Genomic DNA, 71545 nt, shown 5'->3' on the forward strand with positions numbered 1-71545 from the left:
AAAAGGTTGTTATCGCTATGGAATCGGTTCTTCAACAACAACGATGCTGAGTTGAACACGTTTAGAATCATTGCAACTTGAAATTACAAAGAGTTGAAAGAGTTGGAGATGCCAAGGAAACCAAGACACGTGGATTCTAGAAAGCTTTTCACTTTTATTTTTATCCATATGTATTAATAGTTTTGTCACTAAAAATGACAAAGGGGGATATTGTTAGAGTACTGCTCGGTCGAACTCACAAGTGTTACTATATCAAGCTTGTTGTCAAATTTAATTGTCTAAACTATATCTTTATTTCTATTCTACAATTAGTTAAGTCTCTGTTGATGGTGGTTTTTAGTTCAGGCTAAAATTGTAAAACCAGTATTTAATGCACAATCACCCTACAAGGGGTAAAGCTATTTTAAAAAAATGACGAGTGCAAAAAACCTCCTCGCTCATTGAGAAATTCAATATATGAAATTCACTCAGAATGGTGTGCATAGTAGCAATCCCAAATATTCTGTGATTTCTATTTAATACCATCATTATTAACTAATGCATGATTTGCCTAGTATTTTTCCGTGCTATGTTCTCAGCCGAACTCTCATCATTGACATGACATGACGATTAAGTATTCACTCTCAGCAGAGTAGCATGAATATCCCGAAGTGCCAGTATTGAGATCTGCATGAAAATACCCACACAGGCTATGTCACTCTCTGACAAATAGTATCTCGCATCGACACACTTTTAATTAAAGTCAGCTCGATCGAACATATATAAATTCCTTAAGGGAAATATAGACTGATAATGTCATTCTCAGAAGCGATCACGGCCACATAATTTGGCCACGTGTTTTAACAAACCTAGACCACTCCTGGCAGAACTAGGTAATCACCGCATTTACCGCCGGTGGGCCCGCTAGTGTCCCAACCGATCGGATGTTGTTTAAACACATTCCAGCGCTGGAAAACGCCAACCCTAAACAGGGTGGTCGCGCTGTTGAGGAAAAGCTCGAACGAGCTAGACTGTCCAAAACAGTCTCAGAAGTATCACGACCGTCCAACTTGGCCAGCCCAGTTGGACGGCTTGGATCTTCCTATGAACGATTAGAGGAGTGCCGACATTTTCATTGGCGGCCCAACTTTCGATCAAACACGTTGTGTTCAAAACCGTAAATTGGGTCACGACAATGTGTTAGTGTCTTAAATCAATCACAACTATCCAACTTAGCCATCCTAGTTGGACGGCTTAGATCGCGTTTTGGACAGTCAAGGAGGTGCACATGAGTTCACCACTGGCCCAACATTATTCCCATTCGATCGAATTACCTGCGGGAAGTCAATAATGCATCGAATCGCTCGATTGAACTAGATTAGTCTCGGCTATTCTAAACCCTAACTCAGATTTACGACAGTAAGTTTGTGTCGCAAATCGATCGTGACCACTCATCTTCACTGGCTGAATTGAGTGGTTTAGATCTGATTTTAGATGGCCTAGGAGATGTCGACATGTACGCCAACGACCTGTGTTTACACATGGCCGATCGGTCTTCTCCAATTAGCAACTAACACTCACGTTCGATTAGCCAAACTATGGTTGGCCGTATGATTTCCAAACCCTAATTTGAATCAACAGCGGCAAACATCCGCCGCAAACCATCTCGTCCGTCCAACTTTGATAGCTTGGTCGGACGGCTTGGATCAAATATTAGGAGATCAATAGATACTTCAATGATCACCGGACACCCCTCCTCCACATAGAGCGATCGGCCAAATAGTGGATAACCCATAGGGCTCTCAAACGATCACCCAAAGGTGGTCGGACATGTTACCTTTTTAAGACGCTCAATTCACGACTAATTTAATTAAGCTTTAAAACAACGATTCATCACGCACATCGATTATTTTGAGATACTTATTTAAAAGCGATGCTTCACATGCATCGAATACATACGATATTTTATAAATATCGGCTTCATAAATAACTTAGTTATTTAACCTAATAGCGCCTTGTGTTATTTTTTGCGGCAAGTCCCACGACTTGACCGCACCTACTCGAGACATCAAACATGTCACAAACTGGGGATACTTACTGGGGTATTGGTATGGCGGTTTACAACGTGCCCATTATGAGAACATGTCAGGAAATAATAGACGGTTAACAACGATGAGAGTAATGGACGAAGATGTGACCACGTGAGCCACTTCTTATACGACCCCACTACTTAACTTCCTCCACTTCCTACGAGATCAGGTTGCGCTCGAATGACTTGTATAAATAGGTTTTTCAACATATTTCGACAACAGAACAAGTGTTGTTAACATGGTATCCAGAAAACACCCACAACTGATAGCTTACATTATGCAAGCCAGTTCCGCCTTCTGATACAAGTCATAAAAACCCGAACCTTCATAATTCAATATTTTGATCTCAAACACCTTCTTCGCTTCCCTCCCTTAGTTCAACCCCATTTCCTTCACTTTGTGAACGAATTGAATATGGAACGGTCATTTCTTGTTTTAGGCCAGAGTCTTACATATTGATCTCTCGAATCTGAAAGTACTCCCAAGCAGTGTGTTGTTTAGGGTTTGAATTTGTTTCTCATCAACACACCTAAAATTACCAAAAACAGAAGAATCGGTTTTTACCCTCAGACAACTGGTGACCACAATGGGAGATTAATCTTTCGGTTGCAATCTCAAGCTTTCACGAAGATGGTTGGTCTCAGGGTTAATTCAACCACTTCGGATCCCAGCCAGAATCCCACGAATGGTAATGTTTCTCACCCTCCTTTGAGCAATTCTGCTTACAATGGACTTTCATATTTCAATACCCCCTTTATCTCTGTGAATTCAACCGATGGAGAAACCCCAACTCTGGCTGAGCTAATGCGAAGACAAGAAGTTTTTTCAAGGAAGGTAGACCGGATGAAAGGGGAAATTGATAACCTGTTCACCTGCTTGGTGCACGTGACAAGAATTTTAGGAGCAGAGATGGTGGAAGGCCCAACGGATGATCGTCCTCAAGTCAACAGTTTCACTACCAATTGTAGGCCAGTGGACTAGGAAGCAGCCTCCTTGGTAGAAAGTTTATGTGAACTTCTACACCTTTCAAGAGACCAGCGAGCGGAGACGTTTGCTGTAATCAATCAAATAGCCCTGGATGCGTGTTTGGCTCCCTCACGTCCAGAGACTTCAAGAATGTTGGAGATGTCCATCAACAATGTTACATTTTGTTAGAACACTGATCGGTCGAACTCGCATGCGTTGCTATCTCAAGCATTTTTGTCAATGTTAGTGACCAAAACTATAAGTCTTGATTTCTAGTCTACTATAGCTAAGTATCGAACTAGGATATAAAGTGCAGTTGAGCTCAAGAACTCCATGGCGATCATCATACAAGATGAAGAACTACTCAAGGAACTGGTGGAACTTCATCGACTAAAAGGTATGTGGAGACTTGAACTTATCTATCACTCAAAAGTCTATCTACTCTATCTCCTATCTTGAGAAAAAAGTCGTTTTTCTATATATACTTTGATTATACACATTTTCTATTTCGAGACGAGTTCATCTCGCCTATCTATTTCTCGAAATATGTGCTGGTAAGCTTTTGCTTTGGCCAAGTTCATCTTTACCTAGTGACGAAACTCATGTTATGTTTCAATCACTTTGAAAATGGCTTTGACGAAAAATGGTTTGTGAATAACAACTATATAATGTCCTCTAAGAATGTTTCGATGATTGAAATGAGAGTTTAGATTATATGACCAATGTTGGATATAAGCATTGTGTGGCAACACATACATGTATAAGTCCTTATTCCTTGACAAAAAGTGTGCGTACTTTGTTAATCAGGAAAATCGGAATAAGAGCTGTGAGATCAGTCCGCGAACTCAATCCGTGAATCCAGTCCGCAAACTGGTGGAGGTTCTCATCCCGAGAATATCTGCTGGAGTTTGTGAACTCTTTCCGGGAACTTAAGTCCGCGAACTAAGTCCGCGAACTTGAGTTTGTTATATCTAAAGAAGATTATTTGTGAACTTATATTTATATTTAACTAAGGAATGCAAATTGCAAACCGTGGCTATAAAGTTCATGAATCGATTCAAATGAATCAAATCGTTTTGCTTCGATTGTGTCTTGTATAGTTATACAAGATTTATACAATTGAACAACTCTCTAACTAGTTCATTTGAAGTCATTTGAACTAGTTATGGTGAAGAAGAATATGGTTGATATGAAAGTGCTCATATGGCTAACCATTTGGTTAACTAATGTTGAACCAACAAATGTACATGTTTGAGTACGGTTACACAATCCTAAAATCGTGCATTTCATTTATGTGTAACAAGCTAGGTTTTTGATCTAACGGTTGAAATATATTAGCTTGAACCTAATCAGGTTTTCATCTAACGGTGAATGTTGAATGCTTTGTTACTAAGCTAACATTGATTGCAAACCCTGATTTGAAAGACTATATAAGGGAGAACTCTAGCAATTGGGAAACCTAATCCCCACATCTCCTGTGTGATACTAGTTGTATTAGCTAGAGTCGATTCTCCTTTAACCTTAGGTTTGTTCTTGTAAACCAGGTTAACGACTTAAATACTTCACTGGGATTGTGAAGACAGACCGTACTACTTTCTCGTAGTTGTGTGATCTGATCTTAATGATTCTATCGTGTTGAGTACAATCGTAACGATTGGCTTGAGATTAATATCTCCGATAGGCAAGATATAAAAGTAGTCACAAACATATTCGTCTCATCATTTGTGATTCCACAATATCTTCTTTCACCGCCTCGATTAAGATTATTGTGAGGTGATTGATAATTCTAGGCTGTTCTTCGAGAATATAAGTCCGGGTTATCAATTGGTTCCTGTTCACCTTGATTTATCAAAAGACGGAACAAAAACTTGTTGGTATTTCTATGGGAGACATATTTATCTATTAACGCAGACATTTCTGTGTGATACAGATTTGTTTATTAAAGTCTTCGACTTTGGGTCGTAGCAACTCTTAGTTGTGGGTGAGATCATCTAAGGGAATCAAGTGAGTAGTATCTTGCTGGATCAGATACGTAAGGAGCGCAACTGTACCTTGGATCAGTTTGAGATTGATTGGGGTTCAACTACAGTCCAAACCGAAGTTATTTTGTAGTAGGCTAGTGTATGTAGCGGCTAAATACAATGTGTGTTCAATCTGAACTAGGTCCCAGGTTTTTTTTATGCATTTGTGGTTTCCTCGCTAACAAAATTCTGGTGTCTGTGTTATTTCTTTTCCGCATTATATTTTGTTATATAATTGAAATATCACAGGTTGTGCATTTGAATCAATCAATTGGAAATACGACCTTTGGTTGTTGATTGAAATTGATTGATACTTGATAATTGGTCTTTGGTACCGTTCAGGTGATTTATATTGGATTCAATTAGACTCGCAGATTACTATTTGCTTGAGTAAGAATTGAATCAAGAAAGAGAGAGATATAAGTCTTTGAAATACTTTATTAAGATCGAGTCTAGTTGATTCTATTGAAAGTATATTAGAGTTTTTCCATACAAATTGCTAATCAAAATATTGGGTGCGGTTGTTGTACCCCCGATTTTTCACATTTACTGAAGATGACATGATGGAGAAAGAAGGTCATAATAGAGCCCTACACGTTACCGCACATATCAAGGATTTGGAATTTAAGAGGGCTCTCATCGACACCGGCGCATCCTAAAACGTTATCACCCCTAGAATACTTAGGACAACCAAGGTACGACCAGGTAAGATAGTACGACAACCTACCATGATGACAGATTTTGAAAGAAACCAAACCAGCACGTATGGATACATCAACCTGAATCTGTCAGTGGGACCGGTCCAATCGAAGGTGAAATTCGAAGTGATAGAGAAGGAGACATACTACCACATGATACTGGGAAGACCGTGGCTCCATGATAATAGAATCATCCCTTCAACGTATCACCAATGCCTGAAAACCATGCTGAACGAAGAGGTTGTCCGCATCCCTGCATAATTATCTCCTTATGCACCAATTTGTGGCGTGGAGCTGTTCGAGCCAAAGAAAAATTCGCGAGACTCATTAGGCAAGGTTTACTGCACTCTGCTCCCTACATGGACGTTGATTGAAGAGGAGGATAGACTCATGTCGTTAAACAAAGCAACCCAACCTCGCGCCACACCTCCAATGAGAAAACGCTTCAATTTCCCCTAAGCACACGAAAATTTAGCCCATCCTCATACCGAGGGGGAGCGGGCTTTTATTGCAAGTCGTGACAAGAATGGGAAAACTGTGTACCGTCACCGCTGTTAGCAATTATAAGGGGAGACTACCACCCAGTCTCTCCGCCTAATGGAATGCAACCACAACGACAAGCCGCAAGAAGAAGTACCAGACGCCCCACGACATCTACAGGACGACACCAACTCCACCACAGACGAACTCAAAGTTGTCAACATCGGGAGAGAGGAGTCTCCGTGGCCTGTCTCTATCAGCTCAGCTCTCTGTACAGATGATCAACTCAGGAACTTCTTAAGGAATATCAAGACGTATTCGCGTGGACATAAGAGGAAATTCCTGGCCTGGATGAAAATATGGTCACTCATCATCTGCATATAATACCTGGATCCAAACCAGTCAAGAAATCTCCAAGGCAGTTTAGACACGATGTGGAGGAAAAAATCAAGACTGAAATCCAGAAGTTTCTAGCCGCCGGTTTTATCAAACCCATTCACCATCCCACCTGGTTGGACAATGTGGTTCCTGTGATAAAGAAGAACGACCAAATTAGGTGCTGTGTTGATTTTAGGGACTTGAACAAATGCTTCCCCGAAGACAATTTTCCTTTTCCCAACATCGATATGCAAGTAGACGCCACCAGTGGACATGGCATGTTCTCTTTTATGGATGGGTACAATGGCTACAATAAGATAAAGATGTAGGAGCATGGCGCAAGTAAGACAGCCTTTCGAACTCCTCTTGGAAATTTTTACTATACTGTGATGCCTTTTGGTTTAAAGAATGCCGGCGCTACGTACCAACGCGCCATGACGGAAATCTTCCACTACATGATGCATAAACAAGTCTAGGACTATGTGGATGATATAGTGGTCAAATCAAAAACCCGAGTGGCACACTCGGAGGTTCTGCGACAGGTGTTCGAAAGATGTCGCGAATACAAATTGAAGACGAATCCCTTGAAATGTGCTTTTGGTGTCTCTTCAGTCAAATTTCTGGCGTTCTAGGTGATTGCTGAGGGAATCAAAGTCGACCCATCCAAGACCCAAGTCATCCCCACAAAGCCTCCCCCGTGGACTGTGAAAGAACGTCAAAGCTTCACGGGCAAGGTAAACTACATTCGACGTTTCATACCTGGTTTGGCCCAGCTTGTTGCTTCATTCACCCCCTTGCTAAAGAAAGGAGCAAGTTTTTCTGGACCACACTGCAACAGAAGGCGTTTCAGAAGATTCAACAAATACTTTCATCCCCATCCATCATGAAATATCATGTACAAGGAAGACCATTTTGTCTTTACACCGCTTTCAGCGATGCTGCCGTCGAAGCTCTTCTCGCCCAAGAGGATGATGAAGGAATTGAACATCCCATATACTACTTCAGTCGAATTTCTAGGGATGCTGAACTCAGATATCCTAAGGCAGAAAAAGCGTGTCTATCTCTAATTCACTCCATTCAGAAGTTTAGACATTATTTGTTTTCAAACAAAGTGCGCTCATATCTAAGTCTGATCCTGTGAAGTTTCTGCTTTCAAAAGCGGCCTTGATGGGAAGGCTGACCAAATGGATCCTCCAAATGTCAGAACTGGATATAACATGCGCTTCCCCAAGAGCAATCAAAGGACAATCAGTCGCGGATTTGCTAACGGCTTTCCCGGGAGAGGGTACCACCGCACTACACGAAGATCTTCCTAGAGAATTTCCAGAAATATCTTTCATAGAATAAGAAACGTGGATGATGTATTTTGATGGATCTGCCACCCCTAGTAATAATACCTTGGGAGCGGGTGTGGTTCTAGTATCTTCAACCGGTGAAGTTTTCTCGCATTCCTTCAAGATGGACTTTCAGTGCACTAATAATTCAGCAGAATATGAAGCCTTTCTTATAAGACTATCACTAGCTAAAAAAGATGGATCCACGTGGCTGGAAATAAGAGGTGTCTCTAAATTACTGATTAATCAAATGATTGGAGTATGCGCACTAAAGGAGGTAACGCTGGCTCTGTATAGATATGAGGCGCAAAAATTGCTGAATTACTTCGCTGATGCGACCACAACCCATGTCGGCCGCAAAAACAACAAACATGCTGATTGTCTAGCCACACTAGCATAGAAGCTACAATTTGAAGGCTTGGAAGAAACCTTGACGGTGAAAAGGCGGACCATGGCATCAACGTGGCTTTCACAACCCAAGGATCCTGAAGCCTATGATCAGAGAACACCGACCATCCAACAGCTTAACAACTCACTTTCCCAAGGAAAGGTCAGTCTCAAAACCCTACAAAACTTCTTCATGCTTCACGAAATGTTATATCAGCGAAACCCAGTTGGCTTCTTGCCAAGATGTCTCAGAGATGAGGAAGCATAGCTGCAGCTTAACCGTATTCATGGAGAAATTTAAGGACAAACGTTAGTAGTAACGCTTTACCATCGCCTTCAACGCCTCGGCTATTACTGGTCAGAAATGGAAGCTCAATCCCGATCGCTCCAAGGGTCTTTATCCAATTGTCAAACACCATCACATAAATTAGAGGTTTTCAATGTTAGCCACGCTGGGGACTGGCGAGAGCCGTACGTCAGTTATCTTCATGACGGTGTACTTCCTGCCAGCAAGAAGGACGCAGCCAAAATGAAGCAAAGATCCAAGAGATTCGTATTTCATGAAGGAATACTATACCGAAAAAGCTTTGGGGGTGACCTATTACGGTGCCTGGCCGAGATAGAAATCCCGATTATGATGAAAGAAATGCATGAAGGCGAACACCAAGGGAAGAAGAAGCTATTTCTCCAGATACACGAGAAATACTACTGGACAAACATGGAGGACGATGCAGCTGCGTTTTTTCAAAGATGCAACGGATGTCAAATTCATGGGAACCTTATTCACGCACCTTCTACTCCCCTGCACTCAGTAAGTAGTCCGTGGCCGTTTTATAGTTGGGGAATTGACATCATTGGGAAGATCAACCCACCATCGTCAAAACATCACGAGTATATCATTATCGCAACAGAATATTTTACTAAGTGGTTCGAAGCCATTTCTCTACGAGGGACTACTGGAGCAACAAGTGCGGCGTTCATTAAGGAACACATCATTTTCCGGTTTGGAGTGCCTAAACACATCATTAATGATAATGACACATCATTATTTACTACCCGCAGAGGAATGGGCAAGCCGAAATCACCAACAAGACCTTAATCCGGATTCTCATTCGAACAGTGCATGATAATCTCAGGATATGGCACGAACAACTACCAATGACATTTTGGGCATATCGGACGGCACCTAGGAGATCTACCGACGTTTCTCCTTACTCACTCATCTACGGTGCGGACGCGATTCTCCCAACAGAGATTAAAATCCCGTCGGCCAGAATTGCAGCAGCAAGTGGGGTCCACTAGAATGAAGCCGAAGCATCGAACTACAGAATTGCTGAGTTGGACACTCTAGACTCCAAGAGAGATAAAGCAGAGGAGCGTACTCAAGCATACAAAAGCAGGGTCTCCAGAGCGTACGACAAAGTTGTAAAACCACGAGTTTTTAAAGTGGGAGATTTGGTTTTGAAGACTGCCAAGCACATTCAACAAGACATGTCCGCACCAAATTCTCTCCAAAATGGGAAGATCCATATGTGATCACCAAGGCTTATAACACTGGCTACTACAAGATTATTAAGGTAGATGGAATTAAACTAGAAGCAGTCATCAACGGAAAATGGCTCAAGGCATACTATGCTTGATCATTGTTCCGCCTCCCGCTGTCTCATGATGCGGCAACACAGGCATTTTAATTCTTTACACATTTAAGATATCAGTTTCTTCAAAGTATGTTAATGTAGAACTCCATTCTCCTACCAAAACCAACGCAATTCATTTCCCAAAAAATAATGTTCAAAACCAAAAAAGGAAGAGACGATCAAGCGTCATTATGCATACTTATTCAAAGAAATAAAATAAAATGGTTCAGAAGAGGCCGTCCAACAAGTTGTAGTCCCTTGAGAGCATCATCTTCAGCCTATCCTGATATCTTTCTGTCATTCTCTTCAATTTTTGGATCGCCTGCTCCACCTTCTCCGATTCCGCAGTCAGAGCCTTCTCCTCCTCCAGGATATCTTTCGAAGAAGGAACTACATTTACGAGGATACCAGCTCGATCAACTTTGATGACGTCAAGACGCTGCCGCAACCAACTCACGTTAAACTCCATGGATTCACAGGTAGATACCATATTTTCCCACTTATCGACGGTTGATCAAGCAACATTGCGTATAGATGTACTCTCCATCTCGGCAATCATGGGAAGGAGGCAGTTCACTGTGGTAACTAAAGCAGACGAACAGTTTCGTACTACATTCTTGGTTGCAATGCGACCATACTTTCTCCATATTTTTGTGTATAAGAGTACGAACTCCGTCCGCACTAAGAATCCCCTGACAGTCCGGTAACTGGAAGATAGACATTTCATATGAATATCAAACATCAATCCTGCGTTGGGATATTCATAAGAAGAGACACCCATATCAGCTTCTTCAAGGTCTGCAGGAGTAGGCGTGTTTGAATTTGAAGGAAGAGGACTGCTTAGATTGTTATCATCAACCACTATTACACATGCTCCAGTAGAATATCTCGGCATAAAGGAAGGAATATAAAGAACAATTACTTACCTAGTCATGGAATACAAATAATTATTCAACAGTAAAAGAATAACGCACCGGTATGATCTTCTTAACTCTAAGGATCCGAACAGGGGAATCATCACGAGGCTCAAGGATCCGTCCAATCTAAAAATAAAAAGAGAAGATTGATCAGAAGTCAAAATAAAAAGAAGAAATAACGCTTTGAAGTCAGGAGAAATTCAAAGTCATACTCTGGATATAAGTCATCTTCGTTTGGCAGAAGAATTTAGCTGAGATGAAGAAGATGATCCGCTTCTATCTGACATGATGGAATTTTCGTCAAGAGAATCTTTATCTCTAAATGATAAAAAATGATTCTAGTTTCCATGTATATATATACATACACGTCGGAACCCTAAGATGATGTTTGAACGGCTGCAGCGGGATTTATTCGATAAATAAGGATTCAAAACCAACCAGGTCATGCTTCTTGTTGAAACCCTAGTCAAAATCGGAAAAAACTACGGGATAATTAAAAGGAGGGCGTGTTTGGTCAGGCTCCAGGAGTTTTCATTACGAACTCAAGATGGCCGCCACCTCTCTCCGGTAATACTCATTTGCTTTAGCTTGATTATTTTCATTTCTTAAATGTCACGATCCAGTGCTTACCCCGCAATGGCACTATCATTACGTGCTAAGCAGGGGACTTAATGTTGATAGTGATTTTTAGTTCAGGGCTAAAATTTTAAAACCAGTATTTAATGAGCAATCACCCTGCAAGGGGTAAAGCCATTTTGAAAAAGTGACGAGTGCAAAAAATCTCCTTGCTCATTGAGCAATTCAATATATATGAAATTCACTCAGAATGGTGCGCGTAGTAGCAATCCCAAATATTCTGTGATTTCTATTTTATACCAGCATTATTAATTAATGCATGATTTGCCTAGTATTTTTCCGTGCTATGTTCTCAGCTGAACTCTCATCATTGACATGACATGACGATTAAGTGTTCACTCTCAGAAAGTAGCATGAATCTCCCGAAGTGCCAGTATTGAGATCTGTATGAAAATACCCATACAGGCTATGTCACTATCTGATAAAGAGAATCTCGTATCGACACACTTTTAATGAAAGTCATCTCGATCGAACATGTTTAAATTCCTTAAGAAAAATCTAGACTGATAATGTCAGTCTCAGAAATAATCGCGGCCACACAATTTGACCGTGTGTTTTAACAAACCTAGACCACTCCTGACAAAACTAGGTAATCACCGCATTGACCGCCGGTGGGCCCGCTAGTGTCCCAATCGATTGGACTTTGTTTAAACACATTCCAGCGCTGGAAAACGCCAACCCTAAACAGGGTGGTCACACTGTTGAGGAAAAGCTCGAACGAGCTAGACTGTCCAAAACAGCCTCAGAAGTATCACGAGCGTCCAACTTCTCCAGCCCAGTTGGACGGCCTGGATCTTCCTATGAATGATTAAAGGAGTGCCGACATGTTCATTGGCGGCCCAACTTTCCCGTTGGTCAATCGACTTGCCTGCGGCAAGCTCAAATTCGAGCAAACACGTTGTGTTCAAAACCCTAAATTGGGTCACTTTAATGTGTTAGTGTCTTAAATCAAGCACAAACATCCAACTTAGCCAGCCTAGTTGGATGGCTTAGATTGCGTTTTGGACAGTCAAGGAGGTTCACATGAGTTCATCATTGGCCCAACATTATTCCCATTCGATCGACTTACCCGCGGGAAGTCAATAATGCATCAAATCGCTCGATTAAACTAGAGTAGTCGCGGCTATTCTAAACTCTAACTCACGTTTGCGGCAGTAAGCTTGTGTCGCAAATCGATCGTGACTACTCATCTTCGCCGGCTGAATTGAGTAGTTTAGATCTGATTTTAGATGGCCTAGGAGATGTCGACATGTACGCCAACGGCTTTTCTTCGCACATGGCCGATCGTCCTGCTCCAATTAGCATCTAACACTCACGTTCGATTATCCAAACTAGGGTTGGGCGTATGGTTTCCAAACCCTAATTTGAATCAACAGCGGCAAACATCTTCCGCAAACAATCTCGTCCGTCCAACTTTGATAGCTTGGTCGGATGGCTTGGATCAAATATTAGGAGATCAATTAGATACTTAAATGATCATCGGCCACCGCTCCTCCATATAGAGCGATCTACCAACTAGTGGATCACCCATAGGGATCTCAAACGATCACCCAAAGGTGGTCGGACATGTTACCTTTTTAAGACGCTCAATCCACGACTTATTTAATTAAGCTTTAAAACAACGATACATCATGCACAACGATTGTTTTGAGATGCTTGCTTAAAAGCGATGCTTCACATGCATCAAATACATACAATATTTTATAAATATCGGCTTCATAAATAACTTAGTTATTTAACCTAATAGCGCCATGTGTTATTCTTTGCGGCAAGTCCCATGACTTGACCCACCTACTAGATACATCAAACATGTCACAAACTAGGGGATACTTACTGAGGTATTGGTCTGGCGGTTTACAGCGTGCGGCGTACAACGCGCCCATTATGAGAACGTGTCAGGAAATGATGGACGGTTAAAAACGATGAGAGTAGTGGACGAAGATGTGACCACGTGATGATCACCACTTATTGCACGGCCCCACTACTCCACTACTACTTCCTCCACTTCCTACGAGATCAAGATTGAGCTCAAATGACTTGTATAAATAGGTTTTTCAACCTATTTCGACAACATAACAAGTGTTATTAACATAGTATCTAGAAAACACCCAGAACTAATAGCTTACAGTATGCAAGCCAGTTCCGCCTTCTGATACAAGTCATAAAAAGCCGAACCTTCATAATTAAATATTTTGATCTCAAACACCTTCTTCGCTTCCCTCCCTAAGATCAACCCAATTTCCTTCACTTTGTGGCCGAATTGAATCTGGAACGGCCATTTCTTGGTTTAGGCCAGAGTCTTACAGATTGATCCCTCGAATCTGAAAGTACTCCCGTGCAGTACGTTGTTTATGGTTTGAGTTTGTTCCTCATCAACACACCTAAAATTACCAAAAAACAGAAGAATCAATTTTTACCCTCAAACAGTCTCGTACTTGGATAAAATCGTAGTTGAGAAATAGTGGTACACTGTAGTCATCATTGTATTCTACCGTTTTAAGGCGAAGATCAACCGAAGATTTTGGAGAACTTCATCAACAAAAGGTAAGTGAAGACTAAACCACTTATATCTCAAGTTATATTCACCTTTATATCATTTGAGACGATGTTGCATAACTAACTAGACTTGTTTGCATAGACAAAAATTTCGAGCCGAATAACTAATTTTAGTTAACTGATTTTCTCGAAGTATAATGACTAAGCTTAATGAACATTTGTTCATGCTTGATGAATTTCGGTGGAGAATAATTTATTGTTCGGAACCAAATTATGATTCAAGTTATAATTCGGAAATAGTCTGGAACAATGATATGTGTCAGTGATGTTATTCAGGAATGTTTCGAATTAACTTAGAGAAAAATATAGAAGTACTATATTCGGAATACAAGACAGTGGCATCAGTATTACAAACTGAGATAACTGTTATATTTATGAAGCCACATTACATGTATTCATACACGTAGCGAAGTAGCTATATATCGACTTACAGATTTGTGTGGTACACATACTCGTATGAACATCATGGGAAAATCCATTTTGTTTCGTGATCCGGATAGGTATGTATATTCGTATACAAACCATTTAGGAACTTTGTTTATTGAGAGGGGTTTAAGTATCCAAACCAGTATGTGAACCAATACAATTCTGTGTTCCTGAACGAGTTTATTACCCAAACCAGTACGTAAATTTATATGTTCTGTGAACTCCGGAACTGACAGGGTCTTAAGCTTGCAAACCATTTCGTAAACTAAAAAAGTTTTGTGAACTCCGGAACTCAGTTTTGAACATCAGTTGGAAAAATGGTACGTGAACTAAATGTTTCGACAACTCCGGAACTTGGCCTTTGCTCAAAGTGGGCAAACCGGTATGCGTACCTTGACTCAACCGATTCACGAACGACTCAAATATTTGTACTTTGTGCATTTTATGTCGATTGTGTTCAAATGCAATTAAATTATTTCCACAAGGTAATTTGCATTTGTTCTATTTTCTAAAGACACACGGCTAGTTTCGGCTAACCATATTGAACATAGTATTTGTACACGGTTCAGGTACGGTTTCACCAGAACTTTGCGCATATATTTCTTATGTGAATCACATTCAAAGATTCATCTAATGGTGGATATCGTTTTCTTGGTTCCAAAGTTATCTTAGCTTAAACCTAAAGCAACATATGCTTTGAATGTCTATAAAAGGGAACTTCAAGAACTGGGATCTTTGAATCCCGACGCATATTTTTGGTGTGTCCTAGTTGTATCTAGATTCGTCCTCTTCCTAACCCTTTTAGAGTTTAGAGACTATAAAGACTTCGTAGGGATTCGTGAAGCAAGGTCCAGTTATCTTTCCTTCATAACTTGAGTATCCTGATCTTGATTGTTTGTAGAGGTTGCTCTAACGATCAAGATAGATAGTGATCAATAAATTTCTCTTCATCTCAGTCTTTGTTGATTCCACAAGTTTTTTAAACTTGTGAGACGAGGAATTATCTAGGATGCACTTCGGGTTGCATAAGTCCGGATTTTGATGATAGCTAGACTTCGGTCAAAGTTGCTATAGATTTCCATCATATTTTTCAAACGCTTTGATTATTCAAAAGTTTGATTGTAATAAGGAAATTAATTATAAAGGCTTAATCTGTGGGAAGCATATTTGGTTAAAAGTCTTTAATTTAGTTGAAGCGACTCTTAGTTGGTGTGACGTCATCTAAGGGAATCAATTGCGTAGAATCCGGCACGATTGAAGAGACGTAAGGAAGGCGACTGTACTTTAATCGGTGCGATACCGTTTAGGGATCAACTACATTCCAGTCCGAAGTTAATTGATAGTAGGCTAGTGTCTGTAGCGGCTTAATACAGTATGGTGTTCAATATGGACTAGGTCCCGGGGATTTTCTGCATATGCAGTATCCTCGTTAACAAAATTTATGGTGTCAGTTTTATTTCTTTTCCGCGGTATATTGTTTATCTTTATAATTGAAATATTATAGGTTGTACGTTCATCAATCTTACTTGATACATCTGACCTAGTTTGTTGGATATGACTAGATTGAGACTTGGAAAATTGGTCTTTATTACCATCTAAGAAATGTATTTGTGATTAGGTTCACAGACTTGTTTCTTTAAACTTTCTAATTGCAAGAGAAAGAGAGATATAACTCTGACTGCTTTACCTTGATTGAGTTATTACTCTCGAAATTTTATTGGGTTAGTCCATACAGATTATCTATGAAAAAAGTGCTGATGTATTTTGGTGCCCCCGCGTTTTTAAGATCAATATCCAAGATTAATGAAGTTGTATCCATCAATTGTGATGGACTTATCTACTTGAATTGATTTTACGTACAACATGTGATATTTCAATTATAAAGATAAACAATATAATGCGGAAAAATAAATAACACAGACACCATAAATTTTGTTAGCGAGGAAACCGCAAATGCATAAAAAAGCTGGGACCTAGTCAAGATTGAACACCAAACTGTATTAAGCCGCTACTGACTCTAACCTACTACCAAAAATTCGGAATAGAATGTAGTTGAGACCGATCTAAACTGTCACAACATTTCAGTTACAGTCGCGCTTCTTACGCCTCTTGAATCCCAATAAGACTCTGTGCAATTAATTTCATTAGATGACGTCCTTTAAAGTTTGCTTCAACTTAATTGAATACTTTCAACCAATCTACCTCCCACACATAAGCATATATGTGATTTCCGTTCTGATCAAAGTTCAAGGTGAGGTACGAAATCGACTGTAATAGAAAAAGTCTAGGAAACCTAAAAATACGATCTTATGACACCTGAAGAGCATCCTAGATTATTATTCACCTCACAAGTAAATTCTTGTGGAATCACAAAATCTGAGACGACGAAACTTTGTGATTTCTATGTATCTTGTTTGCTGGAAGAAAGATCAACAATCAAAACAAGTTCAGGATACTCGAGCTATCAAGATAAAGATAGTTGGACCTGACTTCACGAATCCTTAGGTGAACGACTCTAGTTTACAACTACGACACACAAGAATAGTATCAGGGATTCAAGGATATCAGTTGTTTGATGTTCTCCTTATATACACTTTCAAGATCAAGGTTGCTTTAGATTTAAGCTAAGTTAACTTTGAATCAAGCAATCAGTAACCAACGTTAGTTGAAAAACTTGACTTAAGATTAACATCATAGAATATACACTCTGTTTAGGATGAACCGTAACCGAGCAGTGTTATAATGACTTGTTCATTAAAGGTTAGTCGAAACTAGCCAATCGAACGACAAGATTAACCATTTTCATATAACATTTTAAGACTTTAATCTTGAGTCACAAATGTGATCAAACATGTCTAGATAGTGTTTTTAGAGAGTTGCTCAAATACCGATAACCTCAGAGAAATAATTCTGATGCTTCTGAAAATATTCGACAGGGTAAGTACGTGTACTTTAACCTGTTCGTGAATATTTTTGTCATGGTTTCTGGGTATGTGTACACTTAAGACAAAAATAGGTTCAGGGATCGATAGATATTTTTCGGTTTGCATACTGGGTATGCGTACCTTATCGGTTTAGTAACCAACAGATCTTTTCTAGTTTGCATACCAGGTATGCGTACCTTCCTGGTTCACGAGTCAACATACTTTTTATGGTATGGATACCGGGTATGCGTACCAAAGAGTCGTTGCAGAATGATAGATATGACGGTACGTGTACTGGGTACAGGTACTATGGTTCCGGACTTATAACAGTTCTCTAGTATGCATATTGTCCTGTATCTAGATCTACAATAGTTTTATATATCTCTAATAATCAACTTGAGAATTCCCGAATAACGTCAACGATACATATCACTGTTCCAGGATATTTTCAACTAATTAAATGTTGAATCATGATTAGGATATAAACAATAAATTGTTCTTAACCAAATTCATCAAGTATGAACAAATGTTCTTATACTTAGCATATTTTGAGAACGATTATCAAGATATGCTTGACTCGAAATTTCTATTATGCATATGGTATCTAATTTAGTCATGCAGTAATGTCTCAAAGATAGAAAGGTGAAAACTTGAGAAATAGGTGGTTCAATCTTCACTTACCTTTTGTTGAAGAAGTTCTCTAAAAGTTTCGGTTGATATTCGCCTTCAAACGGTAGAACACAATGATATCCGATACTCAACTACACACTTCTATCATAATCCAAAACATGAGTAAATGTAGACTAGAAATCAAGATGTAGTTTTGATCAACTAAATTTGACACAAAGCTTGATATATCAGCACTTGTGACTTCGACAGAGCAATGCTCTAACAATCTCCCTCTTTGTCAATTTTAGTGACAAAACTATCAATACAGATGGATTAAAAAATAAAGCTTCGAAACTCCAAAATCCATGATGCTTGATTTCTTTGGTTTCTTAAACTCTTTGAATTCTTCGTTACTTCAAGTTGCAATGATTCTGAATGTGTTCAACTCAACATCGTTGTTGTTGAAGATCCATAGAGATAACAACTTTGAAAACAAATATTCTCAATCCTTTTTATGCAAAAACATAGTATTATTATCTTCTCGAAAGTTCAATTGTATCACAACTTCGAAGTAATACTACGTGATATGATTTCCCCCCTTAATCAATACTTACATATTTTGTACATAATAGGTGAAACCTATAGTTGTTGATCCACTCCCCCTTACATAATGATCCATAAACCATATGTATGTAGTTCGAAACTACTAATTAGTTCTCCCTCTTTTTGTCAATAAAAATTGGAAAATGTGCGAAAACTATGGGATTGTAATGAATTCAACCGGAAAATATTTCAAGACTTAAAGGAAACACATATCAACTTTTATTTAGATGATATCACAGAGTAAAAAATACTTAGTGTCCCAACTAAGAGATTTAAGATACAAGCATCCCCATTAAATTCCACAGCCATACATCCCACAAAGATATAATAATTAAGCACAAGTTCCCTCAAGAACTCTCCCCCATTTGATGTCATTCCCAAGAGAACAACATGAGTGACCTTACTTTCATAAAAAGAAGGATTTTGTTGGATATTAACAAATCACATGGATTTATATCCTAAACATCAACATAAATTAATCTCAACACCAGTTACGAACAAGGAGATAATTTAATATATATGAGTCAACATAAGAAAATATTACGGAGTAGATAATGCAGTAATTACACAAGAGTGTGACCATGAGTAATCAATACTGCGAAAAATTGTCACAAAGCTTGTACTATTTTTAGTTCATAAAACTTAATAGATTCAGATTTTGAGTATATATATGAGATGTTAGAGCATTGCTCGGTCGAAGTCATAAGTGTTAATATATCAAGCTTGTTGTCAACTTTGGTTGATAAAAATTGTATCTTGATATCTAGTCTACAATTAGTCAAGTCTCGGATTAGGATAAAAGTGTAGTTGAGAATCGTACATCACTGCATTCATCATTGCATTCTACCGTTTGAAGACAAAGATCAACCGAAGATTTTATAGAACTTATTCAACAAAAGGTAAGTGAACATTGAACCACCTATTTCTCAAGTTATATTCATCTTTCTATCTATGAGACGATGTCACATGACTAATTAGACTATCATAAGCATATCAAGAATTTCAAGTGAAGTTTATCTTGTAATTCGTTCTCGGAAGCCAGTGATGCATACCGAGATGCATCCAAACTAGCCTTTAAGACATTATACCTTTTGCAGAATAAGGGTAAGTTGGAACGATGAGGATCCAATTATGGAAATTACACTTAAGGAAACGTACTTGCAAAGGAAAATGGATGTGCATTTTTCTGGCGCAATCCTCGAAGTCCTCTTACGATTGTCTCCTCATCAAATACAAACCCTAAATCTCAAATAAAATAACCGATTCATCTAATTCTTGATGGATATATCTCTTATTTACTAAAAACTTGCTAATAGCTTAAAGTTTATCTCTAACCATGAAATAAATCAGATAAACAAAAATACTGCATTTTTCTAATTCTTCTTAATTGCTTTGATACACATCACAAAGTACTTTTGATCTAAGTGGATGACCAAGTTTAGTAATCTTTGTTCAGTTACGAGAAAGAGATATGGATTTTAAATAATTGATACTTGACGTTTTTTTTTTTTTTTGATAAACTATGTTATATACTTTTTTCTATTTATTGTAACATCAAACTAATAGTGACAATTTTCCACATGAATTGCTCAACTACCACGATCATGTCACAACCTCAAGGAATAACCATTGTTTTAGTGGCGATACATGGATCATGCTTATGGTGGTTGGAACAACAACATACAATAGGCAAAAATCTAACTCACAAAACCAAGTCAATTTCTGCACCAGAAGGATCAAGACATAATCGTGTTTGTGGCGTATGATCAAAATGAGAGACCCACTGCAATCCATTCGAGATCTTACAATGCACTACATCTATAGAGAGGCCAACTAGGCGGCAGATGCACTAGCAAATCAGGCACTAGACAGAAATCATCGGGATTCTTTGAAACCACCTTTAGGGAATATATGAAAACACATTTTTTTAAGTCAATATATGATTGATGACTCCATTAGTGCGAGGGTAATGTACTCATCCATTATTTCCTTTTAGTTTCAATTAATATAATATGTTCTAGAAAAAAGTGGAATTTTTTAAAATATGATCTTTTGTAAATGGCATTCGTCATATATTAAAGAGGATATTTTAAGGATATTTTGTTTTGGTGCCATAGCAACCTGCCTCACCTATAACTAATTAACAACCATTTGGATAACAAAAGAAAGAATTGAATCATACGAACATTTAAATCCTCTCCGGTTTGGGGCCTAGAGTGATAATTTGAGGCTATTTACTCAAAGACAAAAAAAAGTCATTAAGCAGTAATCTTTAGAAATCCATTATCCACACATTGAATGTCTGATATGTCCTTGTTTATTAAGGATGATTAATTAAGTTTGTATTAGTTAAATTAATTAGCTTCTGAGTTTGATTATAGTGTTTGGATTAGAGTAGAGATTCATTTTCTATTCTAAGGCTTGGACAAGAAGCAGAAGTGGAGGAAAAAAAAGAAAAATTAGGGTTTGTGATTTCATTTGCAAAAATGAAACTTTATAACGACGATGAAGACTCTAGTAGTGATGAAGAAGTGGGTGCATCTTATGATCGCCCATATGTGGAAAAAAAGTCAAAATTTTAACCCAAAATCTGTTTATTCTATAGCACAACATAAACCGTTGCTGGGTTAAAATTCCCAATTTAGCAACGACAATCAGTCGTTGTTCATCATCAAACAAACCGAACAATCAGTTTATGTAAGTATACTAGAAATAACCTGTGACGTAACGGCACGGTATGAGTCAGAATAATTTTTGATCATAATAATTTAAATAAATACTACAAATTATGGTAAGAATTATTTGACCCCTTAAGAATTTGTAGCTGTGAAAATCTAAGATATTTAAATTCAGTTACACTTGTAATTGATTAAAGTAATAATTTCATAAAAAATACCAGGTAAATTATTTTACTTTTCCCTTAAATAATAATTTTTTTAGTCGATCCCCAAATATTTGTGGTCTTTGATATTGTTTTTTGCGTTGTATTCAGATCATTATGCTGAAAGAAACCATGTGCCGTAACGGTGCTGCTTACGGCTGATGTAATATTTTTTCCAGCCATTTAATCATTCAGTTCTGGGAGAGTTCCCTATTTTGTTTCAAGCAAAAAAATGTCTACGCAAACATAATAAAATTAGCCATATACATCACCAAAATTCTAGATATAACACGTGCCATAACGACATTTATTACAACATTATCTACTAACATGGTGGATCCTGAATGCTACCAAAATCACCAATAATATCGTTTTCTAATAGTATATATATAAAAAAAAGAGAGAAAAGGGCTAACGTGGTATTTAGTTGTTGCCTCTAGCGACAATATAATTGGCCTCTAATGTATCTTCTGGTTAGGCGGAGTCCAAAATATTTTTTATTAGTTCTTAGTAATTTTTTAGGATTAATACAGAGGGTCTGTACATGTGTATGATATTATTTTTACATCTTCTTCCCTATCATTCCAAAATCAAAATATGAAAAATTAGAGTGAAAAAAGGTCGGCATTTATCCTTTGTAGAAGCTATAAAAATAAATGAACATTCTGACGCGTGAGCCTTTATTTCGCTTCCCCAAAAATAACTAATTTTATCGAAACTAACAACTTTCCTCAAATTTCGTAAATCCCCACTAAAACTTTGAATTTTACTTCACATAAGTTAATAAAACCGTTCAAATTTCCAAGTGATATAGATTATATTAGTTCTTAGTAATTTTTTGGAATGTTAGGTTGAGTCCACCATATTTTTTTTAGTTCTTAATAGTTTTTTTAGGTTAATACATATGGTTTGTACAATATTATTCGTACATCTGCTTCCCTATCATTCCAAAATCAAAATATGAAAAATTAGAGTGAAAAAGTCGGAATTGTCCTGCGTAGAAACTACTAAAATAAAACGATATTTCAGCCCAAATTTTGCGTGATCCTTTATTTCGCTTCTCCAAAACTTACTCATTTTATCGAAACTAACAACTTCCCTCAAATTTCGTAGAACCCCACTACACCTTTGATTTTTACTTCACATAAGTTAATGGAATCGCTCAAATTTCTAAGTGATATAGATTATATATCAACCGAATGAGTTTTTAATCCACTCTTGATTTTCCATCTCATGCCAACTGAAAATTTTGGAGAAGGCGATTCAAGGATTTTATGTATCAGACGTGGCCGAGGAGACATGCACAACTCATTATGTAATTGTGATTCTTTGCACATGTTTATCAATTTAACGGGAAAATTCATAGAAACAAAAATGGTGGTTGCGATTCTTTCACTAAACACCTCTATATCATCGATTTTGTGCTTTGATTTGTTTCTCATCTGGGTATGCTTTGATTTCTTTATAACTTAATTTTATTTTTTTCCTATTTTTTGTTTAATTTAATTTTATTCCGATGCATGATTTAAATAATTGATTATTATGAATTTTCTCTATAATTGGTGTTTTCATGTACAATTCTTCAATGACTGGAGAATAACTTAGTTTTCATTTAACTTTGTGGACTTAATTAAAATTTGCGATCTTGATTTTGAAGATTTTTTGGTGTTTTATCTATTAATTCATTAATATTTTTTTGTTTGTAGACGGAGAATATAATGTAAACAATGAGACAATTGAAGCTAATGGTTTTAAAAAAATATATTTAATTTTTATCTATGATCCTAATTATGAGGGAATCAACTCAAAGTATATTCATGATGAAAAGAGGTTACAACTCTTACTTCCGTCAGATGTCTTTGGCTGAGATGAGACTGGGATTGTCAGATGTAACATTTCTCTCCCAAAATGTTATCTATCCGTTCAAGCTCAAAAACTCATTCTGTTTTTTATTATGGATATGTAATCCGATTGTGGAGACAAAAATCCTACAGGAAAATGCGAACATAAATCGGATTAATGTTACTCAACGTGAACCCGATTGTTGTTTTTGGGAATTTTTATCTAAAATCATCAAATCCTTAATTGGTTGATAAACTTAGATATAAAAAACCGATTGTTCACAATCGATTTTCTCTACTATTACACATTTATCAATTCTTGATGTCTGTACAAACTCAAACATGTTTCTGGAATCGGTTTATTTGTGCATTAGCATAAACCGATTGTGGTTGATATTCACCACATCAACCCAGAATCGGTTTATGTAGGTGTACCATATCTACGGATTATGGGGAACATCAACAACAATCGGTTTACGTTAATGTCTATACCATCCGATTCTGGTTTGGTTTCAAAATATTTGATGACAAATTTCAGAGATTCATAGTTAAATCATCCCTCTTAAAGGAACAAATTAAAGGTTTTTAACTCAATATTCGAATTTGTTTGTCACCGAAATATTATCCGAAAACAAAAAAATGGAGAATTGATGTTTGTAATTAGGTGTTAGTTTTTGATTTTTCTGATAGATTGGATTTTAGTTTTTTGATTGAAGATTGTTAGTAGAAATGATTTAGGTTTTAGTATTTGTTTTAGATTATTGGAATTATTAAGTTTGTATAAGGGTAATTTAGTATTTAATACATTAGACACCCCTTATCCTTTTCTATTGAGTGGATGAAGAAATTCATAGGCCACAAATAATCACACTAGGCCCTAAGCTAGGAAGGATTTAAAAACCAGACAATTTATTAAAAAAAAAAGGCCATACAAATAAAAATAATAAAAATAGGAGCAAGATAGTACAACTTGATTTCAGCGTACATGACTAAGACCCATTGCTGGTAATACAAAATCAATCACACGCGCATCAGATTGGTGTACAATGCATGAATCTTTTTACACGCTACTTAATCAGGAAAAAGCATATCCATGTACAGGAAAAAGTTTTCTCTGTTGTAATTAACGTGACTTTATCTGTTCGAGTCATTAGTCCAAGTCTTAAGTTACTAACAACTCATGAACAATGAACATAGATGTTGGGTAGGCTGACTGGTAAATTCCCTCACTAAACAAAGTTGTTACTAAAGAATAAAATAATGAGAAGGCAATACGGCAATCCATTTTCCTTTTTATTTCCTATTCTTAAACTGTACATAGTACGGACCCTTAAGGGTTATTTATACTAGTTACAGAATCTGATAAACACCCCCCGTAGAGATAACTATCAATGTATGGGTTCCATGTTATGGTACATCTGTCCTATGATGGGTGATTGTGTGGTCCCCGCATAAGACGTGTCCACTTGTGGATCATACCCATTACACAACACTCCCTTGGATGATTCACCGTTTAAAAAGATCGCCATTTTGTTTGCCGGTAAAACTCCAAAAGGATAAAATCCGAGCAAACAGCAGAATAACAATATGTTGTCTTCGTCAAATCTTGCCAGAAAAACCTAGCACCGGTGGTTTTAAAGTGAAGATGATCGTCACGAACTTTCTTTCATTATTGGAACTGCATCAGGAAAATCATTTAGGACAAAATCTGAACACTGGATGATCACAACAATATTATCGATGTAGCTGATTTGGCTTTGTGTAGAACTTATCAGGAAAAAATGTGAGTGGTAAAAACCTGAACTAAAAATATAATGTGACTCTCCAGTCACTGGTTATGCTAGGGAAGTCTACGGGTATACATCTCTTTAGATTATGGTCACCATTCTAAGATTGTTATCTCATTAAGAACCTCGTCAGGAAAACCCATCGGGACAAAAACCTGAACGTAGGAAAACATGAGTTCTCTGAACAGTGTTGGATCCGCAGATGTTGCCTCGTCAAAACCTTGTCCGGAAAAACCCAGAGGGACAAAAAGGACGAAGGAAAAAGAGTACAACATTTCGAACTGCGGATAACATTGGACTCGCATGCCTCAATAAAATCTTGACAAGAAAAAATCCAGTGGGACAAAACCTTGACTAAGGAAAAAGAGTACACGACGTAATGTCCAATATGCCCATATCCATAGTCTTCCATGGCTTTACTCCCCCTGATGAGAAGCCTCATCGGTTGATCATTATGCCTGGTAGTACTGCCTAGAGTTCCGAACCACCCTTTAAAGTCTTCAGAAGCTCCAGCTTCCTTTAGTTGAGAAAATCAGTCTGATTTTCCTCTGTGTAATTTCTTAATGATCATCTGGTTCTGCCAGCCTTTTATATATTCTCCACTAACTTTGTCTGAATAATCATAATTTCCCGGAGGATAAACAAGTTCCTCTTTTACAAGACTATTTAGCTAGGAAAATATTTAGTTGCTTCAACGACCCTGGCATAAATCAAAACTTCAACAGTCCGATTAACTTTTCTCTGTGGGAGACATCCAGCAATCTGTTATGCAAAAGATTCAGCTTAATGGTACCACGAAGACGAAGGAATTTTCTTCGGACCAATGTCTCGATATTGGTGCTGGTTAGAACCAGACTTACATTTTTACTACAAACCCAATATCAGGTATTTATAGCATATTTCAGCTAATATACCATTTACACATATTTCGTGTAATACAAACCACAGAGTAATACATCTCCTTTGTTGAGATGTAATCCGATCAATATTAAAAGTAAGAGATCGCGTAGCTGCAATTGTGGCAGCTTGTCCATTTAAACATGTCTAAACCTTTAAGGTTGACGAAATTAATGGACTTCCATTTAAATTGCTCAACCAACAGATTGGGACCTTGTTTTACCGATAATTTTATCTCGAACTCCTGCTTTAAGTATTTTTGTGCTATGGAGAACTCTTCAGGAGTTCCAATTAAATATATGTTGCATAATCTAATCTAGTAGCTGCACAGTTTATGAGCATATAAGATGGTTCACATATCCCTGAATAATATAAGCATTCACTTAGACGATTGACCACTTTCGTCTTTATTGAGCGAATGCATATGACATGGTAATTCTACTGGTGCAAACCTTCAGGAATTTGTATGCAGTTTTTCTGTATCTAGTCTTTTATACAGATCTGCAGTAACCATATCTTCTGGATGCATGTGGAGTCCTTAAATACTACCATTGGTGGCTCTCTAAAAGAGTCACAGAAATGATTCCTGCAAGTGCACAGGGTCTAGTGTATAGAACAGGGAAAGCAGGGTTTGTCCACAGGGACAAGGTGGGCAAATATTTGCTATTTTTAGTTTCTTGCTTCTTTTGCTAACTTGTTCTTAGGGGCAGTGAACAATGAGGTTGTGTGGTGTTATTAACACCACAGTGGACAATTGATGGGCTGTAAAGACAACAATGGAACAAGAGAAAAAAATTTAAGGAAAACAGAAAAACAAAAGTGGACAGTGAAGGTGGATGAGTGAAGATGTTATGGATGGAATAAGGGCTTGAATCCACCTTAACTTCTACAATGTATTCTCCTATAGAAAGTTAAACCCAACTCAACTATGATATGATTCCAAAGCACTAGTTGTCTTTCTAAGGCACAACTAGTCAAAAGCTTATCTATCTAGCATGAGTTGCAATTTATCAACAGCTTATGCATCTAACTACAATGCATACATGGCATGCAATGTGAAAGTAAGGTGATGACGAACCAAGTTCAAGTAATTCCTAAACTGGTTTAACATTCAAGAGCAATATGACAATGTACTACACAGCAGAGATTAAAGATTCATCCATTCCCTAACAAGTAAAGCTAGAACATGTTAGACATTGATATTGAAATTGAAACACTAAACATTAAAGAACAACTTATACTAACAGTGGATTGAAAATTATAATTGCAAAACAAAAGGAAACCTAAAATTATTCTACTGATGCTCTGGTTAATCCAGGCATGACTCTACAACAACACCCACAGTCTCAATTTATACATGCAAGTTTCCCCCAAAATCAGAAAACTAGGGTTTCATGAAAAGTGAAATTAGGTCTCACCTAATCTCTGAATCCAATCAATTATCTTCACCCACTCTCCAATTTCTTCTCCTGCGTCTCCTGCTACTCCCAATTGATTTTCTAACCTAACTTATTTCATCATCCCCTAATCCTAGGGTTTCAGAGAAAAATAGGGTTTGGAAATGATGAAAAAAGTTGATAGAAGGATGGTGAACGTGTTGGTAACGATGGTTTATAGTGGTGGTGGTATGGAAGGTGCAGACGGAGTTGGTGGTGGTGGCAGAGGCAGAGCATGGTGGTGCTGCAGAGGGTGAGGGAGAAGATGGAGTCGATGGGGTTTGAGGAAGGGGTTGTTTGTTTTGCGGGTATAGGTATTTGGTTGTTTGGGTGTTGAGCAGGCTCATCAAATCTTGATGTTTCGCGAAGCTGAGCCGTGTGATGCGGAAATGATAGATCGATCTAACGGCGAGATGGAAGGGAGCAAGGAGCGACTGTTGGATGCTGAAGTACAACGAAGCTGACGGCTCAAGATGGAGTTAGGTGTTGTAGTGTTAGACAGGAGCTTCAGACTTTGATGACTGGCGATGCTGTGACCGTAAGATGCTGAGATGATCCAATCTGACGGCTGAGAATGGAGGCGGGTATGGATATAGAAGATGGGTTTGGGTAAGGGTTTTGGGCCTTGGGTATGCCAAGCCCATATCTTCTTCAAGAACAATTCTTCCTTCTTGAGCCCATTCCTAGCTTTTTGGACGTGCGCTCCATTCTTTGCGGCTTCCTTGCGTAATTTCTTCCGGCTTTTCACTACTCTTCAGCTCCTTTCTGCTCCGCAAATCATCCAGACTTTATTTATTACCTAAAAATGCAAAATTAAGTAAGAAAAATATTTATTCTTGAAAACAATGAAAATACAGAATATGGGATAAAATGTAGAATTACTGCACAAAAGATGAGTTAAATGCCAACAAAAAGGGATAAATATATGCACTTTTTAGCACTCATCAACCATACAAATACCAAAGAGGTAGCTTCATCCATAACAGGGAATATGTCTCAAAGAAATTCATCTCAGGTTCCTGTAAGAGACTTTGTGCCATTAGTTAACTTTTGCTTTTCTCATTATGCATAAACATCCATCTGTAGCCACTAGAGTTACATTATCGGATGTTGGTACTACAAACACCCACCCGTGGCTAAGAGTAGCTCACATTATCGAGCGTTCTGGTTGAGTACCAAAACAATGCATTTTGTGAGCAACTGTTATTCTGCTTGAATCTCTCCCTTCTAGTTTAGCCAATCATATATTTGATGACATCCAATATAGAGAGTGGTTCAACACTAGCATCATCTATAGAAGTATCATCGGATACTTCGAGTATGTCACCAACAATCATTGTATTATGATCACAAATTTCCCTATTGCACACATGGCTTGTGGAAATCCTCTTATTTTGAGGTTCCAGTACCTTTGCAAAGATGTTCTCATATAATGAGAATTATGCTCAGAGAAATCAGATCAGCATTTGACAGTCTCCTTGAGAACACTATAATTGTGATTGGTTCTTCATTTTAGGAGGTGCAAAACATTTTAAATCAACTATTAATCCATGCTATGGTGTGTTTTAGATGACACACTTGCTACTACATTCACAGCTTCTCAAGGAAGCAATTCGGTTTGCAATTTCTGAAGATATCAAATCTCTTATATGTATTTCGCTGATGAAAGAATTAAGATGAGAGACATCCTGGTGTCTTTGTGCAAACTAATACTTCATGCCGTTTTTCAGGCGATAGCCTTTCCTTCCCCCAAACGGTGGGAAGACTTTCTCATCAAATTTGCAAATCTTGTAGTAGAGTAGTAACAACAATGGAATGTAGTACGTCTTAAACAGAAAACATGACAATGGTTCATGAGTAATAAGTTCAAAATGCTTGGTGAATCAACAAAACCATTCAGAGACATAAGAACATAAAATACTCAACATCAATGCCCAAAGTATTACTAGGATGATACAACATCAACGGATGACAAACAAGAGTTTCTTTTAAAATCTATATGAGTATAGATACACAGTTACCACGCCAAGTGATATGTCGAGTCATGCTTGACTACCAGACTATTCTTCCATGAACCTGGTTAGTGACTGTAGAAACTCGTTGTCAAGGAGTGGCGCTTTACAACAAGCGACCTTAATTTTCTCATCACGCCTTTTGATAAGCATCAAATTTGAAATGAATGCTAGGACTGAGGTCCTAAAGCGTATTCAAGTGAGAAAACAGTTCAATATGGACTAAGATCCATATTTGCCAATCATATGAACTTTGTCGATAATTCCTTTGTAAAGGGGGATATCCTTCCACATCTATTTCAGTAGCTACTATGAGTATTACCGACAACCAGTTAACAATCAGTTAATAACGATCTTACATCATTCTCTAGAGTACGAGGATATTCTAATCCATTTGGTACCAACTTTTAATATGCGGATATTCTTCGCCATGAGATATCAACGCAAATTTCATGGACATGCTCCTCGTCAGGAGATATATCAACTCATTACACAAATAGAATATGGACGTTATCTGATTAGATTGACATACTTCGAACTAAAGGTTTTTCGTCTATGCTTCCAAGCATATTTCCAGACGAAACAATCGCTGCGATTACATGGAAAACCTTGCAAGGACTTTAATATATGCCGAATCAAGAAAGCGTACTCTTGCTAAATCTAGCAATAGAATAATCTCCAACACCTGAAGCACTTATTGGTTTGAGAATTTAGATGAGACACAATTGGATTTAACCAATATCATCGACGATTCTCCCCCTGATCCTCGGGAGGGATGTCTCATCAGCAGAACCTTCAATTCCGCATTACTGTACCTATCAAGGGAGCAACTGGGTGCAGAAAACAACAATAACACGCCACCCAGGAGAGGTACTGATCAGGTTTCCTCTCTCGTTTACTGTCCAGCTGGAATAATTTTAAGGATTTACATTGTCATGTAAAATTAACAGTAGACTGTAAATGAATTTTGTGACCATAGACACTATCTCAATATCAGTACCAGTCCTTCCAAGACGTCCGATAGAGATCAACAACTATGAACGACATTTCAAATGCACGAATTGTGTCTTTTATGTCACAACGATAACATAACTCTACCAGGCTCAGAGATGGCTCATTCAAACCAATCATTACGCTACCGTCCCGTATTTCTCCACTTCTGGTGGTACGGGGTTTACCAGATTCTCAAACCTGGTAGCTATTGTGGTTCCCATATTCAAATATGCCTACCACAATTGCATCTTCCTCCTTTTTCGTGTGTATTCATTTGTCAAAAATAGACTAATATTTTCATAGGAAAAAGTGCAAATTTAATTCACCAAATTCATGATTTTAGGTAATAGCTCAGGCGACGAGAAGACATGATATTAACTCTAAATATCATTTAAAGAAATGCGACACTCATTATTGCTCGACGTTTGTATATCTACGAGGCGCATCTAAAACATGCAACTCTCGTTGTTGCTATAACAACATATACAAAATGCAAATTAAGCACTAGCTCTTTAAAGCTCATTGACGCGACAGGCGCATATCATGCATGCCATAAAGCTCGCAGCAGTGCATAAGGTCGTAAAATATGCCGCTCTACTTATTGATCGCAGCGACATTTTATACGGCATATATATCTTCTCAAAAATCAAGCTGAACTATTTTCCACAAAAATCAGCGGTGAAACAAAGAAGAAAACATTCAAAATGAAATATATACGGTTCTAGTATAATACCGACAAATCTCCAATTTCGTCAATTACGGAGACGAAATATTAATTTATCAAATCTGAAATATGGACACATTCTTTATACCTTAAAAGAAATTGTCTTGATATCAATTGCAGGTAATTTCAAGGACCGATTATAGAGACAGGCTAACCATGTTAACCCGGTGTCCATTTTTCATCGCATTCCGAACCTTTAGGTGGAACGACTTTGAATTCTGGAGATTACTATAGCAAAGGAATATTAAATTTCGCTATCTCCCAGGATGCAAAAATTCCTTTCTCTATCGATATTAAAATTGTTAACACCACAAAAATCATTGGTGTACCAACAAAGGAAATTATATTTTCTACGCTATCCAAAAGGATGCGGAAAAACCTTATGTTGGTTGGCTAAAACGGTAAATAGCAAAATGCTACAAAACTCAAATATTTGGCTGAATTCGGAAATCGAATAACATCACAAATATGAGTCGTTGCTATACGTACCTCCTTTGGATATTTCTTCGTATACCGTATAACTTCATATGCCTTAAATTGCACATACAAGATACGGTAAGATGTCCAACTTTCTCTTTAACAAGTCCTAATCAAAATAGGAAACAAAGTTAGACACTATAAATATTTAAGCATAAAACTACTCAACAACGGTTGAATGAAATATGCAAGGATTAAAGAGGATTATCCTTTTTCATATCACCGGCCGCCATGCCAATCGTCGTAGAGCAATTCATGTTGATAACGTGTTGTTATTAACGTGACTTTATCTGTTCGAGTCATTAGTCCAAGTCTTAAGTTACTAGCAACTCATGAACAATGAATATAGATGTTGGGGTAGGCTGACTGATAAGTGCCCTCGCTAAACAAAGTTGTTACTAAAGAATAATAGAATGAGAAGGCAATACGGGAATCCATTTACCTTTTCATTTCTTATTCTTAAACTGTACATAGTACGGACCCTTAAGGGTTATTTATACTAGTTACAAAATCTGATAAACACCTCCCATAGAGATAACTATCAATGTACGGGTGCCATGTTATGGTACATCTGTCCTATGCTGGGTGATTTTGTGGTGCCCGCATAAGGCGTGTGCACTTGTGGATTATCCACATTACACAACATTCTCTCCTTTGAATATGTTTTTCTCGACACCACGCCTGTAATGAATTCCTTTATAAACAGCGGGTGACACATCCACTGAAAAGCATCCCCTGTTAAAATTATAAAATAAGTCTCAACCAGGTCCAGGATATGTACAATAGAAAAAGAGAAATTGTTTCTGCTGCTCACCTACGTTATGGTTTTGCTAGCATGTTTAGCAGGCCCAATTTGAGTGTGTTTTACAAGAATTATTTTTTTAAGGCCCATGGTCTTATTAGGCCAACCTCCCTATACTTATAAGAAATGTTCTAAAGTTAGGTAAATACACATTTATCTTTTACTTTAATTTAAATTAAAACTAACCTAATAACTATATAAATCTAATCATATACATCTAATCTAAATGAATCTATTATCAAAATCAAAATCAAAAACAAAAATAGGAAGGGAATTGAAATTTTTTAGTTTTGAAAATAAATAAATTATTCTCTTCTTCTTCTCTCTTTCCTTGACGTTCCTCGTCGATTGAAAATTATTCTTTTCTCATGTTCTTCTCTTCTTCCCCAATACTTTTAATTTAATAGATATCATCAAAATAGGGTTCATATGGAAGTTACAGTTCTTTGTTCGGTTAGGACGCGTTTCACAAAAATCCTAGTTTCTTAACCGAACTTCCCGAAAGAAGAACAAGAAGAACAGTGTGGTTCAATAGGATTTAAAATTAGGTTACCGAACTGCGAGTTCGGTTGGTTCGCAAAAATTTCTAAAACTATCTAGTAACCGAACTCTACCATATTACAAAAAGAAAAAAAAAATCCAACGTAACCGAACTGTGCTATTTTTCCCACTATGTTGAGTTCTCATTCAACCGAACTTTTCCCACTCTGTTCGGTTGGTTCGCAAAAAATTCTAAAACTAGTTAGTAACCAAACTCTACCCATGATACAAAAAAAAAACAATGTAACCGAACTGTGTTATTTTTCCCACTATGTTGAGTTATGATTTAACCGAACTTGTCCCACTATGTTCGGTTTGTTCGCAAATTTTTTTGACAAACCGAACTCTTCACTAATTGCATACATGTGGAGTTCGGTTAGATATGTTGTTACGTTAAAGTTTGCGAACCAACCGAACATGACTCTGTAAATCCTATAAACAAAGTTCGGTAACATGTTGTTAACCGAACGACTAAAAACCTCCATTAAAGAGCGAGTTCGGTAACCTGCGTGTTTGGGAAAGTAACCGAACTACACTTTCAGATGAGTTCGGTAACTTGTTCTTCACATAAGATAACCGAACAAGCCCAAATCTACTCTAAGAATTTACATTTTTTTGAAAATTTGGAGCAATTCAACTAACATTATCTAAGTTTGAAGCATACCTGGGTACCCAAATACTCTTCCTCCGATTGTGGTTGGTAAAGTCCATCGTTTTTCATGTTTTCCTTCTTCATCTTCTTTAACTTTACTCTTTCAATAATTCTACTTCTTTTAAAAAAAAAAACATTTGATTTTTTAATGTCACTAATTATCTTTAACTTAATCATTACACTAATTATTATTAACACTAACTAATCATTATCCAAAATTAATCAGGAGGATAATTTAGGTATTAATATAAATATCTAGATAAGGGGTGACCTGGATTTACTTCTAATATCTTTTGCAAAATAAAACCATGGTCCCCACAAAAAATCCATGGTCCCCATAAAATCGTTCGTTTAAAAGACCTCACATGCACGGCAATTGGAATGTTCTTGCAAAAAACATCACATTACTTATCCCATGTAACAATTAGAATCATAGTGATGTTAGAGCCTCAGACGATCATACGAAAGTGCTGTCTGACTCTAAATAAAGTATTCAGAACTTTGCTTCTCCAGAGTTCACTGGAACTCACTCATAGAGGTTATAAGCTCTGAATTTCTGAAGCTCTTGAACAATTTTGATTTTATTGCAAGTTCGTGCAGATTAACAACTTCAACATAAGCAAAATTAGACAATGTAGCATACGAAAGTAACGAACCATGTCAAATTTAATAGCTATCATAATTACATGCCAAGTCAAGCAAGAATCAGTTTACATAACTTGAAGTCTTTAAAACAAAAAAGAAGTAAATCTATTTCGAACAAAACTCAAGTTTAGATACATGTCATTGATGCAATTTAGACTTTCTGCAGCTGAAAAAAGAAGAATAAAAGAAACCACTTGTAGTCCACCAACCTTGCCTACAATGTTGCCCCTTGCCAAGAATATTATCATTGAACTCTATTGTAGCTTTACTCAACTAGAAATCATCATTGTTCCATGACTTTACTACCACTTTCATCCAAAAAATTTACCTACGCAACTGCTTATGCTTTATGTACCATGGTTGAAGGAGTAAATTGATCAGATTAGGTTGTACCCTGTGCTAGTGTGTGCTTCTTCGTAAACTTGACAGAACAGTCACAGCTTCTGCTATACGGGGTCTTTTGTGAGGATCTCGTTCTACACACATTTTAGCAAGTTCGAGAGCTTGGACAAGTTCACGATATGGATACTGTCCTTTCATGAGTGGGTCAGCTATTTCTGGGAACTTCTCACTGTCACTGAGTAACGGCCGTGCCTGCAAAATCAAAAAGCTGGTTAGTTAAGGAAATGCACGACGAAAATATTTGTGCTGAACTCTCTAGATTGGATAAAAGAATAAATAAATGGTGTGGACAAAGGGGAGAAAAAAGTTACCCATGCATGAATAAAGTGCTCTTTATGGGGTTTGGTTATATCACAAGCCTTCCGCCCAGAGATCAACTCGAGCAAAACAATACCAAAACTATAGATATCAGATTTCAAAGTGAGTGTGCCAGTCCTACATATATCGGAACCAGCAGTATAACCGTATCGCAGCTTGGAAAAGAGCGTGCTGTAATCCCCAGTAGGACCATATTTTGCACACTCAAAATTTGACAGCTTTGGATTGTAATTTTCATCGAGCAATACACCCGTGTTTTTCCAGCCAGCATAAATTATAGGAGGATCATTTTGATCATGCAAATACTCTAAAGCTTTGGCAACACCCTGTGCTATCTTCATCCTAGTCTTCCAGTCTAGTGGCCTTTTTCCAGGTTTAAGGTCTACAACATAGAAGACCAAGTTAATTACTTTTTATAATTGATTTACCATGTCATGATCCATGAGATGGTGAGAACCAAGAAACCTTACCATGTATGTGAAGATTCAACGATCGTAATGACATAAACTCATAAACAATAATATGTTCTTCCCCTTTATCACAATAACCAATCATCTTGATGAGGTTAGGATGCTTGATGCAGCTGAGCATCCGAACCTCCGGCCACAAATCTTCCTGCCCGTCATACCTTTTCACGGCAACTTCCTGAAATTTAATTTAAGTTAATAGTAACATTAAATAGCCATCTATTACTTGGGACTAAATTTGCCAAGTATAGCTAAGTAACATACAACAACTCTCACCTGTCCCTCTTCGAGAATTCCCTTATACACACGTCCAAATGTTCCTTGACCTAAATCGCGTCCTGGATCGAACGCATCAGTGACGACCATAAGCTCTTTTGGTTTGAATACACGAACATTGGCAACCCTATGCTGAAATTCAGCTTGGTCTGCTTCAACACCTTCAGTTCCTGAAACCAAAACATATACCCCGCATATATCGTTAAACTCTCACCTTTCTTAACTCATTATCCATAATAAAAATGCATATACCAAAAAATTCAAGCAATAACCAAAACCAATTTCCTAGAACTCAATAAATAATAACTAATTAAGGACTTAGAAGATCACAAAACAGGAAATGGGCTATATAGCCAAAAACACAAGTTTTTTGCGCCATATGAATTGGTAGAAGTTTCGTCTGGGTCAAATGGACAATTCAACTTTTTAATTGAAACTGACCCAATTACCTTTTTGTAACTGCACGTTCTCCGTCTCCTCAACAAAACCACGTTCTCCTTCTCTCTTCAGATGAAAACCGCCAACATCCTTCTTCTTCATCTTCTCACAAACTAGAAGAGGAACAAATTCGTCCACTGTTTCCCTACACCAAAAACCATCAGAAATCGATTTCCTCCACCGTCTCCTAACCATCAACAGTAGCAGATTCATCAGAAACCATCCGAAAATCAGTTTCATCCACCGTCTGCTAGTTTCATCAACCTTCAACACCTTCGTGAAATTGGGTTTCATTCACCGTCAACACTTTCGTGAAATTGGTTTTCATTAACCGTTTTCAAACACCATCAACACTACTCTACAACATCAGAGGTTTCTAGGGTTTCAATCAATCTATCAGTTCAGTGAAGAATCAGGGTTTTAAATCAATTTGAAGAATCAGGGTTTCAAAATATATAGGATGTAACTGGGTTTCATCTGATTCCTGCAGAAACTGGTTTTCATCTATCTTTGAAGATAGGATATAATTGAGTTTCATCCATATTTAAAAATATGATTTAACTGGTTTTGTTCCAAATTGTTGCAGGAAGCAGTAGCATAACTAAAGCTAAATAAACAAAATCTTATTAGACTAAAGCTGGGACAAAATCTTATTAGACAAAATCTTATTAGACTAAATTGTTGCAGGAAGCAGTAGCATATTTAAAAAAATGGTTATATTTCTCAACAACAAGACGAGCTTCATCTCATCCTCCATAAAAATATTGACCAACACCTTTTATAATAAACTCCCATTCAGCCTCCCTGCAAGATCTTTTAATTGCCAACTTTCCATTGTATGTACGTTCTTGAGACATGGGGATATCTTGATAAGAAACAAGCTCTTGAGAGGATGGAAAAGGTGACTGAGCTAAAAGAAACTCCGTCATTGTAGGTGTAGGAGTAACTTTACTGTTGCTCGGAAGATGACAAGGATTAACCAACTGAGCTCTGCTAGGATCTGGTGCTAAACGAAACTTGCTCATTCTACTACTGCTCGGAAGATGACAAGGATTAACCAACTGAGCTCTGCTAGGGTCTGGTGCTAAACGAAACTCGTTCATTCTACTGCTGCTCGGAAGATGACAAGGATTAACCAACTGAGCTCTGCTAGGGTCTGGTGCTAAACTAAACTCGCTCGTAGTAGGTTCACGAACAAAATCAGGAGCACGAAGAGGAACACGTTCAAATAAACGAATCTCCAAGAAAGACAACTGGTTAACAATACACAATGACAACAAAGAACAGAGCTTCACATCACTGTCAACAACATTGCTTCTCCCCTCATAGTCAAATACAAACTGAATTGAGTCTGGTAAAATGATATTCCAATAAGAACAGACATGCGCCTTCAACTCATCAACTGTTGACTTCGTAGTAACTTGGTATGGACACGCATCGGTACCCCGGATAACCACACAGAGAAAATGACGATCCATCTACAGGGAATATATAAAACAAATATAAATGAATCTGGATGTATTCAATTGACAATAAACAAAGAAAAAAATTATATGTAAACAAATAAGCAGCAGTTACAAGCATACAATGTGACCACCAACTGCATTCATACAACCCATACTCCAACATCTCTTCCACTCTCTCAACAACCATTATAATCTCGCTATAGCAACATCTCCTAACGCAGATGTTCTCCTCCCTGGAATCCAGATTTTCTCATCACGAATAAACGAACATCTGTGTACAATGCCCTATAAATTAACTAAAACCAAAAATGGTTTGCATCTGTATATCATCAAAGTACCATTTTGGCACAATGTACCACCAAAGAAGCTGTCATAAATTACTATGTACTTCTACGACTACGAGTACTGCTCTAAACAGTTCCATATAATACTTTCTCCTTCAGCAAGTTACTATGTACTTACTAGCAAAGTTCTATTTCCCTTAAGCCTCTAACACTCAACCAAGTTATCATCAGTAAATACCCAAAAAAACAAGAACCAATCAATCAATCCAGAGTTCATCACCAATATTGAAAGTAACATAAGCATCAACAACTGCATGCATAATCTGTGGTTGTGTAAGGTATTTTTGATTCCAATTGCTCACAATAACATCTCTAGGTCTTTCAATAACATCTCTGTGGTTGTGTAACGTAAAGGTGAAATCCTAATAATAACCTAAACCCAAAATTGGTTTGCATCTGTGTATATTGCATTGAAAATAAGATTATTAAACCCTGGAAAACATGATTCTTGACAAACCAAAATAATGTCACATAATCAACTAAACCCTGGATATTCCAAATCAACAACTAAAATCAAAAATTAACAAAGATTAATCTTCAAATTCATAAAAAATCATCAACAACTAAAAATTACTTCAAAATCGACAGAGAAACTTCAATTGGACAAAAACCAAATCAAAATTATTTCAATTGAAATTTACCGTTCGACGCTATTAGATGAAACTTCGATTCAACAGTTGAAACTCCAATTGAAACTTCGATTCAACAAACTATTCAACAGTCATTAATCACCATGATTGATCAACCAGATCTGAAAAAGACACGAGCTCGGAAACTTTGATCGAATTCTGCAGGTGAGGAATAAACGAGCTCTGCCGGGACGGGGAGGTTTTGAAAAGAGAAATAAATTCTCTTTGAAAAGAAGAGTTTAGAAGGTTAGGGGTATTTTAGGTAAGACATATTTTTTTATTTTAATTTTCCTCGGCCAAATATCCAAATTGGCTATATAGACAGTATATTTATGATGTTTGGCTATATAAACAGTATCAAAAGCTAAGAATCTATTTCACCCAGGAATTTTGTCTTTTGGTCTTTTTGACCAATTTTGTGATCACAAAATTGGTTAAAAAGACCAAAATCAACAATTTCTGGGTGAATTGGATAGTTAGATTTTGATACTGTTTAAATGGACAAAAATGTAAAAGTAGGCAGGATGTAACCAGTTTCATCGTGCCCATTTTCAAATATTTTTTCTTATTTTTAATTTACACAGGATGTATCCAGTTTCATCCTTGCTATTTTTTAAATTTAAGCTAGGATGAATCCAGTTTCATCCTTGCTATTTTTTTTTGGCCATTTCACCCAAACTATTTTTTACTCGTCCATTTAAACCGTGATTTAAAAATATTTGGACAAATGACCCATTTTCCGTTAGAAGATTAGGTATCACCTTGTCAAGTGACCAAAATAACCTTTTTAAATAATGCCACGTTTTCATGCAACTTTTGGCGCTAAATGAAACAGCAGCGACCCGTTGTAATTTAAATGAACCGTTGTGACTGAAACAGAGACAACGCGAACTGTAAAGACACATCTCTTTGGAAGAGACACACATTTCAACACCAAAAGAAACCTGAAAACCCAATATATAATTCTAACCAGTAATCCCATTATCACCGCCCCATCTCTTTTCACATTTCATCTGTCTGTCGTTTCTCAAATAATTATGTCATCTTCCAGTTCCAGTTCCGATTCCAGTTCCGGTGAGGAGATAACCATTGATCAACTACGATCTATTTACAAGATAGACAGAGATATGTATAGAAAACTTACTGTGAACATGCGTAAGGAACCTTTAGTCTGTATGGCTGTGATGGCTCTTTGGCTCTTTATGGAAGACCTTGGATATCCCAATGTCATCCCTATGTTACTATCATATCCAAGCGATATCATTGATTACGCCTTCGAAGAAGCGAAAGTGTTAGTATATCATATACTCACCAGGACTCCACCCCCTTCTTCTCTAATTGATACCCCGATAACGTTAAGATTGATACACGTTGTCGGATCTCGGGCATATATACCTATGAAGAATCTGTATCACGATGGAACAATTCCGTATATTGAAATCACGAACAGACTAAAAGATCTCTGCTGTACTTTGTTTGAAGATATTTTCATAGAAGCAATGTCAGGGACCAACGCTACAAATACTACCGTATATAGTCAGAGATTATTTAATGAAATCGGGGGCTCTTCATCGGTGCCTACAGTGGAGGAACCACAGGTAGTACGAGTTAGTACTCCACCGAGTGAACGAACTATGTTCATTACATTCTCTAAGGAATTTCCAATTACGGAAGATCAATTGCGAGAGTATTTTGTCGGGTAAGAATAATTATACATTCAACATTAAGTTTATTCAACTATTTGTGGGTAACAATTGATTTAGTTTTGTTGAAATTACTGCAGGATGCATGGGGACTGTATAGAAAGAATCGATATGCAAGAAATACAACCACCACAAAGACGGTTAATGTTTGCTAAGATAGCTTTCAATGAATCTGAAACAATTGATCAAATCCTTGGCGGCGTAGAGGCCGTTTGGCTTTTAATCAATGGAGTTCGTGTACGTGCTAGCAAGGAGATATGAGGGCAGTCAAATATTTCATCAATGCACATGCAAGAATCAACTATATATCATCAGTTAGTTGTTGAGTGTTGCGTTTTTTTTCTTAATGTTTTGCAAATCTTGTTTTTGTTAAATGATGCGCATGAGTTTAAGTAACTATGCTAAACAAATTCAGGGGAATAAATCATCATTTTAAACGTGAACTGCTAATTTCGTTCTATACTTTTTATATAAATTTTCAATCTTCAACTTATTTGGGATGATGCCATATTATATATACACAAATGCTCAATGTAGACAAGGGCAACCCTGGATCATCTACTCTTAACCGAAAAGTAGTTGTTCATCATATTAAATGAGATTAGTCTGCATCATGATCCACATTTTGTCTCGTGACCCTAAAATTTGGCAAGTTAGTCGGAATATTCCTTGTGATCCAAAAACTGTATAAGAGTTGCACTTGCATTGTGATTCAAAAACTCCTATTCCCGCACTTGAAACTTTTTCTAATATTAATTACCATTACAAAACAACTTTTGAGTAAGATGTGTATGGTTTTAAGAAAAAAGAATAAGAAAGGGTGAAGTGTAACTAATGATCTTATTGTTGAGCTAGCATAAGTTGGCCCAGAGACGTAAGCAGACCATCTTGAGAAGCCAAATCCATAGCCTATAAAAGGTAGTACGGAGCAGATTATAAAGCCAATAAAGAACCTGGTGTCATTCGGGGTGACTCGGTTAGAATTAGGGGTGACTGAGTAAGATAAAATAGGTTAAAAATACTTATATGTCCCTTCATAATCGGTAGATAAAGAACATAACGAAATTTCTGATTTGAATCGGTAGAAAATAAACATCGGGAAATACCGATTGTGTAAATAGAGAAATTCGAAATTCAATTGGTTTTTGAAAATTTTGAATTTAGGGCTACTACGATAATCGGAAGATAAAGAACATCACGAGACTACCGATTGTACAACCGGTAGATAATAAACATCACAAGACTACCGATTGTGCAAATAGAGAAATTCGAAATTCCACTGGATTTTGAAAATTTAGATAATGAACATCATGAGACTACCGATTGTACAATCGGTAGATAATAAACATCCCGAGTCTACCGATTGTGAAAATAAAAAAACTCAAAATTCCATTGGTTTTTGAAAATTTTGAATTCGGGGCTACTAGCACAATCGATAGATAATGAATATCACGAGATTACCGATTGTATAATCGGTAGATAATAAACGTCCCGAGTCTACCGATTGTGAAAATAGAGAAACTCAAAATTCCAGTGGTTTTTGAAAATTTTGAATTTGGAATTACTGCCATAATCGGTAGAAAATTAACATCACGAAACTACCGATTGTACAATCGGTAGATAGTATACTTCCCGAGTCTGACGATTGTGAAAATAGAGAAACTCAAGATTCCACTGGTGTTTGAAAATTTTGAATTTGGGACTACTACCATAATCGGTAGAAAATTACCAACTACCGATTATAATTTTCGTAACACAAACTAACATACATCAATATAAACTACCGACATTTTTACCATTTCGAATTTTTTAATATGGGGTGGCTTGATTTTAGGTTTGGGTGACCTTTTTTGTCTTTTTGTGTCGCCCCTAACTCTACTGATTCGCCCCTAATGACGTCAGGATAAAGAAGTCAATTCTTTAAGGTATTCAATTAATTCAATTAACATCACTAGTCGACCAACTCTTGTGTAATTTCATTCAACAAGAAATCATCATTATTCTATGATGATGGCTTTACTACTACTCTCATCCCAAAATTTTACCTATGCAACTGCTTATGTTCTATGTACCGTGGTTGTACCCTGTGCTTCTTAAATTTGGGAGACTAAACATGAAAGAGTAGTCACAACTTCTGCTGCACGTGGTCTTTTCTGAGGATCTTCTTGTACACACATTTTCACAAGATCAAGGGCTTGGATAAATCCCCGACATGGATACTGTCCTTTCATGAGTGGGTCAGCAATTTCAGGGAACTTCTCACAGTCACTAAGTAATGGACGTGCCTGCAATCAAAAAGTTGATAAGTTATGGACCCAGAGATCAACTCAAGCAAAACAATACCAAAACTGTAGATACCAGATCTCAAACTGAGCCTGCCAGTCATACGTAACTCGCTACAACCATTATAACCGTATCGCAGCCTTCCATCCAGCCTTCCATGCAGCGTGATGTAAACACATTTAGGACCATGTTTTGCACAATCAAAATTTGACAGCTTTGGATTATAATTTTCATCGAGTAATATACCGGTTTTTTCCAGCCAGCATAAATTATAGGAGGATCATTTTGATCATGCAAGTACTCTAAAGCTTTCGCAACACCTTCTGCTATCTTCATCCTAGTCTTCAAGTCTAGAGGCTTCTTGCCTGGTTTAAGGTCTACAACATAGAAGACCAAGTCAATTACTTATTACTCCATGTCATGATCCATGAGATGGTGAGAACCAAGAAACCTTACCATGCAAGTGAAGATTCAACGATCGTAATGGCATAAATTCATGAACAATAATATGATCATTCCCTTTATCACAATAGCCGATCATCTTGATGAGGTTAGAGTGGTCGATGCAGCTGAGCATTCGAACCTCCGTCCACAAATCTTCCTGATAATACCTTTTCACGGCAACTTCCTGAAATTTAAGTTGGTCAGTAACATTGAATAGTCATCTATTACTTGGGACTAAATTTGCTTAATATAGGAGGTAACGTATAACAACTCTCACCTGTCCATCTTCGAGAATTCCCTTATACACACGTCCAAATGTTCCTTGACCTAAATCACGTCCTGGATCGAACGCATCAGTGGTGACAATAAGCTCTTTTGGTTTAAATACACGAACATTGGCAACACTATGCTGAAATTCAGCTTGGTCTGCTTCAACACCTTCAGTTCCTGAAACCAAAACATATATCTCGCATATATCATTAAACCTCCGATCCTCTGTTGGAACACAGAGAACAATGTTCCGCACAACAGTTCTCATTACCCATAACTTCGATGATAGTTCCAAGAAAATATGCATATATCAAAAAACTCAAGCAATAATATTATTGTTACCAAATTCAAGATAATCAAACCAAAACCAATTTCCAAAAAAATCAATAAATAAGTACTAATTAAGGATTTAGAAGAATAGGTACGTACCATAACCATCTCTCCTCTCCGAATGTGACCGCTGCGCCTTACTCGATCTAACAAAAGAGAAAAAACAAAACCTAGCCATACCAAAAAAGAAAATAAGAAGAGAAGATTCAGAACGTGTTTTCGAAGTTTCGAATTACTGTCACAAGTGACCAAAAACACTTTCTCAACTATCCCACGCAATGCACGTTTGATAAAAACACAAAGAAAAAAGAGGGGGCATTCCGAGAATCGAACTCGGGACCTCTCGCACCCAAAGCGAGAATCATACCACTAGACCAAATGCCCAGATACCAAGGAAAACAAAACTTTTTAAATATATTCGGATTAGAAAATTTGAACATATCAAGCTTGATAAGTGTGTGCGCCTACTGTTAAAACATGAAGTTTAGTTCTAGCCTTGCCCATACATCTGCGATTAAGCCATCAGGAAAACTAGTTGCTGCATTCTCAAGTTACAAGTGTGTCTTGCCGGATGAGAATAGAGATGAGAAAAAACACATAAGCTGTGTGGAGGCGGAAAACTAGAGATAGAGAAAAGAAAACTCAAAGAAACAGTAATAAACCAAAGCTGACACTAAAAAAAAAATTTCTATGCACATAAATTGGATCAACACTATAAGACCCATCTTGTCGGACCTAAAAATCACAATGCAACTTGCAAACCAAAATTAAGAATACTACTTACTATCAAGTAGAACACTCTTCAACATCCTATATGATTAAATCGTCATGGTTTTTTGCAAGATCGTTAAACATGTCTTGATGGTATTTGCAAGATCATTAAACTCGAATTTATGTATTAATCAACCTAGAATGGTTCATTTGAAATTGTATAATTTTTAGAAATTATATTTGTTACATATACAAGTTTTTCAAACTCTATTTAAAAGGGGATAATGTCTAAAAAAAGATGATATATTTGAAAGGGGCATTCAGAGAATCGATTTGTTGCGGATATAAGTTTTTCAAACTCTATTTAAAAGGGGATAATATCTAAGAAAAAATGATGATATATTTGAAAGGGGCATTCCGAGAATCGAGTTTGCAGAGAATCAAATGCGGGACCTCTCGCACCCAAAGCGAGAATCATACCACTAGACTAAATTCCGGATGCTATACCATTTCAAACTTAACACATATAAGCTATTTTTTTTGCTAAATAATAAAAAATAGGAAAACCAAAGTTACCAAAGAATATAAAAAAAGTCCCTAATGGAACTAACTCAAATGACTAAATGGAAAGAACCTTTATTTCTAGGCATACAACTAATAGAACCTGTAATAAGGTTGATCTGTATTTTCCAGACCATACATGAGAGAAGGTTTAGTTTCAAATATTATTCTTTCACCTTTTATAAGACTGGATTCCCTCTTAGATAATTTGTCCGCTGAGAAGTTTATTTCTCTGTAGCTGTGAATAAAGAACCAAGAATAGAGCCTTTTACATATTGTACACCATCTTATTTTTGCATACCGAGGTATCCTATGTTTATGGAAAGATGTGGGTACTGCTTTTGAATCAGTCCTGAAAATTGGATGATAAAATCCTTTACTTATTTCCCATTTCCCTGTATTCAAGAATGATATTACTTCTGCAAAATAATTTGTGGAGATCTCCAAACCAGCTTCCAATGCAAAAATATATTCTCCTATATAATTTCTTCATATAAACCCATATCCAGAGATCCCTGGAGTTCCTTTTAGAAACACCATCACAACGCATAAGCAATATGTTTGGTTCTGGAAGTTTGAAAAACATCTTCATTATGCCTATATTTTTTTACTTTTCTCCTTTTTAGTCCAAATATTTTTAACGCCTGCAAATCATCATAACTATTCCACATGGTAGCTTTCATTGTAACTTCACTTTCTTCAGTAAAATGAAACACTTTATCCTTGATGGATTCGAATTGCATCTAACATTTTCATACACACATTTGTTCCTCACGAACCTTCTCTCATTGTACTAAGAAAAGTAATCATCCATACTTATTTAATAGCATGACTTTTATTTTTTGCTAGCCGTAAAATTTCTTCTAAGGATTTTGGGTCTTTAATTTAAAGATCCCTCCAAGCCAACTCCAAATGATTTCATTGAACTTAAAACACCATAATATATGCTCTAAAGTTTCTTCGTCATTTTTACAGAATACACATCTTGAAACTAGATTGAATTTACTCTTTTTCATATTGTCATCTGTTGCACATATATTTTGATCAAGTTTCCAAACATTGCTAGACAAATTTGGATGAACAGAATGATTCCATACCTTTTTGGTCCACTGAAGACTTGGGAATTTTCTCTTATACACTAGAGAAATCACCAGATATAATACCCGTCCAAATCCTTCTGTCCACTACACCAAATTCTTGGATTCGTAACTAAAATTTGTAACGGCTTACTGGCCTTTACAAAATTCCCGTTACAAAATGGTTGTAATAGGATGAACATTACAAATATTTCATTATTTCATAACAGAGGCCAGCCGTTATGAAATTTTTTAATAGGCGTGCGAGCCACACGCTTGGTCACACTTGGGTTGTAACACTTGGCTTTCTTAGGCGTGCGATTCACATGCGCGAAAGATATTTTCACCCAACACCAAATCACCTGGAGGATGTTTCTCCCCTTATCCTTTTCTCCACTAATACTCGTTTCAACCACAAGAATCATTTTCTTTTTCCATACCCATCTACTCGAAAAAAATCTTCTTCTCTTCCCTCTCTTCTCTTCCCTATCCTCTTAGGGTTTTGGATTTCATAGATCATCTACTAACCGAGTTCAGGTTTTCGATTTCACAGATCTATGTTAGAAGATCTATTAATCATCAGTTTCTAAAAATATTTCTTCCCCTACGGTTCCTGCCACTGCTGTAAGAAGAAATTGATGGTGATATTCTCAGCTGATAGAAGATGAATCTTTTGTTGCCATTTGATTCAAGTCAAGAATGGGTATGAACCAGTGTTCGCATTGGTGGAGAGAAAGGTGCAAAGAAAGAGATGGATCTGTAGTATTGGTTTGATTTGGTAAGGGTTTCAAAGAATCATAGCATGGGTTGTTAGAATGACAGAGAAGATGGCAGGAACTCAAATGACTTCGGTGTTGTGGAATCTGAGATTGGAAGTTGGAATCAAATAGATTACATAATCAATTAATCTGGTGATAACTAATGAAGAACGAAAAGGGGATCTGAGATACAGAAGATGATTCTCTTATTTTTTATGCTATCAACGAGATTTGTGGAAATCTGGGTTTGTGGTGGTTGCTGTTATGGAGGAAGTGGTGATGGATTCGGGTTGTAAATGACCGAGTGGTGATGTTTTTGGTGTTTTCCAAGAAGATTATGTTGGTAATGTTCATCTCATGATATTCTTATATGGTTTTGACAGGATTATTTAGCTGTGAGATCAAGAGAAGACTGATGGATAATGAGTCTGATGGGGGTATTTAGATGATGTTGAAGGTGCAATTGTTATAGTGAGAAGTCAAGAGAGTAAATGTTGGTTTAGTTATATGTATGCTTAGGATTGATTGAATGTGATTGCACATTGTAAGTAGAGAAGAGCTACAGAATGGAGGTCACACTGGTGCAGCTGAACTGAATGGCTTGAGTCAGTGTGCAGATTATTTGAAGATGCCAATGAGCTGTTACTGCTTTGCTTTGGTAGTATGAATTACATGAATAAATGCAGATGGAAATGAGTGTTGCAGCTACAAATGGGTGAAAATGAACTGAAGTTGGTGGTTCTTATGGTGAAGTGGTGATGAGTTTGTGTTAGAGCATTGCTCGGTTGAACCCACCAAGCGTTGGTATGTCAAGTTTGGTTGTCATATTTTAGTGAATCAAAACTCATTTAAAGATTCGCTTGATTATATGCTAGAGTCAACTTCGTATAGGTTAGCTTGAAAGTATTAGGATATGAGACTTACAAGTATTACTAAAGACTTGAAGATTGCGAAGAAGTATGGAGCTACAACGACACACATCATCCTTCCTCTTGAGGTTAGTAATATTTAACTTGAACGGTTTCATTCCCTAACGTATCTTTCAAGTCGTGCATATTGAAAACGAAACTGCGAAGCTGTGTATGATACTCTAGTTAGACATAGTATTAAGGAATACAATATGGGGTTTATTGCTTAACCATTAAACTTTTTATATAAGACATCGACATAATCGTATTAATGCTATTGTGATTATGTATGGGTGTGAGTAAAAATTTCATCCTAGGAAACAATGTTTTTACATTCGTTTAAAGGAAGTAAGTTCGCAAACTCGTTTGTGGATCGAAAGGGAAATCGCTAGGCTTATTGTTATTGTCATTCATTGCAAATCTATTTTGATTACCAATATGTGTGTTTAGTATAACCACTCATAAACTTTTTTATTTTCTTGGTAAAACTATTCACAAGGCCTGACTTATGTATTGGTATAACTTTTATTAGTAAAACCGATCTTAAGTAATCACTCAAGATGGTATGATCGATGCCTTGTAAATATCAACTTTTATCTAGTCATTGGGGAACCGATCCTAGTGACAGATGCAACAAATTTTCAAGAGGGGAATCGATCCTTGTAAGAGGTGCAAAAAGTTTTTAGTGAAAGGGGAACCTATCCTATAAACATGTGCACCCAGTTCTTAGAAGATGGGGAAACCGATCCTATGGACATGTGCACCAAATCACAGGTAGTTACCATAAACATGTGGGGAGCCGATCCTAGTACCTAGTCAACCGAGTTTTGGTAACTAGTGTGACTATGCACAATACTCACATGGAGGTATAACCGAAACTTGTTTTGGAACCGTGAAACCCATGTTTGGTGATTTGATAGGATAATCAATCATCTAGTTCTTGGAAGTCGGATGCAATCATTTCCAAGATTGTAAGTATGAAAAAGGACTTGCAGTCATACTTTGAGAACATGTTGTAACTCTTATCATTAATTGTTCAAAAATATTCCTTAATAGCTAAAGGAGAATCCCAGGATCGAAATAAATTGAGAATCTTTTAATTAAGGTTTCGTGGTCTTTATATGCTATTTAATTTCCATCAATTAAATGCATATCTTTAGAAAATAATAATTAGTAATGTGCATTTACTGATAATAGATTTTTCTATTGGGATTTTGGTCAATATTTGGACAATGCATTTCCAGGAATTATGAAAACCGATTTTGTGTGTATTGCATATCTTTAAGAATATTTGGTTTTGGAAATTCCTTGGTGCCCGAAATTCCTTGTCTATAAATATTGAAGTTTGCATCTCTTGCAAACCAATCCTCAGATCCAACAAAACTACCTCAGTTGTGTTGTTACTGGTGGAGCCGCCTATTGGAGAGGAGAGTACCCTAATTAGGAGAAATCTCTTACGGCCGCTTGATTTAAAGACTTCCTTGGGATTTAGAAGATATATTAGTACCATTGGTGGGAAACTAGATAATTGCGGTTTATTATTAGTTTTGCATTGATTTGATTGACTGGCGGTGGTTGAACTTTAATTGCACCTAGTTTGTTTATGCTTGAAGAAATTCTATTCAAATATAAGATTTAATCAAACTAGATCAAAGTTTCGACGGGGATCTTTAGACTATTTGTTGATCTAAAGACGTCTTGTGATAATCCAACGTTAACAGACTCCATTCTGTGTATGATTGATCACAAGAAATTCAAGTTGATTGTGTGCAGGTGTTTATTCAAAGAAGATTTGAAGACAAGAAGACTTTTGGGTTCATAATCGTTGGTGTGCACAATACTTTATTCGGCTGGAAAGGGATCCGACTATAATCAGTTTATCTTTGTGACAATCGTGATTGATTAGTTGAGTAGATCGACATCAATAAACTTCTTTGTGATTAACAGTATTGATTGCATAAGTCTTACAATTGCTTTGGTGATTGGTAAGAGATTGATCTAAGGACCCGACAAAGGAGTTTATTGGTTAAACGGAAGAGCCTTTGTCAAACTCATATCACATAGTTTGAAAAGAGTTGTTACCGAACAAATTTGTTTTTCCTTTACTATTTGGAATATGAACCAAAGGAATTGTTCCAAGTGCATGACTTATTACAAGTTGGAGGCGCAGGGATACTGAGGAAACTAGGTGAACTATAGGTTTAGTTTCTTGGTCTCAACTATACGAAGTTGGTTTAGATTTTGTATAGTGGCTTAATTCTGAGAGTATTCCATCTGGACTAGGTCCCGGGGTTTTCCTGCATTTGCGGTTTCCTCGTGAACAAAATCTTTCTGTGTCTTTTAATTTTTTATTTCCGCAATTATAATTATAATTAGAAGTAAAATACAGAAACGTTAATTCCTATTTTACTTGATAAGTAATCCCGTAGAGTTTGGTTAAGTCTGAACCTATTATCAACTAAACATACTTCGTTGTTATATTGTCTCGATCTCGTATCCATAAACGATCACACGAAGTGTGAACCGATTAGTTGTATTGTCTCGACTCTGTCCATAGACAATCACTTTCGGAGAAAGGACTTTTAGGTGGAAAAGTTTTAGATTGAGGTATATTTGGGTACCCTCGTCTTTTCAATTGGTATCAGAGCAGGCAAACATGAAAAGATCTAATAATCTGTGTTTGGTGCGATCCAACCTATAAGAATTGAATCCATGACTGATCCAGTTAACATTATGCAAGAGTATGAATACTCAAATGTTGAAGATGTTCCTATTTTGTTGACTCAGGATCCAGGAGTTACAACAAGTAAGAGAACATCTGAGTCTATCTCTGATGAAAAAGAAGATGCAGATAAAGAGTTTATAAAAATCCTAAAGCCCATCAAATCTCTGTCTACTAAAATGATGATATTAAAGACATATTCAAATCTTCTTAAACATGAGATCACAAATAAAGACATTCAACTAAATATTCTAGCCAAAGAGAATATGGATCTCACTGTCAAATTAGAAGCGTTAGGAAAATCTCTTACTACTGATACATAGACTCATCGTATGAACCTGATTAATGATGTTGTTTCAATTTTTTCTGATAATGAGGAAACAAAAAGTCTTAGCTCAACTTTTGTAGATTGTGATAATCTTGTCACAACTGAAACAGATCGTGATGATGGTAGTCTACCCAACTACATCAAGTCAAAAGAGGATGAGAAACCCACTTCTAAATCTAATGGCGATCAAATGAAATCTTATCCAAAGGAAACTTTGAACCGATTACGTAATAGTGATTGATGAGTGCCAAATATTGTATATATTTTACCCCTTTTTGTTGGCATTTAACTCATCTTGTATGCATTAATTCTACATATTATCCCATATTCTGTATTTTCAGTGTTTTCAAGAATAAATATTTTTATTAATTAATTTTGCATTTTTAGGTAATAAATAAAGTTCGGATGAGTCGCGGAGCGAAAAGAGCAGAAAAGTAGTGAAAAGCCGGGAGAAATTACGCAAGAAAACCGCGAAGAATGGTGCGCACAACCTCATTTTCTACACACAAAAGCGCCTCCGTTCTCAGCCATCAGATCAGTTCTCAGAAGCATCCGACGGTCGCTCCTGCATAGAGCATCAAAATCTGAAGTCTCTGCCAAGCACCACAGCGCTGGGATTCCAAGCCTTCAGATTAGATGGTAGTTGAATCCAACGGTCGCTCCCTTGCTGTTCATCAACGTTTGATATCTCTGCTTTACACTACAGTACCTAACTCCATCAAGTACCGTTCATTTTGTTGTATCATATAATCCAACGGTCTCTCATCGCTTGCCTCCGCATCACCGTCCGATCTACCTACCATCTTCGCATCTCGCAGCTCAGAGTCATAGAACATCAAGACTCGATGAAGCCGCCTCACACCCTATCGACCGAACCCATCCACCTAACCAAACACCCTTCTCTCCCAACCAGTCGAGCCACTTTCTTCTCCATCTTCACCACAGCAGAACCACCGTACACCACCACCTTCTTCACCAACTCACTGCCACCACCACACCTCCACCATCATCACCCTATCACCCAACAACCAATACCATCTGTTCCCACCTCCCTAGTCCATCTAATTTCTCAATTTTTGCACGTTCTCTTTCAGAAACCCTAGGCGTGCAAAATTGGTAAATTAGGTCGAGCTAGAGTGAAATTGAAGGCATGGAGAGGTAGAGAAGGACAAATAGAGTAATGGGTGCTGTTCAATTTGATGTTACTACATCAAATTAGGTGAGAAATTACTAAACCCTAGCTCTGTCAGTTTGGGTGAAAAATTGGGTAAAACCCTAATGATGTAATTGGGTATAAATTGGGACTATGGGTTGTGTTAGAAACCATGTTTGGAGTAGCCAACATCCAGAACTCTCAAAGTTCTGTTAAATGTTAAAATGTTAATTTTCAGTTCACTTTACAGTTCAATTTTGAGTGTTAGTCTCCTGCTTAGTCTCCTGTTAATTTTGAATTTGCTGCTTAGTTTCATGTTCATGTTGTATTCCTGTTATGCTTATGTCCTGTCATGTTAGTATCCTGTTAAATGTATCTTGTTATGTGCTTGTTTAATTTCATGTTTTGATTCCCATTTCATTCCTGTTAATGTTTGTTACTTTGTTCTGTTAATGTTATTGCTCACTGTTAGTATCAATTCACTGTCATGTTTAAATTCACTGTCATTTGAAGGAATGCTAGACTAGATACATCTTAGAAGCTTTGTGCTGATTGTGCAATGGCAAGAAATCAGTGCTCATAGCAAGCTGATTTTCTTGCCATTCTTGTTGTATGCTTAGGTTGTAGTGTTGGTTGTGCATTGGGAGAAACTAGTGCTTATATCAAGCTAGTTCTCTTCCATTCTTTTAGTATACCTCCTGTTTGCCTGTATTCTGCCTAGCCTTGCTTCATTTCAGCTTCACCACAACCCTGCCCTTGGCCTTAGGCCTTGGTTCATTCTTGTGTTGTTTTCTGTTGCTTTTGCTTTGTTTTGCTTTTGTTCACTGATTGTTGCTGTTTAGTTTTCATTTGCTTTGTTCCTTATTTTTGCCCTGTGTTGCTTTTGCTTGCTGCTTGTACATTCTGTTACTTGTGCTACATTGCCTTCTCTGCCAAGCTGCTGCTGCTGCTGATGCTGCTGCCAAGCTGCTGCTGCTGTAGCTGCAGTACTGCTGCTATTGCTGCCAAGGTTGCTGCTGCTGTTGTTGCTGCCAAGGTTGCTGCCAGGCTGCTGCTGCTGCCACTTCTTCTGCTGTGCAGTCTTGCCACTCCTGCTGCCTTCCAAGGCCAAGCCAAAGACTGCTGCTTCAACTGAGCCCAAATTCACTTCAGTGAAGCCTAAGGCCCAATCCTCAGTAACCAAGCCCAGTTTCTAAAACCAAAAGCCCAGAGCACAAATTGGGCTCATCAGAAGACCATAACTAAAGCCAAATTACTGTGAAAGACCATTTCACTGTTAAGGTGAAATTGAGCCCAAAGCTCAATCAAAGGCCCAAAACCCATTAGCACTCAAAGCCCAATTTAAGCCAAAAGGCTTCTAAGCCCAAAGCAAACTAGGAACCCAATTAGCTAAAACACTTCCGAAACACACCCGATCTCTGTGGATCGACCCGTACTTGCACGAGTTACAACCGACGACCGTGCACTTGCGGTATTACTGTAGGCCCGTTTTCGTCGCTTCATTTTACACACCTTTCCGGACCTGCCAAGTTTTTGGCGCCGCTGCCGGGGATTGGTGCTGTGTTTTATCTGTGTTTTTCTTTAGCTATTTTGTATTTCATTTCATAGCATTTGCATCTGCATCTGCTTCATTTCATTTGCTGTTGGACTTGCTGATTCTGAACCTGTTTTTCCTCTGCTGGGACGCCACCAAGGAAAAGAACCAAAACCCAACTGGGTTTTTGCAACAATATCAGAGCAGCTGGGCTGTGCTAAAAAGGTAAGCCTAAACCCATTCATTGAGAGAACCCAACCTGTGGGCTTCCAAAATTATTTAATTGTGGGCTTGTAATAATTAACCCAATTTTTTTGGGCTTTTTATTTTCCTATTTTGGGTTTGTAATAATTTATTTTTGGGCTTGTTGTTTAATTTGTGGGCTTGTATTTATTTTGTGTGGGCTTGTTTAAATTCTTCCATTGGACTTGTATTTTGGACTCTGGGTTTAAACCCAGCTAAGCTTATAACTGATTGTGGACTTGCTTCCACTCAAGAGTGGACCTCGAAACCAAAGTTTTAAAACAAACGTCGGGCCTTAACCAACTGGGCCAAATTAAACTTTCAAAATTTAAAACTTGGATTTTCGTAGGCCGCAGCCTTCATTCCATTTCATTAGAGGCTTGCACAGTGGGCTTGCTCCCATTTCAAAAACCAAATTTTATTTTCTTAATTTCTTAATTTATTTTTAAAAAAAAAAAAAAAAAAAAAAAAAAAAAATTACTTGCTCCCTTTTAAACCAAAATTTTTACTTGCTCCCATTTTAAACCAAACTTTTCTTTTATAGCCCATCAAAACCAAAATTTTCCCATAAACCAAATTTTTAAAATTTTCCCATTTAAAACCAAATAGTGGGCTTTGTGTCATTTCAAAATGGACCAACCTCGTGCTCTCCATGAATACATGTATCCATCAATACAAATTCCATTATCATGTATTGTCTTACCTCAAACCAATAACCCTTTTAAAATAAATGCAAACATGATACAAATACTTCCTATATTTCGAGGGTTCGATTCTGAGAACCCCTATACTCATGTAAGAGAGTTTGAACAAATTTGTCGGACTATGCAACCTGATCATTTGTCCGAAGACTCTCTGAAATTGCGTTTGTTTACATTTTCTTTAAAAGAAAGGGCCAAAACATGGTTTTACGGTTTGAGACCTCAATCAATCACCACTTGGGAACAACTCACTAATCAATTTTTCCAAAAATTTTTTCCACATCATAGGACCATCGCTATTCGTCAAAGTATCAATTGTTTTGTCCAATTGGATGAGGAAACTGTTTTTCACTATTTTGAACGTTTTAATGATTTGTTGAGTGAATGTCCGCACCATGGAATTGAGAAGTGGAGACTTGTCGTCATCCTCTATGAGGGACTAGACTTTAAATCTCGAACCATGGTTGAGTCTATGTGTAATGGTGAGTTTATTGATAAATCTGTGGATGATGCATGGAATTTTTTAGCCGAGATTGCAGAAAAAACCCATCAATGGGAATCCGTTAGGGAAACAGGAACAACACCACATGATATGAGTCATCCCCATGAATTAGAGTTTTATTCTTGTAATAGCTCCGACCTTAGGATTGAAAATTATCCTAGATTGCAAAATGCCTATCATGATGATGATGATGATTATGATGTTATTTTAGAAGAACATGTCAATACTGAAAATGTTATGGAACCTTTGAGTTCAAATACATTAGGCTTCTCTGCCCCGACCTTAATGCATGATATTTCTTCTAGTATTCCATGTGATGTTTCCCCTGATGTGCCGATACACGAGAATAAATCTGTTGATGATGTTGATAATTCTGATTGTAATCTTGCCCATTTGATTGATGATTGTGAGCATGATGTGACATGTGTAGATGAGTTAGGAGATTTTGATTTGATCGATAATGATATGCATATTCTTCTACCTAAGTCACAATCTGATGGCCTTCCACCCGACCTAGATTTGGTTTGTAACAAAAATTTTAAACCAACTTTTCTGAAAATTCCTAATCTAGGATTGGAACTGTGTGCTTCCCAAGTCCTCTTGGACTATTTTGCTTCAAAATATAACACTTTTAAAGAGCCACAGTTAGAAATTGCATGTTTGCCCATCCCGAAAACAGTCCATTATGAGTTAGACCTTTTGAATCCTAAACCCTTAAAATTAAAAGATTTTGTGCTTAAAAGTAAACCTGTTGAAAAATTTTGGTTTAGGGGTAATTCATTCGGTTTTTCACTCTCACTCCCATTTAAGTCCAACTTTAGTGTTTTGAAACTTCCTTTGTCTTTACACTTTTTCTTTTGGGTTGATCCTCAACTCTTTAGACTTTTAGTGTATGGTGAATTTTTTTTGTATATAATCCAGTAGATAAAATTTTGAAAAAACCCTTTTGTTCCTTTTGTATATACTTTGCTAATCCAATATGATCTCGGCTGAAATATGTTGGATTTTTGCCTTGAATAAACGGAGTTTTAATTCTGCTTTCGCCGAAATCGGGTATTCTCTCTCCTTTTACTCTACTCAGCATGTCCCTTTCCATATGTTGCATTTTAATTCTTTCCATATTTTGAAACATTGAGGACAATGTTTAGTTTAGGTTTGGGGGTATAGAGTAGATACCACGATAATATGCCATAATTGAAAACGAACTCCTTCCTCTTTTTGAAAAAAATTGAAAAATTCCAAAAAAATTAAAAATTAAAAATTCAAAAAAAAATAAAAAATTGAAAAAATCATAAAAATGGAGCTCATTTACCTTGAAATGTTGACTCTTGTGCAAATATGTATTTTTATTAGGAGTCTTAGTCTAGATATTTAGGCACCCTGATTCTAGCACAATTCACATAGTGATAAGAAATTTGCACGCGCACGATCTACCAATACATGTATGGCCTCGATCTTCAAGGTGTTGGATAGGAAGTTACGATTGCCAATCACTTTAGAATACTGAACGAAACTTGACTAGCTTGTTCTTTGGTTGGTTGGGATAGAAGATGGAGGTTACATTAAGAAAAACAACCATCGAATTTAACTGGGTGCATCAAAAAGGGCTACCTCTTGCAAAGTGTCATGTAATTTTTTCTGTTTCTTTTTGTTATGTATCAAAAGTGTTTCCTTGTTAAAAAAAAAAAAAAAAAAAAAAAAAAAAAAAAAATCGAGTATTTATCAATTCCATCATCTCTTGTTCCAAAAATAAAAGAGAATTGTCAATGTAAATAAGAGTCATGTAAAGAGTCATTTTGTTTTATTGTAATAAGCAAGGAGGGTGTATGCCATTGATGTACAACGCGAGAAATTGTGAAATACCTCCAACTCATTCACAATTCTCGTAAAGTCCGGACAGCTAGCTAGATTTCGACCTCAGTTCTTAGCCTGAGAAACTATCTCTTGGTGATTAGTAGTCATGACTTCAGATCTTTCTTTACACATGTGTAGATACACTTTACACTCTTATCACGTGTCCTTAATTGTTATCAGTGCTAGGATTGTGCCTTCGATAGCTAGATTGACATCTCCATTTTGCTGTGAGCTTAACTGTTTTGCACATGTCACGTTTGATGGAATACGAGCTTATATTTTGTCCTTAGGTTTTGTAGGCACACCTCTGGTAAACCTTCACGAGACTTCAACTCGTCCACTAGGGACACTTAGTGGTTTAAAAGGCTTAGTGCATACGCTAAATGCATTCGAGAGACCAGCGACAGTGGTATAGTTAGGATTTCCTTAGTTTTGTTTTACTTGAGGACAAGTAAAATTCAGGTTTGGGGGTATTTGATGAGTGCCAAATATTGTATATATTTTACCCCTTTTTGTTGGCATTTAACTCATCTTGTATGCATTAATTCTACATATTATCCCATATTATGTATTTTCAGTGTTTTCAAGAATAAATATTTTTATTAATTAATTTTGCATTTTTAGGTAATAAATAAAGTTCGGATGAGTCGCGGAGCGAAAAGAGCAGAAAAGTAGTGAAAAGCCGGGAGAAATTACGCAAGGAAACCGCGAAGAATGGTGCGCACAACCTCATTTTCTACACACAAAAGCGCCTCCATTCTCAGCCATCAGATCAGTTCTCAGAAGCATCCGACGGTCGCTCCTGCATAGAGCATCAAAATCTGAAGTCTCTGCCAAGCACCACAGCGCTGAGATTCCAAGCCTTCAGATTAGATGGTAGTTGAATCCAACGGTCGCTCCCTTGCTGTTCATCAACGTTTGATATCTCTGCTTTACACTACAGTACCTAACTCCATCAAGTACCGTTCATTTTGTTGTATCATATAATCCAACGGTCTCTCATCGCTTGCCTCCGCATCACCGTCCGATCTACCTACCATCTTCGCATCTCGCAGATCAGAGTCATAGAACATCAAGACTCGATGAAGCCGCCTCACACCCTATCGACCGAACCCATCCACCTAACCAAACACCCTTCTCTCCCAACCAGTCGAGCCACTTTCTTCTCCATCTTCACCACAGCAGAACCACCGTACACCACCACCTTCTTCACCAACTCACTGCCACCACCACACCTCCACCATCATCACCCTATCACCCAACAACCAATACCATCTGTTCCCACCTCCCTAGTCCATCTAATTTCTCAATTTTTGCACGTTCTCTTTCAGAAACCCTAGGCGTGCAAAATTGGTAAATTAGGTCGAGTTAGAGTGAAATTGAAGGCATGGAGAGGTAGAGAAGGACAAATAGAGTAATGGGTGCTGTTCAATTTGATGTTACTACATCAAATTAGGTGAGAAATTACTAAACCCTAGCTCTGTCAGTTTGGGTGAAAAATTGGGTAAAACCCTAATGATGTAATTGGGTATAAATTGGGACTATGGGTTGTGTTAGAAACCATGTTTGGAGTAGCCAACATCCAGAACTCTCAAAGTTCTGTTAAATGTTAAAATGTTAATTTTCAGTTCACTTTACAGTTCAATTTTGAGTGTTAGTCTCCTGCTTAGTCTCCTGTCAATTTTGAATTTGCTGCTTAGTTTCATGTTCATGTTGTATTCCTGTTATGCTTATGTCCTGTCATGTTAGTATCCTGTTAAATGTATCTTGTTATGTGCTTGTTTAATTTCATGTTTTGATTCCCATTTCATTCCTGTTAATGTTTGTTACTTTGTTCTGTTAATGTTATTGCTCACTGTTAGTATCAATTCACTGTCATGTTTAAATTCACTGTCATTTGAAGGAATGCTAGACTAGATACATCTTAGAAGCTTTGTGCTGATTGTGCAATGGCAAGAAATCAGTGCTCATAGCAAGCTGATTTTCTTGCCATTCTTGTTGTATGCTTAGGTTGTAGTGTTGGTTGTGCATTGGGAGAAACTAGTGCTTATAGCAAGCTAGTTCTCTTCCATTCTTTTAGTATACCTCCTGTTTGCCTGTATTCTGCCTAGCCTTGATTCATTTCAGCTTCACCACAACCCTGCCCTTGGCCTTAGGCCTTGGTTCATTCTTGTGTTGTTTTCTGTTGCTTTTGCTTTGTTTTGCTTTTGTTCACTGATTGTTGCTGTTTAGTTTTCATTTGCTTTGTTCCTTATTTTTGCCCTGTGTTGCTTTTGCTTGCTGCTTGTACATTCTGTTACTTGTGCTACATTGCCTTCTCTGCCAAGCTGCTGCTGCTGCTGATGCTGCTGCCAAGCTGCTGCTGCTGTAGCTGCAGTACTGCTGCTATTGCTGCCAAGGTTGCTGCCAGGATGCTGCTGCTGCCACTTCTTCTGCTGTGCAGTCTTGCCACTCCTGCTGCCTTCCAAGGCCAAGCCAAAGACTGCTGCTTCAACTGAGCCCAAATTCACTTCAGTGAAGCCTAAGGCCCAATCCTCAGTAACCAAGCCCAGTTTCTAAAACCAAAAGCCCAGAGCACAAATTGGGCTCATCAGAAGACCATAACTAAAGCCAAATTACTGTGAAAGACCATTTCACTGTTAAGGTGAAATTGAGCCCAAAGCTCAATCAAAGGCCCAAAACCCATTAGCACTCAAAGCCCAATTTAAGCCAAAAGGCTTCTAAGCCCAAAGCAAACTAGGAACCCAATTAGCTAAAACACTTCCGAAACACACCCGATCTCTGTGGATCGACCCGTACTTGCACGAGCTACAACCGACGACCGTGCACTTGCGGTATTACTGTAGGCCCGTTTTCGTCGCTTCATTTTACACACCTTTCCGGACCTGCCAGTGATCTTAAGGAATACGACTTGACAAGAAACTCATACTTCTTCAAAGAATGGTGGTAAAATTATTGAAAGAAGCTTCTTGTCTTAAAAAACTGAAAGATCATTCCTCAGTAGAAAGACAAAATTTATGCCTCCCTAATAAGATCAACTCAAAGGAAATAAGTTCAATAGTTGATAATCGTTTCTCGAAAAAAGTTCCTCCTCACCATATCGAAACAGCTGTTTTGATGAAGAACGATTCGTGGAAAGAAGGGAAGAGAAATTCTCTACCAAAGGAAACAATCAGGATTTTCCGATAATTGTTTCAAATGATCATGCTGATGTGCATAATAAGGAAATCCTTATAATGAGAAAATCGCATGAAAATCTGATTGATAAAATTAAGAGAGATTTATCCATCTCTGAAAGTTCCCACATCAGTACAGTTTCTCCGATTGATCACAACTTTAGATCAAGGAAGGATCACCTTCTTAGGAGAAAATATATTGGGCATCAATTCCCAAAGAGAAACATGAACAATGGTTCTGATACTCATTATAAGCCAGAAAAAGCTTACTCCAACATAACCTAGTGTATGGAGATTGTGCTATCTCATCCTTTTGTGCTCATAACCTTGGATGATAAAAGAACATAAAAATAAGAGCACATGCTTGTGTCAGACTCTATTTCGGTAATAAAGGATATTTTCCCAAGAGAATATCGAAAAATATCATATATTCGGAAACCCTATTTCTAAACCGAATATATTCTTATTAACATAAGAAGAAAATCTTCTCTTAAGAATAAAGACTTCCCTGTATAGTTTCCGTGGGTGAAATCATGTCTCCTACAACTCGTAGTGTTACAAGGATTAATAAGAGGGAAGCTCGAAAAGTTGGAAACTGTCAAGGTTTCATCTCAAATCGAAGAATCAAGAAGATTGTCTCAAGAATCATGACTGATCAGAATTCTGATAGATCTGAAGATATAATAAGTCTCTTTGCGATTAATGATTCAGATTCTACCATGTGGTTTCCCACAAATGGTATGCATGAAACCATGCATGGGTTTGAAGAACTCATAAGAAATATCTTCTTGTTGATACAAGAGAGAGACAGTCTGAAAGATAGGATGGAAGAAACAAAAAGTATGTTAGCTGATTTGAAGCTTCAACTTGAAGAGCTTGGAAAGCAGAAAATGGTTGCCAACGAAATCCTTGAGACACACTATAATAGTATGAATACTGATGAAACTTCAGTAAACAATAAGAGCACCACTAAAGATTAAGTCATATGCTGAAGACTTAATCCAAAGAAGAATAAACTTCAGTTTTTGATTGCTTTCAATAATTGTAAAGTCTATTATGAATAAAACTATCTTTATTATGATTACAATTATTATTTTATAATTTTTCTTGTGATAGTTTTCGGTTACATAGCCTGTGCTTGAATGTTTTATTTTATTGCTATGTATATTTATGAGATGTTTGATTTCAGTTTTCTAACCTTGATATACGATCTCATAATGTGCGAACCCTTATGGTTGGGTGACTTTTTGATCTAGCGGGATTAAGGTCTAGCCTTTGTTGGTAGGATTTATCAAAGGATAATGAGGGGTTCCTGTAGAAACAATATGTGAAAAAGTCACAATATGTTAAATCTTTTGGTTTAGCATAAAAGCATATGTGTTTCGAGGTTTCAACTTTTGCATCGCAAAGTTAAAACCGGTTTTCAACCTTTATCTGGTAAAGGTTGGTCCTTGTTGTTGTTCTTTTGTTTTGGCGGGAGGATGACAACATCAATGGGGGAGAGTTCTAAGTGAACTTGCGCTTAATGACATATATTGAGGGGAGAAGAGGATGGGGAATTTGAGGTAACAATCTTGTTAGTTAATTGTTTTCTGTTTAAGAAAAGAATGATTTTATTTCATATCTTTATTGCTCTTGCTTAACAAAATTTTCAGTACAATTGATGTTTGAAAATGTGGGGGTCTAACAACCTAGCACAATATTTCGATTAGCAATCTGTATGGACTAACTCCGATATACTTTCTAGAGAATCTGATAGACACATTTTTATGTCTACGTTGTCCTTAATTTCATGTATTTTTGGTACTCGATTTTTGTACTTGTTATGGTATTTTATGTGATTTTAGGTATTTTTGGAAATAAACATTCTTGGAAAAATCTGCTCGAAAAGTCGTCTAAAGCACCGGAAAGAACGTGTTATTCAGACTCTCACTTGTGGATAAGGGGCGCCCAAATGATAAGGGGTACCCAAAGGATATTTGCACCCAAGCAGCTGAATAGAGACACCCCTCATGGCATCTGCTATTCGCACCCCAGGACCGGATAGGAGGTACCCATCTTCTTCTTCACGGGAAAGATATTTAGCGGGAAAAGAAATCTCAACTGTGTGAGATTCTGGTCATGATATTATGGGGATATTTGTGTCTTTAAGACATGATTATCTTCTTACCATGACAGTAAGATTTTGTACGTGTCTTGAATAGAAGGAAATCGTATACTTTTGGATATTTTCGAAAACAGGGAAGGAATTATTCACGGAATTATTGAAGATATTCTCTTCATTATTTGGCTCAATTAAATGAGAAGATTTGGATATACCATACAACTCAGAAGACGTGTGAAAATGGAGAGGAAATATTCCCGTGAAATACTTTCATTAACTGCAAAGATCTTTTGGAGTAATTGAGATGATTGTCAACCTAAGATTGGCTTCACAATATAAATAAGAGTGTTTTGGGTATCAGTGAGGGGATGGAGAGTTTGGGGATCGTTTAGAGCAAACCCGGTTTAATCATTATTTTCTCCCATTTCATCACTTGTAAACACTTTTGAGCAATGTAAAATTATTCTGAGTGTGTTTCCAATATGCGGATCTAAACCCAATCCTTGGGGCTATGGAGGAAGTCGTTGTTTCGGTAAAGGTGATATTTTTTATTAATTAATTACAACAAATCTATTATGATTTGTGCATTGAACTAAAAATTGTTTATATGATTTTGATTAGTTAGGTGTATTTTCTCTTGATAGAATATGCTTGCTTTAGGGTTTTGATATTCTATGCTTGGATTAACATCTATTCTTTTGGAAATCTACATGTCTAGGCAATACTATTAGAATCAATTTGAATGTTGAGTTGCATAATTATTGTTTTATTAAATCACTAATATCAACCAATGGTGGAATCCTAGTCTCATTATCTCCATAATTTTCACAACATATTTTTAATTTAGTTCGCTATTTTTATTTATTAAAAAATCTAAAAATCCGCTTTCACAAGTCTTGAACGAATCATATTACTACAACAACTTTGAAAATACATCAAATTTTTGGAGCCTCCGACGTGGACTTGTCTTTAGGATAGAGTTTTTATATTTTTATTTGTTCTTCTTTACGTTTTTGGGTTTTTGTCTTTTTCTTACAGAATTCGGAATTTGGAGCGAAAGAAAATTTTGCCAAAGCTTTTGGTGAATACTTAAAGACTTCAAGTGAAAGGCAAAGTGAAAGGAGCGAAAGAAGAAGATTTTTTTTTTTATATATATAAAAAAAAGAGAGACATTTCTTTAGACTTTCTCTTTCTTTTGCACTTTATATTTTTGGACTTTGGACTTTAAATTTTGGGACATTATTTTTAAACCCTACGGAAAGGTAGTTTAAATATAAACTGTTTGCAGAGAAGGACGGTGATTACGATATCACCTCGGCCCCTCGGGTTCGTACATGACATAGGAGTCGTGGTTTGAGTCGACTACAAAGGTTCATCCCCCGTCTGGTACGGGAGGTAAGTTTTTCGAAACACTCGCGAATCCCCTGTCAGCGAGTTACTGTCTTCCTTCGTATGCATATATGTTGAGGACTTGAAAATGGCTGATTTAATTTCCTAGTAAAGGGAAAGGACTGGCCATACAAGATAAGGGTTCAGATTTCATCACCGTTCTCTTCTTGCCCGCCTTAGGAAAACGACACCAAACGCGAACCTAAGCCTAAAATTTTGACTAGAACGAGACCGATAGGGTAACGAAGTTCCTGACGGTTTCTGTAAGCATACTTCGAAGTCATTCGAAAAATATTGGTTACTCTTTTAAGCATACTTCGAAGTTCCTGACGGTTTCTGTAAGTTGAATGCGCGACTGCGCCGCCTTGTAATACCAGTGAGGCCTTGGGTATCAAAGCTCCACCGAGCTTCCCTCGCCTCTATTCAACTTACTTTAACTCGGATTGATTCTAGAGGAGTTTGCTTAAATTGTAACGAATTACCGTTCGAAGGATTAGAAGTTGGTCTAGAAACAATCTAAGTGGAGCCATCATGCTTTTTGTTTGCTAGAAATCAGTAGGTTTGCTGTGGTGGAGTCAACCTAGTTTGTGTTTGCATAAAACATCCCTTCCGTTTTAGGATTTTTCTTTTTGATTTTGTTTTTCTAGTGTGTGCCCGAAGTTTTTAAACGGGCTTGGAAAAGAAACACTCTAGGTCGTTTGATTAGTGAAAAACCTAGTAGTTCTTCTTGTGAAGACGGGGAGCTCGAAGACTCTTCTTTTGAGAGCCCCGTTTTTGGAAACTTCAGTTTTGAGAATTTGTCTCTTTGTGAGGAAAGTACCCCTAGTACTCCTAGTCCTTTGGTAGTGCCAGAAATTGCAACTTTAAAAGCTTTGCTAAACCCAACTAGGACCTCTCGTCCGTCTTGTATCAAGTTAGCTGAAACCGAGGCAAATTATGAACTGAAACCTGGGACTTTACAGATGCTCCCAATGTTTTTAGGGAAGGAGAATGATAACCCCTATTTTCATGTTAGGGAATTTGAGGAAGTTTGTAGTACTATGAAAATTAAAAACCTAAGTGATGATGCGTTGAAACTTAGGTTATTCCCCTTTTCCTTAAAAGATAAAGCCAAATCTTGGCTATATAGTTTGGAGTCTGAGTCAATTGAAACCTATGACCAACTTACTTCTGCCTTTATACATAAGTTTTTCCCAAGCATAAAACATCGTATATTAGGACACAAATATATACTTTTGCCCAAGAGGGAGAATCTTTATATAGGTACTTAAAAAGGTTCAATGACTTGATATCTCAATGTCCTCATCATGGTTTGGAGAAGGTTAGGTTAGTTCACATCCTTTACGAGGGTTTATATTATTCAACAAAAACCGTGGTTGAGTCCTTATGCACAGGTGGGTTTGAGAATAAAACTCTTGATGAAGCGATGACATTTTTGAATGAAATCGCCGATAAGACCCAACAATGGGAAAATAGTAGGGAACCCCAGAAAACAATTCTTCTAAGTAGAGTAAATGTTAATAGGGTAGAAGGATCTTATGATTCAGATGCCAAAATAACAGCTATAGCCAAAAGGTTAAAAGCCTTAGAATTAGGTCATTCTAGTGGTACTAGTGGAAGAAATGAGCCTTTTTGGGAAGGCCATGCTGTTGAAGAGCAATCCAATGCTCTTTATAACAACACTAGGTTTGATAACCAACAGAAGTTTGACCCATATTCAGAAACCTATAACCCTGGATGGACAAACCATCCAAACCTTTCTTGGTCCAAGGGCCAGAATCAAGGTCAGTCTAGTAATGCTCAGGTTCCCCCAGGTTTTGGCTATACTAAGAATCCTTCAGCTCCGGCACAGTTTCATAACCCTTCGGATAAGAAGATTATGAGTTTAGAAGAGTCTCTTGCTTTGTTAACTCGTAACACTGTGCAGTTTCAGCAATCTGTTGCTCAAGGTTTAGAAGAAAATAAGAGAATAGGTCAGGCTAACTCTCAGGCTATTTCCGAGTTGAAAACCCAGGTTAGTCAGATAAATGAGACATTGAGAGAAAAAGGAAAGTTTCCTAGTCAACTACAACCCAACCCTAGGGGAGTCCATCGAATATCTTTAGCTGGTGAGAAATCATCAAACCATGTGAACTCGATAACAACCCTTAGGAGTGGTAAAACGGTAGACAATAAGGTAGCCATGCCTAGTGGACATACTGTAGTTCCACCTTCTACTTCCCAAGAGAAGCCCGTAGACGAGGAAACTGAAACAGTCTCTAAGGATTCCCAAGAAATTCCCGATAGGTCTACCTTTGTGCCTAGAGCCCCATATCCACATTTGTTATCCCCAACAAAGAAGGAGTTGACTTTCAACGAGATAATGGAAACATTTAAGCAGGTGAACATCAACATTGCGCCATTAGAAGCAATTAGGCATATGCCTTCTTACGCCAAGTTCCTTAAAGATCTTTGTACACGAAAGTGTAAGCTTAATGTCCATAACAAAGCTTTTTTAGCTGGTCAGGTAAGTTCCATTCTTCTGAACCAAACATCCCCTAAGTATAAGGATCCTGGATGCCTCACCATATGTTGTGCGATTGGTAATCACATGGTCGATAAAGCTTTATTTGACTTAGGATCTAGTGTTAACTTACTTCCGTATCATGTATACACCCATCTAGGTCTTGGTAAGTTGAAACCGACTAAAATGACACTACAGTTAGTTGATAGGTCTGTCAAAGTCCCTCGTGGTGTCATAGAGGATGTTCTGATTGAGGTTGATAAGTTTATTTATCCTGTGTATTTCGTTGTTCTAGACACCCAGCCTGTTCAGGACCCTAGTCGTCAAATCCCAGTGATTTTAGGTTTCCCATTTTTAGCCACAGCTAACGCTGTCATCAACTGTAGGACTGGGATTATGAACATATCCTTTGGTAATATGACCATTGAACTAAATGTCTTTAATGTTACTAGACAACCTTCTGAGAATGATGATTTAGAAGAAGTGAATATGATTAACACTTTAGTTCAGGATTTGGTTCAGGATAATTGGCTTGACACTTTACTGGTAGATTCTTTAGATGATTTTGAGGAAACCATTCTCTTAGATCAGATATGTGATCAATCTTTAGAAGAATCTCTTGAGTATTTTAAAGATTCTATGGACCCAGAAATTCAGGCAATAGTTTTAGGTTTTTCTGAGAATAATGATGACCCTAAGTTTGGGGGTAGAGAACTAGAAGAATCTCTTGAGTATTTTAAGAACTCTGAAGATCCGGAAATTCAAGAAATAGTTAGAGGTTTGTCTGTGAACCCTAAGTTCGGGGGTAGTGATGGTTCTTGTGATTGTATCGTATCTCTAATTAGAGTCCCTAACTTGGGACTCGAGCCTTGTACATCTGAGATATTACTTGAGCCTTTTCAGACTCCGCAACCCGATCCTCCTGATACTGTCCAGGAGGTAACCCAGGTATTAGAGACCCTTTTTTCGGATGAATCTATTTATCGAGACACACATATGAAGTTCAATTACGCGCCGCAGATAAACCCAGTTATCTTGACAGAAACCTTAGATGAGGACGTGCTCCTTCTTTTCATTTTTCCGAATCAGCGCAGTTGTCTCATACTGGTGTCATCTCTATTTGGTCTTATGGATCCACAATTGTTTCAACTATTGATATATGACTTTGGAAGGTGATAATCCTTTTTGAAGTATTTGATGTCTAGCTAAAGACTTTAAATTTAGCATTTCCTGGGAGGTACTCATGCTTACGGTAATATCCTTCCTTGTTTCTTTTTCCATCCATCAAGTGGTAACCGTTTCTTATTGTTCATGCTTTTAATTTCATCTTTAGAACATTGAGGACAATGTTAGATTTAAGTTTGGGGGTGGGGAAGAAACTTTTTGTTAGCTCTTAGCTGCAACAAATAAACTCCACGGCCTAGAAATTTATGCTTATTAAGGTTGGCACTAACCAATCTAAGTGGATGGGAACATCTTGGTTGTAGGAGTTGAGGAACCAATCTGATTAGATGGAAACATCTAAAGAGTCTATTCATAAAAGCACAGAGCTTAGGTGTTAGAATTAAAATAAAAAATGGTAGTTTCGCCATATCTCGTTGAATCCTAATCCTTCTGTTTTTATTTTTTAAGTGATTTGGTGGGGCACACGATTCAAGTTGTTACCTTTGCTAGGGTGGAATAGAGTGATTGAGATACCAAGAAAAAAAAAGAGAAAAATAAAAATAAAAAATAATAATAATAATAATAATAAGACCAGACCATTAGACCAACCGGAATAAATTCAATAAAGTCGACCACTGGTGCCCTTGTATATGCCAGTTGTGTTGACCTAGAGTTAGGTTTATCGACCACTGGTCCCCTTGTATATGCCAAATGTGTTGATATTAGTCAGACCGGTATCTCAGTCCATTAGGATAGGTTCACCTTGGCATAGGCCTTCAGACAGATATGGGAAACACCGTTCACTTTTAACCATCTCTTTATCCATCTTCTTAATCTTTCCATGTGATTGGTTGACTCCGGTTATGATATACATAAACTATCTGAGTAGAGCTCTGTCACTTATATATGAATTTTAGTATGTTGAGTGCAAACTCGTGTACAAAAATTAGAATTTCGCATCAGAGTACTTCCTCCTATAGTCAATGATTGTATGCCAACCAAGGAGATTCTTTAGTGCCTTCCAAGGTTCTGCGTAGATAGCTAGGGTCTGAAGTAAAGGTTTTGTGGGTACACCTATGGTAAACCCTCCGGAGACAACACTCCGCCACTAGGGACACCTAGCGGTTTAACGGCTTGCTGCACGTGCTAAGTGTAGTCATTTTATTTTCTAGATTAGTTTTGCTCGAGGACTAGCAAATAATAAGTTTGGGGGTATTTGATAGACACATTTTTGTGTCTACGTTGTCCTTAATTTCATGTATTGTTGGTACTCGATTTTTGTACTTATTATGGTATGTTATGTGTTTTTAGGTATTTTTGGAAATAAACATTCTTGGAAAATCGGCTCGAAAAGTCGTCTAAAGCACCGGAAGGAACGTGTTATTCAGACTCTCACTTGTGGATAAGGGGAGCCCAAATGATAAGGGGTACCCAAAGGATATTTTCACCCAAGCAGCTGAACAGAGACATCCCTCATGGAATCTGCTATTCGCACCCCAGGACCGGATAGGGGGAACCCATCTTCTTCTTCACGGGAAAGATATTTGGCGGGAAAAGAAATCTCAACTGTGTGAGATTCTGGTCATGATATTATGGGGATATTTGTGTCTTTAAGACATGATTATCTTCTTACCATGACAGTAAGATTTTGTACGTGTCTTGAATGGAAGGAAATCGTATACTTTTGGATATTTTCAAAAACAAGGAAGGAATTATTCACGGAATTAATTGAAGATATTCGATTCATTATTCGGCTCAATTAAATGAGAAGATTTGGATATACCATACAACTCAGAAGACGTGTGAGAATGGAGAAGAAATATTCCCGTGAAATACTTTCATTAACTGCAAAGATCTTTTGGAGTAATTGAGATGATTGTCGACCTAAGATTGGCTTCACAATATAAATAAGAGTGTTTTGGGTATCAGTGAGGGGATGGAGAGTTTGGGGATCGTTTAGAGCAAAACCGGTTTAATCATTATTTTCTCCCATTTCATCACTTGTAAACACTTTTGAGAAATGAAAAATTATTCTGAGCGTGTTTCCAATATGCGGAGCTAAACCCAATCCTTGGGGCTATGGAGGAAGTCGTTGTTTCGGTAAAGCTGATATATTTTTATTAATTAATTACAACAACTCTATTATGATTTTTGCATTGAACTAAAAATTGTTTTTATGATTTTGATTAGTTAGGTGTATTTTCTCTTGATAGAATATGCTTGCTTTAGGGTTTTGATATTCTATGCTTGGATTAACATCTATTCTTTTGGAAATCTACATGTCTAGGAAATACTATTAGAATCAATTTGAATGTTGAGTTGCATAATTATTGTTTTATTAAATCACTAATATCAACCAATGGTGGAATCCTAGTCCCATTCTCTCCATAATTTTCACAACATCTTTTTAATTTAGTTCGCTATTTTTATTTATTCAAAAATCTAAAAATCTGCTTTCACAAGTCTTGAACGAATCATATTTTACCACAACAACTTTGAAAATACCTCAGAATCAACTAAATAGTCAGACTCAGACTAGAGTAAAGTATATCAAAGAGTTAATATCTCGATCTCACGATTTGATCTATACTCAAGAAAATAGAAATCTGCGAGTTTTTATCAAATACTAGAGATATAAACTTGGATGGTACCAAAGACCAATATCCAAGTGTCAATCAATTTAAATCAACAACCAAAGGTTATATATTCTAATTGATTGATCTTAACGCACAACCTGTGATATTTCAATTATATAACAAAATATAATACATAATAGAAATAACACAGATACCAGAAGTTTTGTTAACGAGAAAACCGCAAATGCAGAAAAACCCCCAGGACCTAGTCCAGATTGAATACCACACTGTATTAAGCCGCTACAGACACTAGCCTACTACAAACTAACTTTGGTCTGGACTGTAGTTGAACCCCAATCAATCTCACACTGATTCAAGGTACAGTTGCGCTCCTTATGTCTCTGATCCCAGCAGGATGCTACGCACTTGATTCCCTTAGCTGATCTCACCCACAACCAAGAGTTGCTAAGACCCAAACTCGAAGACTTTAATAAACAATTTGTATCACACAAAAAACTCTACGATAATAGATAAATATGTCTCCCACAGATAAACCTAAGAGTTTTGTTTCATCTTATGATAAAATCAAGGTGAACAGGAACCAGTCGATAACCCGGACTTATATACCCGAAGAACAGCCTAGAATTATCAATCACCTCACAATAATCTAAATCGTATGGTAGCGAAACTATATATTGCGGAATCACAAACGATGAGACGAAGATGTTTGTGATTTCTTTTTATCTTTCCCTATCGGAGATATAATCTCAAGTCAATTATCCAATTGAACTCGTACGATAAAAAATGGCAAGATCAGATCGCACAACTACAAGAGAAGTAGTTTCGTCTGTCTTCACAATCCCAATGAAGTCTTTCAGTCGTTAACCTACAGGGTCTCGAGAAGAAACCTAAGGTTAAAGGAGAACCGACTATAGAAAAACCAACTAGTATCACACAGGAGGTGTGGGGATTAGTTTTTCCAGTTGCTACATTTCCCCTTTATATAGTTTTCAAATCAGGGTTTGCAATCTAAGTTTGGTAACAAAGCATTCAATATTCACCGTTAGATGAAAAACCTGATTTAACCAAGATAATATCTTTCAACCGTTAGATCGACACTTAGCTTGTCACACACAAATAAAATGTATTTCATTTAGGTTTGAGTAACCGTACCTAAACGTGTACACTTAGTTGGTTCACAAATAATTAACCAATGGTTAGCCATATGAGCACTTTCATATTAACCGTATTCATCTTATTCACAACTATTTCAAATGACTTCAAAAGAACTAGTTGAAGAGTTGTTCAATTGCTTAGGTATTTATGCATATATAGACACAATTGAAACAAAATCAGTTTGATTCACTTGAGTTAATTCATGAACAATATATCCATGGTTTGCAAAGTTATTGATTTATTGTTTAAGTTATGAACTTCCGATTTGAGAAATATAACCATCTTGGGTACACGTACGGGTACGTGTACCTTAGCTACCGGATTTGAGTTTACAAACTCAGCAAAAAAAATTCGGTTCGAAAACTTCAGTGAGTACACGTACGGGTACGCATACCTAAGGTGACTGGTTTATAAGTTTGCAAACTACAAACTCAGCAGAAATTTTCGGTTTGAAAACTTCCGCTGGTACGCGTACCACCTTCACCAATACCGTATGCACACATATGCACACACTTGGTTTTCGGCACATGGATTTATACACTAATGTACGAACACACTATATATGTTTATATCCATAGATGGTTAATCTCAACTCTACATTTCAATCATTCAAACATTCTTCTATAACGTTATAACAGTCGTTATTCATAACTATCGTCATCAAAGATATTTTCAAGATTAAAACGTCATCATGACTTTCATCACGGG

The 71545-nt window shown here is 37.2% G+C and overlaps 2 protein-coding genes, 2 long non-coding RNA genes and 1 other non-coding gene across 5 annotated transcripts; 2 read left to right on the forward strand and 3 right to left on the reverse strand.

The window, feature by feature from the left end:
• The first annotated feature begins 22717 nt into the window (after positions 1 to 22717).
• On the forward strand, positions 22718 to 23704 carry LOC113321117. The gene is made up of 2 exons (XR_003346481.1): positions 22718 to 22968; positions 23229 to 23704. It is a non-coding gene; the product is annotated as an uncharacterized LOC113321117 (long non-coding RNA).
• An 11023-nt stretch (positions 23705 to 34727) lies between these two features.
• On the reverse strand, positions 34728 to 36523 carry LOC113324604 (probable serine/threonine-protein kinase PBL7). Its single transcript, XM_026572908.1, has 5 exons — positions 36241 to 36523; positions 35792 to 35961; positions 35519 to 35693; positions 35042 to 35430; positions 34728 to 34922 (listed from the first exon to the last, which is right to left on the reverse strand). Exons 1-5 carry the CDS (start codon positions 36521 to 36523, stop codon positions 34728 to 34730), a joined length of 1212 nt encoding a protein of 403 aa, XP_026428693.1.
• Positions 36524 to 39705: 3182 nt separating this feature from the next.
• LOC113324605 lies at positions 39706 to 40632 on the forward strand. Its single transcript, XM_026572909.1, has 2 exons — positions 39706 to 40367; positions 40452 to 40632. Exons 1-2 carry the CDS (start codon positions 39706 to 39708, stop codon positions 40630 to 40632), a joined length of 843 nt encoding a protein of 280 aa, XP_026428694.1.
• Positions 40633 to 43239: 2607 nt separating this feature from the next.
• On the reverse strand, positions 43240 to 43873 carry LOC113322575. Its single transcript, XR_003347213.1, has 3 exons — positions 43798 to 43873; positions 43376 to 43545; positions 43240 to 43282 (listed from the first exon to the last, which is right to left on the reverse strand). It is a non-coding gene; the product is annotated as an uncharacterized LOC113322575 (long non-coding RNA).
• A 137-nt stretch (positions 43874 to 44010) lies between these two features.
• TRNAP-UGG lies at positions 44011 to 44082 on the reverse strand. The gene has a single exon. It is a non-coding gene; the product is annotated as a tRNA-Pro (tRNA).
• Between the last annotated feature and the right edge of the window lie 27463 nt (positions 44083 to 71545).

Source organism: Papaver somniferum, chromosome 11 (genome assembly GCF_003573695.1).
Source record: "Papaver somniferum cultivar HN1 chromosome 11, ASM357369v1, whole genome shotgun sequence".
Lineage (NCBI taxonomy): Eukaryota > Viridiplantae > Streptophyta > Magnoliopsida > Ranunculales > Papaveraceae > Papaver > Papaver somniferum.

Excerpts from the sequence above, each read along its gene's own strand:
- LOC113324605 (XM_026572909.1), top strand. The coding sequence starts at position 39,706 with ATGTCATCTTCCAGTTCCAGTTCCGATTCCAGTTCCGGTGAGGAGATA. Across the intron at positions 40,368-40,451 it reads TTGCGAGAGTATTTTGTCGG|GATGCATGGGGACTGTATAG; the intron begins GTAAGAATAATT and ends AAATTACTGCAG.
- LOC113324604 (XM_026572908.1), bottom strand. The coding sequence starts at position 36,523 with ATGAAACCCAATTTCACGAAGGTGTTGAAGGTTGATGAAACTAGCAGA. Across the intron at positions 35,694-35,791 it reads GAATTCTCGAAGAGGGACAG|GAAGTTGCCGTGAAAAGGTA; the intron begins GTGAGAGTTGTT and ends ATTAAATTTCAG. Across the intron at positions 35,431-35,518 it reads GTTGAATCTTCACATACATG|ACCTTAAACCTGGAAAAAGG; the intron begins GTAAGGTTTCTT and ends TCTATGTTGTAG.